The sequence below is a fragment of the Diadema setosum genome, chromosome 12 (genome assembly GCF_964275005.1).
Source record: "Diadema setosum chromosome 12, eeDiaSeto1, whole genome shotgun sequence".
Lineage (NCBI taxonomy): Eukaryota > Metazoa > Echinodermata > Echinoidea > Diadematoida > Diadematidae > Diadema > Diadema setosum.
Window position 1 is genome coordinate 5,708,206 of NC_092696.1, and position 57,025 is coordinate 5,765,230.

Consider the following 57,025-nt stretch of genomic DNA (forward strand, 5'->3'; position numbering starts at 1 on the left):
ACAATGATTTCCCCACATTTAACGTATTGTGCAATAATATGGGGTCACAGTTCGTTATATTTATTGAATCGTGTTTTGATGTTACAAAAGCGTGCAATAGGAATACTCTGTAATGTAAATCCGTTTGCACACACTCCAGTACTGTTTAAGAAATTGAAAATTTTGAAAATTGATCAAATTGTGCAATTACAAGTGGCTACATATATGTTTTCATACTTTAAAGGTGTCTTACCTGTCACGTTCCATAATTCGTTTACCCCAAAAAGTGCAATCCATGCCTACAACACTAGACGTGCCAACAAGATATGTTTACCTTTTTACAGATATAAGTTCTCAAAGACTACAATTAGATACACTGGAACAAAATGCTGGAATGAGTTACCAACTTTTATTAAAGAGAGTCCAACACTGTCATCTTTTAAACGTAAATACAAAACGTTTTTAATCCAAAGTGCAATTGAGTAATTACTGTAATAATTTTGCCACTTTTTCCCACTTCTTATTGTTGTGATGTTTCTTTGTTGTTTTTGTTCGTTAATGTATATTTGATGGAAATTGCGTCCTATTTATTGTTTGTAAGGGAATCGGCCTCGATAGGCTTCATACGGCCTTTACTGATCCCTCACGTGCTATGTCTGTATATACTTTTCTCTTCTGTTTTATTGTGAACGTGATGTTTTCTTTTTAGCATGTGAAATAAATTTGAATTTGAATTTGAAATAATCACACTATCAAAATCATCATCTTATGAAATTGGTGTTAAACTTTTGATCACAATTGAATACGAAAAAAACGCCTCCAAAATTTTCAGCTATCAAATTTTCAATACGGATGAGCTTCTACTCTAATCATCATCTTTATCATTATCCTTATTATTATCATCACCATCATCATTGATAGCCATCAACTCATCATCTTCTATCTATCATAACTACATGTATCCTCTTCATCTTTATCAACCATTGTCAACCAATTATTACATGTATATAAAGGATCTGCTGTACTATCATCATCACTCATTGACAATACAGCAACACATTGATCGTCATCATCAATTTCGGAGTGAATTGCTTACACCTGTTACTTCCACATCGCAGGGGCGAATCCAGGAATTCTGTAAAGGGGAGGGGTCTTTACAAATTAAAAGGAGGTGCATGCCCCCCCCCCCCCATTTTTCTTTTCTTTTTATTTCTTGGATCTGTTTCAACAAAAAATAAAGAGGGGCACATGCGCCCAGGGCGCCCACCTCTGGATCCGCAATTGCATCGAATCATCCTCGACTCTACGCTCACGCCCAAAATGTTACAGATTACAAAAGAAACCTCATGATAATAAGCTGCTTGGGATCAGTGAAATTTTTTCAATATGTTGGTCATCTTGACATCAATGATAAAAACAAACATGGACCTGCAGAGACTCCAACCCAAAGCACCTTCTGATCTGGAGATTCTCCCGCCTGAAACCCCTAGCAAACGGGAGACTCCAACTTGATGTGTGCGAAGCGCAAAGTTCCTAGGGTTCTAGATGCTTTCTTGTGCTATCTAATTAAAGGCTTATTTTTTCAACATACGATAGAAATAAGTAAGAAATCCCTTCCAACGGGAGACAAAGAGCCAGGGCGGGAGAAATTAAATCTCAAACGGGAGAACGGGAGATTTTGCAAAAAATGGGTTTTCGGCGGGAGATCTCCCGTCAAAAACGGGAGAGTTGGAGTCTCTGGACCTGTGAAATTGTCTCATATCATTAATATCAGGTACAGTGGACTCCAATAATAACAAAGTCCTCAGGACTGGCGGTTTTCTTTCAATATATCAAAATTTCATTGTAACCGAACAAATAAACAATAAAAATAAGTAGATACTGTTGTGGCCTGAATTTTTACTTTGTTGTAACTGGAATTTTGTTATAACCATGTTCATTATAATGGGAGTGCACTGTATCTCACTTTTTATGTACCCACCCTAGTTATGACGTTCTACAGTATCACTCACTTCCAGGTGCTTCAAAACCTCATCATCATTAAATGGACGTGGTACGCTATAGTTTTGGTTGAGTTTAACCTTCTTTTTTTTTTGTAAGATAATGAGAGACAACTTGCAAAATATGAAAGAGTATGTGCAATTCTAAGAGGAATACAAAGATTAAATTTGATGAAAATCATTTTTGAAAGGGCCGAGATATCTCAAATGAAAGTGGTTCTAATAAAAGGTGAGGCCTACCTTTTATTAGCACCACTTTCATTTTCATAGAAGAAACTTTGACTTTCTTTTACAACTGTATCTTTTACAACTGTATGGTCTTTCATATCTTGCAGGGACGGATCCAGGAATTCTGTAAAGGGGAGGTGCCTTTACAAAATTGAATGGGGGGGGGGGGGGCGCATGTGCCCCCCATTTTTTTTTTTTTTTATTTCTTTTAACAAAAATAAAGGAGGGGTGCGCGCCCGGTGCGCCCCCCTCTGGATCTGCCGCTGTTTCATAAATAGTTTCTCATTATCTGACAAAAAATAAAAAAAAAGAGATTTGAAGCCCCATCTCAACTAAAACTATACGATCCTTTTGATGTAACGTTCACACTTTCCTGCAGATGACACCAAAGAAGGCACAAACGGGTATGGATATGCAAATTATTTAGGTTTATTGTTTCATTGCATTGTACATGTTAAAAAAAAATATTGATTATAATACATAGTTCACTCTCTTGCTGAAAATGGGTACAAAGTGCATCATAAACCTCTGTCATTTTTAAGGAACGATTGTTTGAAAATGTGTACTCAAATTTGATAAAGCTTTATGTTTTCTCTACACATGATTTGAGGTATCATACAGTTTGGGCAAGTATAAAGGTAAACAGTCAGACCTGTCTTCTTTTGATTTCTTTTCTTTTTCTTTTTCTTTTTTTTTTGTTAAACAAATTGAAAGTAAAACACATTACATATTACACAACCTAGAACTTGCCATGTGAAGATGTCATTAGAACTTTAATGTAAAAAAAAAAAAATAACAAAACTTAATACACTTCCTATACAACAACTGGTGAAAGTTTTTCGATTTTTAGTTTTAAAGAAAGACCACAACAAATAAATCTCAGCTCCTTGAATAACTGTCAAAATATTGACTTAGGGCTTACGGAAATAAAATGAACATTAGAAGACAAAATACAATTGTACATTGTACATCACAAAGCAGGTGATACATTAGAGTCATTCTTGTCATGACTACATGATACTATTTTTGGGCCATAATCACACAGTTAGTATGTGAGACCCCTTTCATACAGGGAGGATAATGCAAATGTACTCTGTTTAGAGTCCCCCTAACTAGGAGGACTTCAGGAGGACCTCCGTAGGACATGCCAGACGAAAACTAGAATCTTTTTTGGTTTTTTTTTTTATATATACTTCTCCAGATTTTGTCTCTGACGAAGATTCTGCTAGGATCTAAAGCTCAGGCCCCTTTTGAATCCACTTAACTCAACTGGCTCGCCACTATTGGATAAGCAGTTTTCAGCAGCCCTTTTTTGCTACACTTATATACTACTCAGCGGAGGCTAGAGAGGCCCTTGTTTAGAGCTCCCTTCTTGTATAGGGCAAGGTCAGCATATGTTTATACAGAAACCAGTGGGCGGGCGTTTCACCTCTCTTGAGGCGGCAGTTTCTCTGGGCACGTATGCGCACTCCCCCACAAACAGCGAAGGTCACCGGAAGTGTGTGCTGTGCTCACGCAGAGACCGTTTAGAGTCCCCTCCTCTGCGGTAAACAAGGCCAGGCTGTCTAGCACGACATTCATGCCAGACTCATGCCTGACCCACTCCAGACAGGTGCTTTGAGCTCTGTGCCCTGACCGTTACGAATCCGTTGTGCAAATTCCTTTGTAAGCTAGTACATCTGAGGTATACAAAGAGGCCGAGGTATACAAGGTGAACAAAGAGACATGTTCAACCAGTCTTTGGGCAGGAGGAGTACAAGCAAAGTGATTCAGTCCTTTGAAAAAAGGTGCCTTAAAACATTTCCTTGATCACTGAGGTATAGATCATGGGATTCCTCAACTTCAAGAGAGGTGCCATGCAACTAATCTTTGCAGTCATCAGGAGTACAAGCAGAGCGATTACGCCTTTTTGAAAGAAGGCGCCTTAAAACATTTCTTTCATCACTGAGGTACATCTTGGAAAGAGGTTAAACCAGCGAGGTGTTACAGAGATGGAGTGGCAACTCTTCGTAATTTATGCAAACACATGTTTGGGTTCAAAGCATTACAATGGGATGTCTAGCATTCCACTACGCTTTAAAGTCATGCTCGGCACTGCTCTAGTTGCAAGATTTCACCTTTCGTTGAATTACAAGCTTTATTTCACCATAAAATTTTTAATGAAATACTCGAATTGATTTAGAATAGTTTAGGAAAGAATTCAATTTTGCATACATGTGTTTCTAGTTTCTTCGTAATGCGCAAATCGAAATGAAATGAAAATTAGGCCCTCTTAAAAACCTCATATTTTTCTATAATGCGCACATTTCCACATGTTAGATTTCTATCTTTTAATCTGGGATATTTTGATCTTTCAAATAAAGTACTCCACTAAAGCGTGTTCCAGCATGCTTTTAAACTATTTGCTGTTAAAATTGTCAGTTTTACACTGCATTTTGATTCGCTGCTCTGATTCAAGGTACACAGATTCATTGTTACCATCACATTAGAGAGAGCGAATTGCAGTAGGGGCAAGTATTTCTAGATATGTTAGAGCGCTAGTCCCGATTAATGATGCTCTCTTTTGTCAAAGCACATGGGCAACACCTGTAGTTGAACGCATAACTTCTCGGCGGTGCCGCGCATGACTTCAAAGGAGAGGAGTAGTTATCTCTCCTTCTCTAGCACCTCCCTGGTTAAACTACGTCTGAGGTACAAAGAGACTGTTCCTTTTTGTTTCTTTGGTTTTTGAATGAATGAAAGAATCAGAATTATGTGACTGTAGACAAGTTCAGTAATTTATAAAACTAAAAGTTATCATATGGCACTGTCTTGAGCACACACAAATTAATTATGATGTAGATGTGGATTACACAGAATAGCATTGAAAAGAACTTTGATATATTTATCTGTTATATATACATAATATCATATGATGGATATAATTAAAGGGATCAATCCTTTGACATATTTCATATGTCAGAAGCAAACATAAAGAATTAGTTTTCTGGTTATTCAAATTATAATCTATCATACTCCACACAAATAAAAACAAAAAGAAAAAAAGAAGCAAAAATGTAAAAGTACAACTCTTGTTCTTTCTTCAACAATTTAAAGCAGCATTTGAATTTTAAATGGTATAATATTTGGTATGCTAACATATGTAATTGCCAAGGACAGATAATGTAAATCATTGAAGCTGGAAACAGCTGAGCCCAAAAGGACAGGCATCAAACGAGGCCAGGACAGCTAATGATGAAAGAAAGCATCCATGATGTTGGTCTAGGTCGTCGCTGGGAAGGACAAGCAAGCTTCCTTCAACCTCTTCAGTCCTGAATACATGAGCAACATTGGTTAAAAATAAAGAAGAAAGAAACAAATTGAATTAACTCCTGTCTTTATTTAAGAGGATGTGACATAAAATAATATTATGTGAGACATCAAAATGTAAAGTTCGATCATTGTACACATTAAGCTTATATACATGAACAAATACTATACTTGGGATTAGTATACTATAAAACGAGGAATGTTCGCGTGCATTTTAATTTCGCGAATTTCGTGAGTGCCAAGATTCGCGAAATTAAAATGCACGTGAAATTTCTTGTTTACACTATATGCATTGAACGCCAGCGGCAATTCGCGAAAATTTCATGCCGCGAAAATTTCGTGCCACGAAAAAGGCGGTCGGCTCCAATTCGCGAAAATTTCGTGCCGCGAATATATCATGTTTTACAGTAACTTACAATGCTTTTTCATCAGCATTCAACAATGCACCCAAACTTGACCTAGTGATAGATTAGCAAGCCCACTCATGTGTAGCAATGTACCTTAGTCCAACAAGAAGGCCATGGTGAAACAATAGGGATTTGGGGGGATTAGGTAATCACTATTTACTGTCAATTTGTTTCCAGATATCTATGCTGATCGCCAAAGACAGCAGTCCAGTGAACATGCCAATCCTTAAACCTTCAATTGAAAACATAAATTGAATTGATTGATTGATTTATTGAAAGGTTCAATATTATATTTTATTAAAAGTCATCCAAGGCAGACCGCAGGCTGACTTGCGGACATTTCTACATGAAACCAGTTTGAATATGTTGAAATGTGTACAGAACAGTAAAATATACATAGACTTTAGAAAAAAAAATATTACAAATGTCCGTCGTGAGTATTGCAAAATAAAAATGGACTTTAACTACAAAACAAAAACAAATACAAGGTTGCAATCCACAAACTTAAAGTACAATAAGGGTCAAATTGATGCATATATCTTGTAAAATATGTTACAGGCACCCAATAACAGTGAGATCAACATTCTTGTCTACCAGCAGAGCAGGCAGCAAACAGTTTTTGTTTTGTTTATTGTTTTTCTCTCAATAAATTTGTGGCATCTTCTCATTATTTCAACTTGTCACAAAAGAGTTTCTAAGTAATCTTTGGTATCTTCTTTTTAGAATCCTTGTCCTATCCACAGGAAGTCCTGAGATGGGCTGGCTATAAACTGGACAATCCTTTCACAAAATACCCAAACAAGTCTAACAAAATGATCTTTCGTAAGTTTCCTATAAAAGTGGATATTTGTTGTTGTTGTTATTTTAAAGATCGAAAGAAGAGAGAGAGAGAGAAATGGGGCCCTATACAAATAATTTGCCCCAGACAGCACTTATAACATAAAACAAACATTATAGATCTTAAAGAGATATAAACAAGAATATTAAATGCATACCAAGTCTCCTCGAGGGAGCTCATATCGTCTCCACGAGGGAGCTCATATTGTCTCCACAAAGGAGCTCATAAAGTCTCCACGAGGGAGCTCATATTGTCTCCATAAAGGAGCTCATTACGTCTCCACGAGGGAGCTCATATGATATTGATGAATACCTCATATTATTCTTCAGACAAACTCAAATAACTACACAATACACGCGCGCGTGTACCGCACACTAACTCATCCACGTGCACACACTCAACCACATACACACACCTCCAACCACGCACAGACACATCCATATCATGGTTCAACCCAAAATAATGTACAGTATTTAAATAGAGCAAACACACAATGATATGTTTTTTACAAAATAGATAAAATTACTATAACTGTATCATTGTTTCGAAAGAAACAAGAAGAAAAAAAATATATATATACAGTGTTTATATCAAGGAGCTCTAAGGCGTTGATACAGAAAAATATTTGCAGCAAACAACGGAGAAATATGATACAGATATAATCCTGGAATCAAAGACGTATGAGTATACCTGCGGGCTTCAAGCCCCACAAAATAAAAAAGTACAATTTAGTGCCAGAAAGTGGGAGTCATGATAATCTTCAAAATAAATTCAAACCACAGATTTAAAGTATTAATTAGGTGCAGGCGACTCATACGAAAGGGGATTAACAAATATTTTTAAGTTGTTCTCACCACAAAAATGATGAAAGGTGTATCATTTATAAATGGATAAGGTGTATCATTTATAAATGGTGTATCATTTATAAATGGATATTTGCACTCGACTAATTTTTCACGCTTGGCCGGGTAAGAAGAATTTCACATGTTTTTAATTCCATGTTTCAAGACATCAACTACTGGAACATATGGCATACAAGAATATTTGCATGCTTTTATTTTTGCGCTAGCTTCTGGTTGCGCGAAATGCGCAAAAATTTCCCCTTTTACAGTAACATCAAAACTTTGACGATGAGGATTGTCATGCTGTGTGATGCTGTATTTCTCCAGCTCAGGGTACAGAAATATGACTCTCATTTCTCATAAAATAAAATCATGGAATATGGGTTGCTAGTTTTTATTCTTAATGGCAGCAAAATTGTCAGTCTTCTTCTTTTTCTATTTCTTCTTTAAAAGAAAATCACAACATTATTTCATTGCAACTGATTGACAAATTGCCCTACATCGACGTAAGTTGCAATGAAAACATCTTGACGGAAGAATTTCATGAATTAGAATAATTACACAGTCCCCGCTGCATACTATAAGGATTTTTCATCATGGCTACTACTAAAACACTGATCAATTCAGTGCTTAATTACGTCGATGTAGGGCAATTTGTCAATCAGTTGCAATGAAAACATCTCGACGGAAGAATATCATGAATTTGAACGACATTATTTTGTTATACCTTCTTTGAGTCGATGCGGGGGCACTGCAAACATGATCCGATACCAGCCGAACTCTCCGCCACAGTAGCCAGCAGAGGGCGACAAACCAACCCCGCACTTCAGGAGATGATCAGTTAGTTTTGCTTCTTCCTCCAGCGTATTAGCTGCAAGAAACTAGCCATAGCAGACCAGAAGACTTTCTTTTTGAAAGGATCGTATAGTTTTGGTTGAGACCTAATTTCAGGTTTCTAACATTTTTTGGTGAGATAATGAGAAACCTCTTACGAAATATGAAAGAGCATGTAATTCCATGAGGAATTCAATGTTTATTTGATGAAAATTGGTTTTGAAATGGCTGAGATGTCCAAAACAGAGCGAGTCTAATAAGTGTGGGACCCACACTTTTTTTACGATCGCTTTGTTTTACCTTGTTTTTGGATGTTTCAGTCATGCCAAACCTGATTTTCATCAAATAAACTTTGAATTCCTCTTAAAGTGGTATGCCCTGTACTATTTGTGACTCTGCACCTCAAAACAAACAAAAAGTCGCCAGATATGAATTTTTAGTTAAGACCATATTCTGAAAGAGCAGACTTTAAGCTTTAAAATGATGTATAACTCAAATCAAATGGACTCTCCTAACCTATCTAAATGTTAGAAAGAAAGCACAAACTCAGGAAACATGTGAACTGAGAAAAGGGGCTCTGAAGTACAGTGTCTATTCAAGCGCTTAATCTTTACCAAACCGTGCTGGCTGTGCGATGAATGGGACAAAAAACAGGAAGTAAACCACCAGAGTAACAACAATAAAGGGATTATCACATTCAACTGAAATTAAGCATGCCTCACTAACACATTCTGTCCATAATTAATGCCAACTTTCAAAGCAGTAGCACTATCCTTTCAAAAGTTATTAGAGTTGAAAGTGGAGAGTGTGGACAAGGTTTTTCAGAAATGAAAAAGGGATTCTAAAGACACACCTAATCACACTATTCTACCAAAAAAGTTCGAGATAAACTGCTAAAAAAACACACTTTCCTGCCCGTTTTATGAAACCAAATTTTAGCATAATGTAAAAGAAGACCCGCTCTTTCAGAAAATATGAAAAAGTCAAGTTCGGCTAGGTTGACCCATTTCACTTATTTTCAGTCCTCACGCAAAATCAGTGTGTGCGACTTTAAGTTCGTTTTGAGGTGCACGGTCACATTTCATGTGTTTTCTTGGTATCTCACAAAAAGTTAAAAGCCCAATTCTCATCTCCACCAATACTGTACCATCCCTTTAATAGATGCTGCACAAGGCACCATTCATTGGATCCAACAACATTCAAAGGGAGGGTGAGGGGGAGAGTGGGGTGGAAGGAGGGGGTTGGGTCAGGTTATCCCAGTAATGCATCTTTCATGATGCATACACAGACTCAAGTTTGTCCAATACTTATAGAATTATGCAGTTGCCAATTAAATGCCAAACTCTGACATTGAATGATAACCTTGGAGCTCAGGTAAACTCACAAACTTTGGTCCCATCTTATCTATAAGATATCTACAAATAACAACAACTGACATATCACAGAAAAATACCCAATATATATGAACTCAAAGAATATGATTGAATTGAAAGAATATCATACATACTGCTGAAAACAAACAGACAAGAAAATGAATGCCTCCAGAGTCCCCTATTGCCACTAAAATATAAAGAGCACAAGCTTTTCATTTGACAAAACTAGAGATAATTCACAAAATCTTGGCAACAAGGGGACATAACTCCCTGTTCATTTACCATTGAAACCTACGGAAACATATTTTGAGTGTGTGCCTACGAGGCTCAGGAGAGTTTGAAATGCATTAGTCGCCAGACATGCAATGATTAAAGAAAATGATAATAAACTGACCTTGCTGAGATCTGCCCAAATGAAGAGCCCAGCTCTGGGCTTGACGTATGAAGCTCCTATCTCATCCAGGGTTTCCATGGCAACATTAAGTGCCGCCCTCAGCCTGGTCAGGTTGGTGGGAAAGAAGGTACCATGCAGCCAGTCTTTTGGGCGTCAAGAGTACAAGCAAAGTGATTTAAAGTCCTTCGAAGAAGGTGCCTTGAAACATTTCTTTAATCACTGAGGTACATCTTGGAGAGAGGTTACTTGTAACTACATCCTTTGGGCACTAAGGAATGGACAAATGTTTTTTCCTCCACTTGCAAGAAGATACCTAATACAATGAATTGTGAAGTATAAAGATAAACATACAAATTAGCATACTTTGGGCACTGGGAAATATTTCATATATATTGTCAATGAATGAATGAATTAATAAATGAATGAACCTTTTTGAAGGGGTATTATCAAAGCTGAAGAACTATCAGATTATAAGTAGTATATTGAGAAAAGTGAACAAGGCATCTGTAGACCTTCAAGCCCATTATAGTCTCAGCCTGTTTCCCTTGAGTAGCTCCTATATTCATGAAGCTACAAGTCTACTATTTGTTTTGTAAAATACTCACTTTTTTAGCCTCAGCATAGAGTATTATACTCCTTCAAGAATTCAAGAATGGACTGCAGTTAAGATGAAGTAGATGCAATCTCCGATGCAAAAGAAGAAGAGGAGGAAGAGGAAGCAGAAGAGGAAGAAAACGAGGAGGAAGGAGAGAAAGATGAGGAGGAAGGAAAGGAGGAGAAGGAAAAATAAAAGAGAAGAGGAAGAGGAGGAGGAGAAGGAGGAGAAGAGGATGAGGAGGAGGCAAAAGAAGAAGAGGAAAAGGAGGAGGAAGAATAGGAGGAAGAGGAGGCAAAGGAAGAGAAGAAGGAGCAGGAAAAAGAGAAGAGGAAGAGGAGGAGGAAAAGGAGGAGGAGGAGGCAAAGGAAGAAGAGGAAAAGGAGGAGGAAGGTGATGAAAGGGAAGAGGAGGAGGAGGAGGAGGAGGAGGAAGAGGAAGAGGATGAAGAGAAGGAGGAAGAGGAGGAGGAGGAAGGGAGGAAGAGGAGGAGGAAGAGGAGAAAGAAGAGAAGAATAGGAGGAAGAAGAATAGGAAGAGGAGAAGGAAGAAGAGATGGAGGAGATGTAGGAGGATGGAGAGGAGGAGGAGGAGCAGGAGGAGAAAGAGGAGGAGGAAGAGGAGGAGGAGGAGGAGGATGAAGATGGAGAAGAAGCTGTCATCATGAATCCAGGAAGGTCATTGTACACAAACCTTTATCTTCCAGAAGTCTAGCAGCAGGAATCTGAACTGAGCTGGCGGCTTGCTGAAAGTCGTTCAGCCGAACACAGACCTTCAGAACGTCTGGATTCCATGTATAGAGAGCACCAAGAGGAGATCCAGGTATACCAAAGTCCTGGCAAAATAAACCAAATAAGTTAATGGCAATGTGAAATTAAAAAAAAAAAAAAGAAATGCAATCACAAGTAATTGGTAAGGATACTTACTGGATCCAAACATAACTAAGAATGAAAAGTATTGGGTGGTAGAAGTCTTAACAGTGCACTATGTATTCTTTCTAGGGTATGTGTGTAGCCCTGAAAAGGGCCTACCCAGTCCCTTTTCAGGGCCACACACATACCCTAGAAAGAATATGTGGTGCACCATTAAGCTTTCTACCACCCAACACTCTACCGCCACGGAAGCCTTCCAAGATTTCAATGAAAAGTATGCATGTGTACAGAAACTGCTGCTCTATAAATGAATATGAAAGAATAATACATAGATCCTCATATGTTGATATAAACTAGAGCATAAGCTATGAAGCTGGTATGTAAGCTCTCTTTAAATGAAATTAAATACCTGTACTGGGATGATAAAAGGAATAGCAATAGCACACACAACTGATCAACCAAACATCATAAAAATACCAAAAGAAAATCAAATATCAATTTAGATATTATATTACATTATGGAACTGTTACAAATTATTTCTTGCTCTAACAAAATTTTTCTGTTTTGTTTTTCCAGCTGTGAGCCCATGCATATATTAAATGTTACCGTGCATCACAAAACGAACAAAAAGTCGCACCCTTTTTTTTTGGGGGGGGGGGGGGGAAGTGAGGACTCAAAAAAAAAAAAGGTGAAATGGGTCAACGGAGTTAATCTTGAGTTTTTAAAACTTTCTGAAAGAACTATCCTTCTTCTACATTATTCTGTAGTTTGGGATCATAACATGAATGGGAAAGTGTGTTTTTAGCAGTTTTTCTACAACCCTTTTTGAAAGGAAAGTAGAATGATCAGGTATATCTTAAAGGCCCCTTTTCATTTCTTGAAATCCTTTGTACATTCTTAACTTTCAAGTTTACTAACTTTTGAAAGAATAATGCTACTGCTTTGAAAGTTGGCATTAATCATGGACAGAATTATGTTAATAGGACATGCTCAATTTCAGCTTAATCTGATAATCCCTTCATTGTTGTTGCTCCAGTGGTTAGCATCCTGTGTTTTGTCCCTTTCATCACACAGCCAGTATGGCTTGGTAAAGATTAAGCATTTGAATAGACCCTGTACTTCAGAGCCTCTTTTCTCAGTTCACACTTTTCGAAAGCGAGTGCTTTCTTTCCAGTATTTAGATAGGTTGGGAGAGTCAATTTGAATTGAGTTATATCATTTTAAAGCTTAGAATCTATTCTTTCTGAATCTACCCTTAACTAAAAATCCATGTCTGGCCATTTTTTGTTGGTTTTGTGATGCAGGGTCACATTTATATTTGTATTTTATGTTACTGTACGAGCTGAAATTTTCGCGTACAGATATTTTCGCGAATTGCTACTAGGAGGACATTTTCACATGTTGTTAATTTCACGGTTGCGAGGTCTAACTGTACTTATCTATTAGTTGTTATTTTCGCGTGTTGTTATTTTTGAGGTTCAAAGGCGATTCGCGAAATTCGCGAAAATAAAACCACCGCGAAAATTTCAGCTCGTACAGTACCAAATAACTCTTCGTCTGCTGTGTTCGCATGCCCAATCAGTCGACGGTTTGCCAACTTAGCAAATTTGGCTCAAATGCACAAGAGCGCACCACATATCAATTATAGTTGCATATTGTACATCAAGAGTCCTAGCCACAGATTTGCCATATATTCATATCACAGCAAAGATTGTAATTTTCTATACCACTTAATAGCTGTAGGCCTACTGCATTTCTTGCATAAACATTTCTTTCAAATGTTACATCGCCTTGAAAATTTCATATTGATAAATAATGTAAAACAAAATACATAAAGAGCTCGTTCTTTGTAAAACTAATGTGCCATACAATGTACAGGGGGGTTACACTGCGGCACAAAGAGAGAAAACAGGAGTAAGAAAAACAAAACCAAGAAACACCCCTCCCCCCACACACAAGAAAAACAAAACAAAAACAAACACACACACACAATTGGCACAGTACAACTCCTTGATGCGCAAGTCCAACACACCTTGCTAAAACCATACAACACATGGGTTCTCATCGGGTCAGGCATGTCATCCAGGGGAATTCCCAGAACGCTGGAGTTTGGCACGGACTCGTCGTGGTTGCTGAACTGGTAAATCTCATCCATGAGGACATGAAGCTTGTGCCTGAAATTTCATGCATTTTTAGATATTCATATACAACTAATTTCCATACAGAGTAACTACAAAAAAGAAGAAGAAGAAAACATCTTAAGGCTGTGTCTAAATTCTCCCCCTCTCACTCAAAAAGAAAAATGACCAAATAGACTTCTACATAAATACAAGATGATATGTAATAATATTCGTTAACATAAAATAGAACAGTCACAAGACTGCTATTGAATACCAGCTTGTTTTGACTAACTCATTGTTTATATTGGGAAGTTTGGAAAATAAAAGTATTTGAAATGTAAACTTGTACAGAAATTGTAACAAATAAAACACAAGATTGGAACAAATTTCATCTTCAATGGTCTGTTATATGTGACCTGCTACAACAAAAGGATCCGAAAGTCTGGGGAGGCTGACATGACATTATAACCTTACTCTTCCACTTTAATTTCATATATAGCATGACTCATAAAAATACTCGGTTGCATAGATATCAATGATCTTATGAGAGCATGTCGAGTGTTGAAAGAAAATCAGCATTACAAGAAAACCGCCATCAAAATTTTCCTTCCAACGCAATCGTTATCAAGGGGAGGTCTTGAAGGTATGCTCCTAGCAACCTCCGCAATGTTCGTTCAAGCTTAGCGCCAGCAATCTACGCACAACTAATCAGCAACCAGGATGCCATGCACTGACCAATAAGATCACTTCCTCGTTGCTAGGGGCGGAGTCTATCTGCAACAGCTAAATCAAAATCTTCAGATACATTTCTTTTCCATTGAAAGTCAGAAAACCATGGCCTACAAAAATGCTAATTTCGGCCTTTCCTTTGATCATTTAGCTTCGAAATTTCGGCAGTTGATAGATGATACATAAAACAACGATAAGATGACAAAAACAGAAATTGGATAGTTTTGACAGATTTTGGTGATCTGACTTCAAACTCGACTTTCTCGGCTCAGCTCTCAGTGACTTTCAGATCCTTTTGTTGTGGTGGGTCACACACTATATAAAGATACCGTACTCGCTTGATTTACTAATTCATAAACAGAGTAAAAAATTTCATCCCATCTTACTGTTTGCAGAAGTCCAAGTAAGTGAGAACCTCTTCTCTGGTGTACACACATCCAATGGGGTTGTTTGGATTGACCAGAAAGACACCTTTAACTTTATGGCCCTGGGCACAGATGACAAGGAAAACAGGGCTGTCAACATTAACTCATCAAAACTACACGTACAGTGCACTCCCATTATAATGAACACGGTTTTATAATGAGATTCCGGTTACAACAAAGTAAAATATTGGGCCGCAACATTATCAACTCTATGTACTTTTATTGTTTATTCATTAGATTATAACGAAATTTTGACATAACAAAAGAAAATTGCTGGTCCCAAGGACTTCATTATAACAGGAGTCCACTGTATACCCCTTTCACGTTTTTAAATTTTTTTACAAGGAGATCTTGTATCATCAAATATCTTGCAGGTAAAATTCTGGGTAAAATTCTACTTGATTATTTTTGAAACTTTCTGCACATACTGTCCCTGAAAAACTCCTGGGGGCTCCTGGGAGCTGATGACATACATTTCAAATATCGTCGCTGGGGTGACAAGACCTTGTATCTGTAATTTTGGTGAAAATGACTTTTTTGGATAAATAGTCAAATAATGGGTTAAGTGATGTCCTGTCCAAATCCCAACTTTCTTATTCCGAAAATGAAGCCACCACAGCATGTCAAAGGAAAGGCTATCCCATTCCCTATAGTGCTTTGGCCGCTATGTTTTTTGGCTCTCCTGAACATTTGACATTTTGTAGATGCGAGGTCTTGTCGCCCCAGCGACGATATGTCCGTAACAATTAAGTCAAGGGAATGTGTTTCTTTCAGAAAACATTCCTTTCCACTTTCTTTAATTTATAAAGGAGTAAGTTCAGTGGATGTAACAACATGATTGTTGTAGCATCTAAATATTCAGTGACGCCACATGGACCTCACCTAAACAGCACAAAAATCATGATTTCTGGTTTTTTTTTTTAACAGATTGTCTGGTTTTGAACAATCATCACTGATGTGTTCGACTGATACTTCTGTATTCATTGAATCCAAATATGTTCTAGGTATTTTCCCGCCTGCAATTGAATAATCATACAACCTGTATCTTTAAATGAAAATAAAAGATGATGATTTCAAAGAAGAAGGAAGAAAGGATCCTATTACCTCTTGAGTGGCTTTTTCCAGTGCTGCCTTCAGGTGATCCACAGTCAATTCAAAGGGTTTCTCACCATTGGGACCAGGCTGAAAAAAAAAAAAAAAACAAAAACAAAAACAAAAACAAAAACATGAATGAATGAACGACAAAACAAATAAAGTAATGTGAGAGTCTGGTCGTAAGGCTATTTGGGAGAAGTACAATCCCTACCCCTGTTCACAATCCCGTCCAGAAATTTGGGCAAAAGTGTAAATCAGAGCTGTAACAAGTGAAAGTGTTGAAACCTGTACCATACTGGAAAGCCGGTTTTATCACTTTTCCATTCAATTCCCACAAATGAATTGATATGGAATAATCTTCAAGTATAATACTTTATGGATAGATTTGTGCCTGGGCTTGCCCAGTCAAGTAATTTTTATTTTTATTTCACCATATTTTGCCCAATTTCTACTCACGCATCCCCATGTCTTTTACCATTTTATATGGCAAAAAGTAATTACCATCACAAAGACATATATATCTTTCATAGAAAGTGGCTGGTGATTGTGCAATGAGACACAAGGCAATTGTCTTCCTTTCTGCGCGCGGCAGGTCCAGTTTGATACATGCTTCAAATATTTTTGACCGGTGGCATTAAACATCTAGCGAAGGAAATATTAAGATGGTTGTGACTCCATTCTCTTAAACCTCCTTGCTCTGCTCAAGGACCACAATAAATTCCACGAATCTATTCATGGAGCTAATGATTACATGATCATGGGTGTATGCAAGGGGGGGGGGGGTCGGGAGGGTCGTACGAAAAAAAAAAAAAAAATTTTCAAATGGTCCACATTTTGTAAAAGACATTTTTGTTTTTTGAGGGCTTTTTACTCTATATAGGCCTACAACAGGGAAAAAAAAGTGACCGGTGTTCCAGCAAATTGTCAAAAACCTCGTAAATTTCGTAACTTAGTTTTAATATGCCATAATTTACCTTATTTCTAAGCCGTACTGCCATGCCGAAAAAAGTCACTTTTGTATGCACCAAATGGCCCCATTTTAAGATATAAAATTAAAAAACTCCCTACGGTGGGAGGGGGGACACCCCCCTCCCACACCCTCCCCCCGCTCGGTCGCTCCGCTCCCTCGCAAAGGTAAAGGTCCAAAAATTTTGATTACGACCCCCCCAGAAAAAGTCCCGGATACACCCCTGATGATGTGGAATTATGAAAACGTCTGGAATGCTACACTATTGTCATGGCAAGGAATGTTTACACATTTATGATCGACATGCACACAAGGTTATCGGATCATTTGACTATTGGTGATCTATTGATACTGGTCACTGAGCTGTGACAGCAGGCGTATCGTGTGTTCTACATGTACCTTCCTAAACAGAAGTCTAGCAAATATAGGGCAAATATTTGGCATGCCTACGTGTAATACTTGCTAACAATACCTCACATTGTCATCCGCTACAGCACATACTCATGCCAGGGTTCGAAATTGGCGTTGGTCCGCTGGCCATTGGCCACCCAAAATCATGTCGGACTAGCCAAAAATCATAAAATTCTGAAGCTACTAGTCCATCTGGCTAGCCAAAATATTGCTTCAGTATCAAAATTGATTCTAGGTAGTCCGCCTGGCTAGTTAAAAGAAAAGTTAAGTGCGACCCCTGCATGCACACACAAAAATATATCGAACATATCTCGTGATCAGTATCTCAGTGAAAATGCTCAAATGGAAAAGAGAATTTATCATCATTATTCTCAGATAGGTGGCATGAATAATGTTGTGACTTACATTTGCTATTACACTTGTACCATCATTTTATTTCTTCTTTCTTTTTCATGTGGCTTCTTATTCCCCTTTTCAACTTCCAGAATAATCAACTTTTAACACGCTTGTCTTTGATTGGCATTTGCACAACAAACTGTTCACTCAAGCTGCAACAGAAATGGGAAAAAATTCACATGTACTAATTTCTGTTCTTACCTTGCTGCTGAGCTTGATAGGGTAAATCTTGACCCCTGCTACGTCCATGATGTCACGAGGAATGGAGTAGTACAAAGGAGCTGGACATAGCAGAGTGTCTAAGGAGTGGACATCGGACAAGAAAATGAAATAATAAAAAAGAAAACACACATTATTGCCTGGCATAAACAAATTCACCCTTTTACCTGTAAGTAAAGTCACATACACAGTGCAATTTACTCGCAACTCCAGACTTGACTCACGCACAATCATGACCGAAAGTGAACGGGTCTTGAGTTGATGTAGAGTTTTTAACATCCAGGTACTCTGGTCTACCGTCGATTGTTACAAATTGGCTGTATGCCAATCATCAATTCAGTGCTGTCATAGCCTGTAGTGTACAACACAATATTTTCGCGGCATGAAATTTTCGCAAATTGGAGCCGACAGCCTTTTTCGGGGCATGAAATTTTCGCAAGTTGCCTCTAACATTCAATGCATGTAGTGTAGACAAGAACTTTTGCGTGCATTTTAATTTCGCGAATCTTGGCTCTCGCGAAATGAAAATGCACGCGAACATTCCTCGTTTTGCAGTAATCATTGCATCTTAATATGATAATTGCAAACATTTAAAATGAAATGGGCCGTAGTAACAATCTCATAACCAGAAACTTATCATTTTTTTCCCCTTTTTTGCTAGCTGCAGGATCAAAATTCCTTGAGTATCTGATTCACTCATCTGAAAATATTTTCGAACCAAACTCGGTGAAGGAAAGTCTCACCTCCGTCATTGAACAGCACAAAACAGAGAAGATTCATAATTCCTGTAACTCCGTTCATGATGCAGAACTGTAGAAAGTATTGGGACAAAGAAAGAAAAAAGAGCAACAATTATGAAAACTTTATCCTGTACTTGAATGAACAGCAATATCATGAAGCCTTGCCTGAATATACACAAATATCTGACTACCTTGGGACTTCTATACACTACAACACACTTTTCCATTGTTTGCTTTCCATACAGTCTTATACATATAGAAGAAAAAATAAATAAAAAAGAACTTCTGAAATGGGATGGTGGAAAATATTGGGACCTCACACCTGAGATCATGTTGCATATAATTTGAAATAATTTGTGAAGTAACAAAATCAAGTTATGTGATAAACAAGGATACAATTAACAAAAATGGTTTTGTCAAACCCCCTGTGCATGAATATAAAGCCATATATTTCAGGCTGATGATACAACCATGTTGTGATAGAATTCAGTAATACCCAAACCGTGTGATACTGTATACGCCATACATGTAGTGAGTATAATTTTTCGTGAAGCAGAACTTCCAGACAATTTTGTGAGCGGTTACTTGTAGACTAGCAATCGCGGAGAACAGTAAATAGAGGCATGCGCGTTGCATTCATGCTGGGACCAGAGTTTAGATTTGCATGTTGTTGAATTTGCCAATAGCACCAGACTCTATAGAAACCCTGAAAAATATATGGCATACCCAGTAATCCATATTATTTGAGGGTGATAGTTTGTTGCATGTTATTCCTGTCAAAAAAGCAAAGGTGTAGTAAAGATCGTGGTAGTTTAACTTCATACGAGTTCTCAAGCCTAATGATGGCCCTTCTCTGGACTGAAGATGTGGAAGCAGACAGACACGGACACCTGACCTTGTCCGGGTCGAGAGGTTTGGGGGCGCCCGTCTGCTCCGTGAGGAAGTCCGCCAAGGCTACCCTGAGACGCCTGGCACCGTTCCTCTCGGTGTACACCAACATCCCTTCCTCCCATCGCATCACATCCGGCTGGTTGAGCTGCGCAGGAATCACAACAGAAGTTTAAAGGCATTATTTACCATTTGCAGATAAAACAAAAACCCAGCTTTAGTATTTCAAAATGGTTCTAAAAGGTGAGTTAGGAATGGAAACAACAAATGTAAAAATTTGAATCAGTATAGTCAATGTTAAGTAATTGTTAAATATAAAATGTGAACAATAGCTTTAATAAAAATGTTTCCAGACTAAACCGTCTACTGTTATGGTTTATTGAGAAAGATAGTGATATCTCCTTATATTTCAGGCTTTATTGCCAAGTGCGAACATTTTATATGGTAGGATGTTTTGTGAATACAACTGACCTACACATATGCATCAAATATGATATCTTGAACATTTTTTTTTTTTAATCACTGGCACTCCCAAAGGTAAACAGGACCTTTAAATAAAAAACGATGGAGCAGAATGAACTCAACAACAAATAAAATTGGGCCTTACACTTTAACTTTGTTCATAATTTTTAGTTAAATTTGTTTGTTTGCATTTTTTTAGTTATTCATCAATATTTTCCAGCCTGTTTAATAAGTACATAGCACACAATGATTTAAACTGAGCATTGATATCATCAAATACACTTCAAATCACTCTCAATGAGATGGCTTTTCTTTCCATATTCTTTGCAAAATTAAAATTCTTGGAGATTTTCTCTTTTTTTATCCTGCAATTACTTTTCACAAAAAAGTATCGTTTCTTGTTTTTCTGCACCCTGGAAACACTAAGGTAGTCGGCATCTAGGTGTTAAGTATGATTAAGGCATTGATCTTTCATAGCACTAAAAACTGAAACTCTGCCATACTTATGGCATTCAAAATAAGGAATGCTTGTTGATGTACATTTTGTTTTTGTTTCTTATGAATACAAAGGCTGAAACAAATCAGAACAAAACATTTTCTCAGGCTGGATAAAAAGATGCACTAGAAGTATTTAAAATCATTCTGGTTGGCAGCTCTACTCAGGAAAGAATAAAATAAGACTGAGAATGAATGATCAACTGCAAACCTTTTCTAGGAGCACATCTGAAATCAGAGTGTTTTGTGACATACACAAATCGACAATGCCCTGTAGAAAAGAAAAGAGAGAGAGGGAGAGATAAAGAGGGGAGGGGGAGATAGAAAAAGAAGAAACTAGAAATGTCGCTTTGGCGACTGGTATGCCTCCGCCATAATGCATGATTTTCCCAATAGGTCTAGATAGTAAATGTGGACAATGTGTGATTACATTTTCACAAAATTGGCAAAATATTGAAATGACAAGTTTGTCACAAATGTGTTGAATGTTCACCTTCCTTGACCTAGGTTTAATTGGATGAATAGGAGAGCATGTATTTAGGGATTTAAGGACTTTAACTCGACTTTGACCCATTCATACATTTAGGCATTGAGTAATTTTCAAGGTACAGGTGTGGAGAAAAAGTGCAATTTCTGAATTGAATAGTAAATTGTTACCATTTTCATCTGGCCCTTGACCCTAAAATTCATAAGATAATCACTTTCAGGTAGAATATGCATAATATGTACTAAGTTTCAAGATAACTTGAGCCACTTCCGAGATATGGAGGAAAAAGTTAGTTCAGCACTTTCACTTGATCTTTGACCTTTTGACCTTTGAGGCAAAAAAAGAAGAAAAAAAAAACTTTCCAGAGAATTTCTATTAGGTTACACATGTATGCATACACCAAGTGTAAAAAAAAAAAAAATAACCCTGCTGGCATTGCATGATAGGAGGGAAATAGTAAAATTTTGAAGTGTTGCACTTGACCTTTGACCCCTGACCTTTGACCCCATGAACCCTACATTCTCTAGATAATCACTTCCAGTCAGTATATGTATATACTATGTTCCAAGAAGATACCTTGAACAATTTTCCAAGGTATGGAGAAAAAAAAAGAAGTTTTAATATTTGTACTTGACCTTTTGACCTTTGACCTTTGACCTAATGACCCAAACTTTCACCAGAGAATCTTAATTGGGTAATACATGTATACACTAAGTTTTAAGAAAATATCTTCAGGCATTCAATAGATATGGTGGAAATAGTGAAATTTTATGTATTTGACCCTGACCTTTTGACCTTTGACCTTTGACCTCATGACCCAAACTTTCACCGGAGAATCTTAATTGGGTAATACATGTATACACTAAGTTTCAAGAAAATATCTTCCGGCATTCAATAGATATGGTGGAAATAGTGAAATTTTATGTATTTGACCTTGACCTTTTGACCTTTGACCTTGCGCATGTGCACCCAAAAGTTGATAGGCACAACTTCACCCCCTAATACACATACATGCCAAGTTTCATTAGGATACCTCAACAGGTTTTGATAGTTACCTTGTCCACAAAATTCATTACGGACGGACGGAAGGACGGACGGACGGACGGACGGACGGACGGACAACCCGAAAACATAATGCCTCCGGCACCACTTCGTTGCGGAGGCATAAAAAAGGGAAAAAGAAAATAGCTTTCAAAATTGTGGTTCACGTAATGCAACATTCTTACCAGATCAGAGCTAGTGCAGTAGGCCTAGCTGTGTAATCGTGCGTTGTCACTGACAAAAGAAATATTTCCCTCATTGCGGTCTTATTTTGCTGAGGTACCTTTTCAGACTCAACTGCCTCTGAGTAAACACCGATGAAAGGGAGCAGCAAACCCGAAATATGACAGTTTTCTTGTCACAAAATTTAAGATTACTGAAGTGGACACTTGTGAACAAGCATGTAACATGGTTTAATGATGAGATAGTATACATGTCATCTATGGTTACTGTCCATGTTTTACTCTGGAACAATATGCGAAAAAAGTGTAAAGTATGTGCATTTCGCAATAAATGAAATTACTTGAGCGATTTACCAATGTACACTGCAACTGTATATGCATTTTTCTTGATTTAAGAGAATTACTAGAATTAGAATCCACTTTTCTGTGCATGTACTTTTTAGATTTTTCAAAGCGTCCCGTATCCAGGCTGGCTGTCGGCGGTGATGATGATTAAGATCATTGCAGGAAAGCATACATGCTTAATGCTTTGGTTTTAGTATTGGTTGCATGAGGTGAGAATTCAGCTTTTAACTTTTTGCGAGATACTTAGAAACCACTTTAAATGCTAAAAAGCATACAATTCTAAATGAAATTCAATGTTTATTTGATAAAATTGGCTTTGAAATGGCCGAGGTATCCAAAAACAAAGTAAAACAAAGCGATCCTAATAAAACAGAGACTCCAACTCTCCCGTTTTCGACGGGAGATCTCCCGCCGAAAGCCCATTTTTGCAAAATCTCCCGTTCTCCTGTTTGAGATTTGATTTCTCCCGCCCTGGCTCTGTGTCTCCCGGTGGAAAGGATTTCTTACTTATTTCTATTGTATGTTGAAAAAATAAGCCTTAGATAGCACCAGAGAACACCTAGAACCAGCGGCGTATCTAGGGAAAACGGCGCCCGGGGCAAGCACGAAAATTGCGCCCCTAATTTCTGAAAAAGTGTTCAACCCCACCACCATCCCGGTAGGGACTTTAAACAAAGTCCACATGATGCTTTTTCAGGCACTTAAAAGGGATCTTTTGAGGGTGATTTAAATGTAATGAATTTTGATATATTTTGGCGAGCGAGCGCAGCGAGCGAGCCGAAAACTTTTGTATTTCAGCTTACAAAACATGGAATTCTTGTCATTTTTTGCTTACCAAATCTTACAATTCTAATCAAGATATAGTGACGGCCTTATAGATAACGATTTATACCAAAAAAAATGAGGACTTTAAAAAATACTCTAAATTAGTGCGCGCGAGTGAGCTGAAATTTTTATATGTCCTCGTCATCATCACGTATTGTTCTTATCTTTTTTTATATGAATTCTGGCGAGCGAGCGCAACGAGCGAGCCGAAAATTTTTGTGTTTCAGCTTACAAAACATGGAATTCTTGTCATTTTTTGCTTATTAAATCTCACAATTATAGTGACGACCTTATAGATAACGATTTATACCAACAAACTGAGGACTTGAAAAAATACTCTAAATTAGTACGAGCGAGTGAGCCGAAATTTGTATATTTCTGCGACATCATTACGTTTTTTTCTTATCTTTTTTATTTTTTTTTTGCGCCCCCCTCCCCCGTATGTTCGAAACCGTTGGCGTCCTCTTTTGATCCAATCGGCGATCGCTTCAGAACGAATGAAATTGCAGTCGCTGCTCCGTGTAACATTTTTCCTGCTAAATATAAAATGACATGAGTGAACACAATAGCCATTATCATTTTGTCCGCGTCATCGTCACATTTTATTCTTATCTTCCTCTCTTTTTTATACAAATTTTGGCGAGCGAGCGCAGCGAGCGAGCCGAAAATTTTTGTATTTCAGCTCACAAATCATCAAACTCTTGTCATTTTTTGCTTATTAAATCTTACAATTCTAATCAAGATATAGTGACGGCCTTATAGATAACAATTTACACCAACAAAATGAGTACTTGAAAAAAATACTCTAAATTAGTACGAGCGAGTGAGCCAAAATTTGTATATTTCCGCGTCATCATTACGTTTTGTCGTTATCTTGTTTGATTCGGGGTTTTTTGCGCCCCCCCCCCTGTATGTTCGAAACCGTTGGCGCCTTCTTTTGATCCAATTGGCGATCGCTTCAGAACGAAATTGCAGCCGCTGCTCCGTGAAACATTTTGCCTGCTAAATACAAAATGACATGTGTGAACACAATAGACACTGTCATTTTGTCATCATCACATTTTGTTCTTACCTTCTTTTTTATATAAATTTTGGCGAGCGAGCGCAGCGCGTACCGAGCCGAAAATTTTTGTATTTCAGCTCACAGAACATGGAATTTTTGTGTGAACACAATTAACATTGTCATTTTGTCCGCGTCATCATCATGTTTTGTTTTTATCTTGTTTGATTTGGTTTTCTGCCCCCCCCCCCCCCCCCCCCCCCCCCACCATTCTCCCTCCCCCCTTCCGGGCGAGTTTTTTTTTTTTTTTCCTTCTTCTCCTTTTCTTTTTTTTTTCTTCTTCTTCTTCGTTTTTTTTTTTTCGTTTTTTTGCGCCCCCAAGGAGTGGCGCCCGGGGCACGTGCCCCCCTTGCCCCCCCCTAGATACGCCACTGCCTAGAACCCAAGGAACTTCGCGCCTCGCACACATCAACTTAGAGTCTCCCGTTTGATAGGGGTTTCGGGCGGGAGAATCTCCAGATCCGAAGGTGCTTGGGGTTGGAGTCTCTGATAAAAGGTGGGGCCGGCCCACCTTTATTAACGTTAGGATCTCTTTGTTGTTGTTTTTTTATATCTCAGCCATTTCAAAACCATGCAATTCATCAAATAAACTTTGTATTCCTCTAAATAGAATGATATGCTTTTTCATACTTAATTAGACTTTACCGTAGTTCATAGGTTTTTCTCATTATGTCAAAAAATCATCATCACAGAACATTGGAAACCTCAAGCCCCATCTCAGCCGAAACTGTACCATCCCTTTAAAATGCTTTTGTGACACTTTTGACAGATTAAACAGGTGCATGAACGAGTGATGAATGTCCACCGATCTGCATCTGTATGTACGATGTCCATGATTTGACATTGTCATAACTGTCATGGACAGTTGTAATTAGCACGCTTGACCAACTGAAAAGAATTTGACCTAGAGCAAGCTCTACTCAAGCAAGCTACTCCAATGAATTGAATGATGATAATACTAATAAAATAGGCTGAATTACCTGGGGATTTTCGGTTTCATGGTAAAGATTTGCCTCGACTTTACCACTTGACTCACGCACTGGGTCCACGTACGCTAACACACGGGCTGTTCTTTCGGCCAATTCCACTTCCATACCGAGCCCGAGTTGCTCTGTGCTGTTGAGTAGGCGCCTACGACGTTGACTAGCGAGTTGTTTATGCTTTGTAAACGTGTAGAATCTAGTAGGCCTAAGTAACGGTAGATCGAATTAGAAGGTCGGGACAGGAAGAAATCACCCGTGACATATATGACGATGGACCATCTGAAAACGGATCAAGCTGGCTAGAGGAGCGTTACCGGTTTCATGGTGGATGCTTCAAAGTTCAAGGACAAGCCCAGGGTCCAGATTTCCTCGTGAGTACACACCATACACAATGCATGCAGTGTATTGAGCTACTCCTGGCCCTCCGGGCGCGCCGGCGGGTTCGGCTTGCAGAACTAGCCTGCCATGCCTGCAGTGGGTAGGCCTAGCCTAGGAGGCGCGGCGCCAGCTACCAGCAGGTGCCGGTGGATCCCCCTTCCGCATCCCATGGTGGCGCAGTTGTTAGATATACGGGACTGAGTCGACAGTCACGCGCGCAGTAGCTGGTAGCCGATATATTTTCCGATCCATTCCATACGATCCATACACAGTAATCAGCTGAGCTGCAACTAGCTATAGGCGACGCACTTTTCAAAGCTGATGAGGGAGCAGAGAAAACATGACATTTTTCGATCTGTCCAGCAGAATCAACCGAATGTTATCTTTCGAAACGCCACCGGCGCTTGGTCCCAGTCCCTTCAACATCGAGAATAACTACCACAAGGATGATAATCCACGGGTGAGGAATGCAATGAACTCAATTAACAAAGGCCAAAGCATGTTCTACTTAAAGAGACTCTCTCTGCTTCTGCTGTACTGTATAAACTTTCTAGTTCTACTTGTTCATTAATTTAATTCCTTGTCTATTACACGATTTCTTAACTTCAGACATTCCTCGGATGAAGATTGATATAGACTAAGCTAAATTTGTCTAGATCAAATGCAAATTAAAAACTCTAAAATTAAAGGGACTGTACAATACTATTACTGGTTGAGGTGGGGATTCATGCTTTGAACATTTCTAAGTGAGATAATGAAAAGCCTCTTATGAAATATGAAAGAGCATGTAATTTTAAGAAGGATTCAACATTATTTGATGAAAATTGGTTTTCAAATGGCTGAGATATCCAAAAAAGTGCTACCAAAAATAATAAAAGGCGACACGACATGCCACAACTTTATTAGGAACTCTTTGTTTTACCTTGTTTTTTGATATCTCAGCCATTTCAAAACCGATTTTCATCGAATAAACTTTTGATACCGCTAATTAGAACTGCATGCTCTTTGACATCTTTATAGAGTGGTTTCTGAATATCTTGCAAAATGTTAAAAGCTAACAATGTTAAATCCTCACCTCGACCAGAACTGTACACACCCAGGAATCGGCTGACACTGGATCACCCACCATCTGATCAGCAACCTTTCCTGAGCAAGCTGCTATTAGGCCCGAGGGAGTTTTCGCTACACGACGGGAAGACCGAGACTACGCGGAAGCAATCAAATGTGACAGTCCCCGTACTCGGACTCCCGTCCCCACATCTAAGCAGTTTTGCTTTCCTGTAGTTATAGGACCGAGGCGTGGGGACAAGATCGCTGATTGGCTGGCTGGCTGGCTTGCTCACTCCTGCCCAGCTGCATTGGGACCGAACGCTATTTTGGCCGAATACTGTACTTATTTTCCCCTGGACGGGACGTTTCTTGGATTTAATATGAACAGAAGCAAAGTTAACACAGCACGCTTGCAAAAACTCCCTAATGAAGTGGGGGGGGGGGGGGGGGCTATATCTCGGTTCTTTCGAGAACAGCTGTTTTGTTTCATATGACCCTTAAACACGACCTACTATATAAAACAGTACCTCGTCACATGCATTTTGGAATTCCCTACCATCCAAGTATATTTCTTTATGCTTTCATTTCTAATTCCCACCACACCCCCCCCCCTTCATTCCTCACCAGTTTGCATTTTTTTTTCCCAGTATTAAGGCAACAGGCTGTCAATGTCTGTCACATTTTTCCTTTTTTCCTCTCTCTCTCTCTCTCTCTCATTTTCAGGGTATCATTCAACTAGCCATGGCAGAAAACAGACTGTTGGGTGACCTCATGTTGGAGAAGGTATGACCACTGCTTGCAGTGTGGGCCAAAATGGTCAGGTAATACTGGAAGATCCAAAACATTGTTCTAGTAAAAGTAAAGGTGAGATTTCATAGAACTTACATGGCAAATTTATACAGCAGATCAATAGAAGCAGTCGAAAAAAAAAAGATATATATATATATATATATATGTATATATATATAGGGAGGAGACAGGGAAATTAGTGAACGGCAGGAAAAGAAAGGTCTCGAGATTTAAAAGCTCAACAAATCATCAGCTTTTTTTAATCCTATTTTCTTAAAGCTGAACATGGAAAGTGATCATTGATCCATTGAGGATAACGATTTTGCTACAACACACATTTCCCATAGACACCTGCCCGAGTATACTCGGGACTAGTCCTCATCGGGTTTTAAAGAAATTTAACGAAGAGTACAGCTCAGAAACACCATTCCTCATGCCAGACAAAACTAGATAACTTAGTGTCTGTTTTATGTAATCACTAGTCGTATTCACTGCATTTAACCCGTTCCATACAGGAACCTGGGGGCCTGTGTATTAAGTCTAATGGGGATTTCAGAATTCAGTATTGAACGGGTCAAGTTATGCTTGCGTCTTCTGCACAGGTGAGGACAGTGGACTTGTCAAAGGTGAGCAGGTCGACGTTGGTGTACCAGGATGGCAGGGGGATGGCAGACTTCCGAAAGGTCCTGGCAGAGTTTCTAGCGGATGTGGCCAAGGCTCCTCAGAAACTTGACCCAGACAAGGTGACTTTATAAGATATGATAGCCGAGACCTTTTCATCTTGCAGCCGAACAAGAGGGCATTGATTCAAGATTTTGATGAAGCCTGTCAATACAAAGTTGAGGTTATCCTCTTTTTCTCAAAAAGTGATATCGGAATGGAATAGTCTACTCGTGTGTAGTAGAGAGCACTTCAATCAACACATTCAAAACAAATTCTAAAAAAATTTGGGGCAAGATCCGGTAAGATCGATGACTATAAACCCTGATGAAGTTTTCATCTGTCCATGTACTCCAGCTGCACAGAGCCCATCACTGGCAATCTGCTGGCAGTAGTGCAGAGGGGCAAGTATAAGTTTGTATATCTTTGAGCCCACTTCCAAGGTACTGTATAAGACCTGCTCAGTATCAAACTGCTGATGACTTCTTCGATCAGCCAATATCACGGAACTGGGGCCTTCAGTTTCTGTTTGTTTCCACAAACGTTTGACACCAAGTCAAATACTACAAGTACAATTGTAGAAACATGTGAATGTATCAGTTTACAAAACTGCAGTAAATTTGTGCATTGCAACTGACAATTTGCCTTTAATTGATGTAGATTTAATGAATATCAATTATTCAGTGTTCTAGTATTGGCCATGATAACAAGAAATCATAAGGCATAATCAATGCTTAGGTTACATTGAATGAAGGGCAATTTGTCAATCAGTTGTGATAAAAACAACTCGACACAAGAATTCATCAATTTGAATGAACTTGTGCATGGAATGTTGTGAGGGAACTAAATTAAGCACAACTTGTTGAACAAGGTCCCAAAGTATACAGAATATGTTGGTGAGTGAAAGTGATAAGCTTGTGTGTCTTGGATATCAAAGAAGATAGAGCTGGGACGAGAAAGAAAATGGTGAGAGAACAGAACATTGTAAGTTCTTCCCGAGTGTCTATACAGCAAAATCACTCTCTTGCCTTGAATGAAATGATAAAGAAGGAATGTACTCGTATTATTTTATACCCAGCACATTTGGAGTGACAAAGAAATCTTTCTCATAACTGCCTTCAAGTTGCCAATCCATCAATTTTGCACCCCTGTGGTGTTGCCAAATCTTCTGCTATTGATGTCCCAACCTTTGTGTGCCTTGAACGAAGAATACCACATGCTTGATACCAAAGATAGTGTCTACTAATTGACTGTTTAGAAAGAGATTGTCCTTGTTCCTCACTATGAACAATTATACTACTGGTGTTCACAATTTCAAGTCTTTATCATTTGGCCGGTAATGTCCTTTAGATGGTACCTTCTCTTTTCTTTTTTTTATCACTGTTCCCATTAAAAAAAAAATATATATATATAAAATATAAAGAATATAAAGAATGATAATTCATGCATTGATAAAGACAGATATCAAACTAGCTTGTGCCATGTGATGATGAATCAGAGAAAAGGGCTGTTATCATCTAAAACTTTTCATTTTGATTGTTTGCTCCACAGATTCGTGTCTGTAATGGGGTTCTGCCTCTGATTGCGAATCTACTGTGCATAATATGTGATGAAGGAGGTAAGTAAAAAAAAATAATAATAATAATAAACCAAAAAACTATTAAAATAAAGATTAAAAAATGCATCATTTCCCAGCACGTTTCTTTTCTCATTTCCAAAATGACTTGTAATTTTTCTCCAGCTTTGAGATGCATCCTCTAAAGAAGAATCCATCCTGACAAGCTAAGGAGTGTCTTAAAGGGGCATAGTCCCGGTAGTGTAGAGGGCGCTGTTGATGATACTGCCGATCACCGTTAGCATTGATACAAAGATTACCGAAGTTGAGCTGTCATCAAGAGTAAAATGCGTAGCTGTTGCTAAGTAACGTTGCCTTCGTTGTCTTTTCTGCGCATTGCGCAGTCTGTAGTAATGCCAGGATGCGTGCATATGTGCTTGTTATTATGACATCACAAAAGAAGTTTGCTAAAGCTGTCATCCCCCTCAGCCGAATCATGAGCCGAACTGTGATCCGACCACTGACTACAGTGAATCGGACTTCTTCGGACTCGGGAAAGTGGGCCAAAGCGTAAGCGCTAAAGAGGAGCGTAGGTCTCTATAGGAAACTTGCGCCGTGCGCCCGTGTACGCATTTGACTAAAACACCGGGACCATGCACCTTTAAGATAATCACTTTAACCTTTTGTATGCTTTGAGTGCTGATAGGCATAAAAAAAAAAAACCCACAGTGCTGTACACTCTGTCCAAAGTCCCTGGTACAGGAAGGGAAAAACAGCTATTAGTACTACCGGTACATGATATATTGGAGTATGTTACGCAATAAATCACCTGCATTATTAGTATGTGTATGAATACAATATGTATTTCGCTCAAATGTGCTATACTTTTTGAGCACCTGTGTATTGTGTATCAAATTCATGAGCAACTTGTCTAGTGTTATTAATATTTCAGTACTGGTACTGGTAGTTGTGAAATTAATAAGCGTCATTGAGATAACAGCTTCACAGGATCTACAAGGCGGTAGTACCAGCAAAATAGATTGTTCATATATCACCACATGTTCATATGTCACCACTTGTTTATGTATCGTTTACAATGTATCTCTCTCACTCTGTCTGTTATTACACCTCACTTGCCTTTACTGTATGCCATTGATGTCACTATTCCCCCTTTCAGATGGTAGAAAAATCTGTCCTGTAATCACAATTATAATCAAGAGCACCGGGTTTGAGTCCCAAGTCTCACTGAGCAGAAAACAGGTGAATGATGCCGATCCCTTGTTGTTCGCCCCAGGTGACTAGCTATAGTCAGCAAATGGTATCAACCAGGCACACTGTGCCCTACACTTGAATGAATGAATGAATTGGAGAATCATGATTGAAATTGAGATATTTGCATTTAAGGGGTTAAGCAAATTATTGTAATCACACTTCTAGAACATTGATTACCAAATCAAGGCCCAAAGTATTTTCAGATCTTGATTTGCTCGATTCGTGGTGCGCACTTTCCATCTGAAAGGCTTAACCTCCAAAACATGATAGAGGAGACGAAGCTTATAGCTTGACCCTACATTTTGTATTTCCGCCCACAGACCGTGTGAAATGTTATGCAATCTGTCTGCACTGCATTAGCTAGCACGCACTTTGCAAGTTTGATTGACAAGTCAAGAAGATTGTACCTCAGAACTCAAATCAATAACTCAAAACATGATTACAGTCGCGATTCATAAAGATGATTACAAGAAAGTTTTTTTGTCCCCGCCGAACGAGTTCGAGCAGGGGACTATGAAACGGGCTCCGTACGTGTGTGTGTCCGTGTGTCCGTCCGTCCGTCTGTCCGTCCGTGTGTCCGTCCGTGTGTGCGTCCGTGTGTGATCAAAATCTTCAATTTGCTACTTCTCTGTCATTTATGAGCCAATTTTGATTCTGTTTGCTTTATATGATAGCACTACATGGGAGCTTTGAAACTTCTACACAGAATTTCAGTCGTGACCTTTGACCTTGACCTTTGACCTATATTGTACATTTTGCTACAAAATGCTACTCCTTCGCCATTTCTAACCCGATTTCGATTCCGTTTGCTTTATGTGATGGCACTAGGTGAGGGCTTCAAAACTTCTACACAGAATTTTGACCTTTGACTTCTTTGACCTTTGACCTTGATTTTTGACCTGTTTTGTACATTTTGCTACAAAATGCTACTCCTTCGCCATTTCTTACCCGATTTCGATTCTGTTTGCTTTATGTGATGGCAGTAGGTGAGGGCTTCAAAACTTCTACACAGAATTTTGACCTTTGACTTCTTTGACCTTTGACCTTAATTTTTGACCTACATTTTTTGTACATTTTGCTACAAAATGCTACTCCTTCGCCATTTCTTACCCGATTTTGATTCCGTTTGCTTTATGTGATGGCACTAGGTGAGTGCTTCAAAACTTCTACACAGAATTTTGACCTTTGTCTTCTTTGACCTTTGACCTTGATTTTTGACCTACATTGTACATTTTGCTACAAAATGCTACTTCCGGCGGGGACATATATTACGCACCGCGTAATTTCTACTTTTCCTTGTTTTTTTTATGTCTGAAAGGGCTGTATTCTCAACCTCCCCATTTCTAGTTTTGTGTGAGCCGCTGTCATAGGAATTATCTGTCCAAGGTTCAATGTTCAAGTAGGTCGACTTCTCTTCCTTTTCCCACGAGAACTCACAATTTTATGAAGTTCCAGAAGGCATTAACCTCAACGGAACTTAACTATAAAACCAACTGGCATGTCTGCTAGAGGGCTTGCTTCTCCAACTGGCACAAATATCTGGGAAACTAATTATCAACTAGAAAAGCACTCATAGAGCACAGACCTCCACCAAGCAAGCAACTCATTTCCACCCTTACATGCATGCAATTTCCCAAAATAGAAGCATTTTGTTTACGTCATTGCACGGTGACGGACAAAATGAGGCAGATAAAATGGTGTCCGTTTTTTGCCTTCCCATGTGATTCTGGTGACACGACTTCTCTTTTGACCCATTTCAGACACGATTCTAATTCCCACCCCCTGCTTTGGAGGAATCATGGAAATCATGGGTCACCATCCCAATGTGAAATACCACCCAGTTCCCTTGTCCAACAAAGTAAGTCAGTTTCAGATTTATAAGTTATACCCTATTTTAAACCATAGCAAGACATATTTTGGCATTTAATCATGACTGACGATTGTGTTGAAAACTTATCGTTTTATCGATGCCATGAGAAGGTATTAATCACATGAAGGAATCAACCAGGTAAAAAAGACAATCATATATCCAAGCTTCACCATTCAGCCATGACTTGGACAATCAGGAACACTATTTTAATTGGATGATATCTTGCCAGTATTTCCAAGACACATAAATTTAACGATTTAAGACGTTTTTGGGTGTGGGGGATATGGTGGTTGCCCTCCAATTAACCCCAAAAATCTTGTTTGGGGTTTGAAAAGTTTTGATATATGGATCCCATTCATCACCAGGAAATGAGAGCATAAAGACACAAATTTTGAATTATGTTGACTCAAGTGAGTCACAAAACTGTACACAAGTGAGAATTACATGTAAAATTCTCAGATTACAACATTTGAGCTTGTAATATGTGTATTCATTTGGATTTTATCAATGATATTCCCTGTAATATGCTGCTGGCACAAGAGGGGAATTTACCCCAAGTGTATATTTGGATGCTGTGAATGCAGTAATATTTTGTTGAATGCATCATTGAAGTTTTAGGAAAATCTGATAGTTTGTTTTTCACAATATGATAAATTGTCAAAGTTTTGGTGAAATCCACGTACCGTCATAACTGGATAAGTAAACTACAACAATTTGTGATGCCATGTCACAGTAGAGCAAGGATGTAAAGAGAGTACAAAGGGAATGTAACATATTTTCAGTTTTTTATAGCATATTCAAAGAACACTTCAATGGCCTCCTGCAGAAAGAAGTGGGAATGATAATACCTGTAACATCCATCATTGACAAGTCAAGGAAATCTGTACTTTTCATCAAAATGAAATTATACACTTCGTAGCATTCCATTTTAATTGGTGGGGTAAATTTTCTTTTGATCTGAAGTCATCTCCATGGTTACGCTTTTGTTTTCCAGCCAGGTTGTGATAAAGGAGAAGAAGTGGGACTCACTGTGGAACAACTTGAGAGCAGCTACCAGGAGGCACGGCAGAAGGTAAGTTTGGTCACATCGGGGTCATCAGGGCAGACAAGAGTCGGTGCTAAACTTTGAACGTGATTTCAAATTATGTGTCAAGCATCTCTCTTCTGGAGTGCCATTCCTGCAAAGGTCACCGAATTGTCACAATTTTTCCTGATGTTGCAGAGTTGTCACTGTCAGTTTGAATGGCCTTCATAATGAAGTTTGGAGATGCATTTGTTATTCCCCTCTCCTTGCTAGGTTCAAGAGCACTCCTGAAATGCTCTAAACTCTGTATTATGGTCATGGCTGTTTAGAGGGATTCAGAAGTGGTATGCGGCGCTTTGCTGTGCACACAAAGGTCACCCTGCGTTGTGTTGCAAAGTAGCTTTAGATTTTGCAAAGACGCAACCTATAAAAATTAATATGGTGCCCCCATATGATCAGTGCATCAAGTAGCTCTCTGAGCTTAATGGATTTGAGCGGACGCAAAAATAGCCCAGAACCGACCGTGGAAACTCAGACAACGCAAGCTCAATTTTGCTAAACAGTTTGCACATGCGCAGAACAAGTTCTTTTTTCCTCTACACCTCCGCATTGTGTAAATCTAAAGTTCCCTATTAGACTATAATGAACAAATCCAGAGGTCATAAGTCTTAGCCCTTCAGGAGAACTTCTGTGCCCAACTTTGTGTATAGATTGGGTATAGGAAATAGTATTCATAGCAGTGGTTCTACCAGCAAGCAAACTAAATGCTATTTATTCTCCTTGTTACTTTGTTAACCCTTCCACTTCCCACAGGGCTGTAAAGTTAGAGCTCTATTCCTGATAAACCCACTCAACCCACAGGGAACTTTGTTCACTCGAGAGCAGGTCGTGGCTTACCTGAATTTTTGCAAGAGGTATGGTATGTTCCAAATTGTGTTGTTTCAGTTTCAAATGAATCCTAATCATGAAGACCACAGGCTTCTTGTGCCAAATCTCTCAATTTATGGCAATAATGCTAGAAAGACAAATATGGCAGGGCCCTTTGCAAAATGAAGACTAGTCCTGAGTATACTCGGGCAGGCGTCTATGGGAAATGAGTGTTGTGGCAAAATCAGCCCATCCTCAATGGGTTAAGAGGCTGCTCTGGTTGTATGGGAATAATGTTAACGATAATAACACAACAATAATTGCATCTGAATCGTGACAAATATTGTAGGCACTTATTGCAGTCGTTCTAAACATTATTATTGCTTATTGATGTTGCTATCATTCTCATGATCATAATGATAATAATCATTAGGCCTACTTTTATAATTATCATCATTATCATTAATTCGTTAGTAGCAGTAGTAGTAGTAGTAGTGGTAGCAGCAGCAGCAGTAATATGTAAGAGTACGGCAGTCATCATCATCGTCATCATCATCATCATCTTTATCATTAGTATTACCATCATTCATAAATCCTTTTGTTGAGGATGGCTCATTTGCTATTGTGTGTGCTTGTTGTTTTTGTGTGTAGACATGCATTACATGCCATTCTAGATGAAATATACCTGGCTGGTATCTACGACCATGGCGACCGTCCGTCGTCAAGCATCCTTAGCATCCCAGAGAAGGACATCCCTGACCTAGAGAGGGCGCACTTCCTGTGGGGCATCAGCAAGGTCAGTCTGAGTTGCAGATCAAAGTCTGTGTTGGATTTTTATTATTATTATTATTATTATTATTATTATTATTATTATTATTATTATTATTATTATTATTATTATTATTATTATTATTATTATTATTATTATTATTATTATTATTATTATTATTATTATTATTATTATTATTTATATATATATATATATATATGTATATATATATATATATATATATATACATTTTTTTTTTTTTTTTGCTATCTATCTTCACTATTAGAGTGTTCTTTACAAATTTGAGGGTGTACCAAAAAAAAAACCAACTTTCATAACAACAACAGGTAGAATAACTTTCAACTTACTGTTTAAAGGGACTGTGCAGTACTGGTTGAGGTGAGGATTCGGCTTGTAACATTTTGCGAGATATTTAGAAACCACTCTATGAAATTTTAAAGAGCATACAATTCTATTAAGGGGAATCAAAAGTTTATTTGATGAAAATCAGTTTTGAAATGATTGAGATACCTAAAAACAAGGTCCTATAAAGTCGTGGCCTGTCAATTTGATTAGGATTGCTCGTTTGGATATCTCGGCCATTTCAAGGCAAATTTTCATCAAATAAACATTAAATTCTTCTTGAAATTACATACTCTTTCGTGTTTCCTAAAAGGTTTCTCATCATCTCACCAAAAAATGTTATAAACCTGAATCCTCACCTCAACCATTACTGTACAGTCCCTTTAACCTGTTATATGCTCTGTTCACCAATTGACACAGGCACATTGAAGGACTTTCGTTTCCTATTGGTACAGATGTCTGGAAACTAATCACCAATAAACCCGTTGAGGATGAGTCCCTCGTATACTGGGGCAGGTGTCTATGGGAAAATGCGTGTTGTAGCAAAATCAGTCCATCCTCAACGGGTTAATGGAGCGTACCGAACGTCTGTGATCTCTATTGTATTACCATGGCCTTCTCTTGGAGTGAGAGACGTTGCTACACCAGAGTGGGCTTTCTAACTTTGATCTACACAACATTGTAGGTCAAGTTTGGATGGACTACCGTACTTAATGTTGATAAAACAGCTACCCAAAATACTATGTATCTGGGCATTTATACTATTAATTCTAAAAATGATGCACAACTTTTCAGCTTAATGTGTAATTACAATCTGCTGTGTAACTTTCAATACACTGAAAAACAACAACTTAAAACAAAAACAAAACAAAACAAAAACAAGAAGAAACGTTTGAAAACCTGCTCTAACTTGAAAGGTTAGAAGCTATGATGATTTCTGGCATTATCAGAGTCCCTGTCTATCTTTGCTGACTGTCTCTACCCTGCCGTCTTATCTCGGCAGGATTTTGCCTACGCCAGCTCCCACTGCAGCGTCCTGTACTCGCACAACGAGGGCGTCCTTCAAGGTGTCTCGATGCTATCGGACTACCACACCGTGTCCAGCCTGACCCAAGTGGCCTTGACCCAGATCCTAGGGGACAAAGGTGAGGCAGGAAGTGGACAATCCATCCAATTAACTCATACAGCACTCCCTGGATTCGCCTTTGTATCTTTTGGTGTTGTGTCTCTTTATCATAATTTTTACCATTCGTTGCTTGTGATTTGTGTGGTAGAGTAAAAAAAAATTATCTTGCATTTGAGCTCTTTGACGTTCTTATTGAATTGTTCATTTCAGTTGTCTTTATTTCTTAATTTATACCAGTAACTGGTTTTTCAATTGGCAATGCAATTTTATTAGGTCAAAGTTCTCCCTGTTTTTCTCTCAGTTTTTTATTTTTATAGCAGAGTAAGTGAATGTGAAGAATTCCGTTTGATCTTTTCCCAATATGAGATATGGGATAGAATTCAGAGGTGCTAATTTAATGATAACAAGATAATAAATTCAGCAAAATTACACCAGAATGTGATGAAAATTGGTTTATGCAAGGTTGATAGCTTCTGGAATCTCCTAAGTGGTTTAAATGTGAAAGTGAACGCAAATCTGAAATTCAGGTCAAGAGATCATGCTGTGACATATTACACAGCTTGCACGCTTGTGTAATGTAAGAGATTTTCCCTCAATTCCCACTAAAGATAAGTTTTGTTCATTTTGCGTTTGTCATCAGAGTGGGTGCACAGAGTGTACCTTCCCGCCTTCTGCCGTCGCCTCCAAGAGGCGCGTGATGCGGTCACAACTGCGCTTGACAAGCTAGGTGTGGAGTATGTGCGTCCGAGGGCGGGCCTCTACGTTTGGATGAACCTCGTAAAGGTGATTTTTTTTTTTTCCGCGATCCCCATCCCCAGACCACTGCCCAGTTGTTTCAGGGGACCTCAGATGCAGCAAATGTCAGTTTTATCATTAATTCCGTGGAGCAAAGTTATACAGAGATAAGCAGATGGACCCATGAGTCCTGTGGGCAAAATCTGTATGAAATGAGTGTCAGAGGATTTCATCAAATTCACACTAAGCAGAGCTCCATCAAAACTAAAAACAAAACAGAAAAAAAATACGACGACAACAGTGATCAAAACTTTTCAGGAGCCCCCAATATTCCAGCCTTGTCTGACTTACCCGTATTATACAACACCTATTTAGAATGTAGCTATCCGATTAGTCGATTGCCCATCACGTGACATTTAGTGAAAAGTTCCATAGCACGCTCTGGATGTCAGCCGTGCAATTTTGTTTGAGCAAAAATGGATAGTGCATGGCTGACCTCACCCATTTCTATTGACTCCCATGCTAAACTCAAGATGGACTCGGAAGTTTTTGTTCCATCGCACGGCTCTGATGTCACAATAGACAAACATTTGCCACGCGCACTCAACAATTACAAGTGCGCTATTTAATACAAGCGCGTACTTTTGTCACTCATTTTTGTAAACAACTTTGTTTCGGGTACGTACGTACACGGTGACTGCGACTGTGCAGCTACTCATTTGTCTTTCACGGAAAATGGTTACCATTTCTGTGCTAAATTCAAGAATCTGTGTGGACCAAATCTATTGACGTTCGAGGTGTTGTAGAAAACAAATAGTGTATGGTCTTCACTCGTGCAATGGAACAAGATTTCGCACTTGGTGAAAGATGAGGCACACTTTTCAACTCTGCTTCGCCTCGTTGAATAGAATGCCTCTATCTTTCACCTCATGCAAAATCTTGTACCATCGAACTCGTGACCATGCACTATTTGTATAATGTCTCTTTCAAAGCAATGTCTCTCCCCCTCCCCACCCCCACTATTTTGTTTCCCCCTAGAAATATCATGCCTCCTCGTTGCTAAAATCACTCACCAACTCCTCTTCCTGCCATGCACCTACAGTACATGGGATGCTCAACCGCTGAGGAGGAATGCAGCCTCTGCCTGCACCTTGTCTCCTGTGGGCTCCACATCCATCCCTCATCCCGTTTCTATGGCGACGAGCCCGGATGGTTTCGCATGATCATCAGCGCCCCGATGCCAGAGCTGCGAGAAGGTGAGGGGCTCAAACCTCAGGTGGAGCTAGGTTTTAGTTGGGAGACAAACTTGCACCTTGCAAGTGATTGACAAATTGTCCTTCATCTATGTAAATACACACCAATTACCTTGGGTATTCAGTGTTTGAGTCATAGCCATGATATTCAAAATCATTGGCATAGTAGATTACATACTCGGGTGGGATTCAAAGCGACAACACTGAGTCCGAGACAGGTGTCATATACATTGCACTCCTGAGTTTTTGCCCAATAGCTAGTGATGGTTGTGATCCCTTACAGCGGTCAGTTCTGCCCATTTATTTGATTCATGATTATTGTATTGAGTTTAAATTGTTTCAACTGATTGACAATGCCCTTCATCAGCATAAATACACACCAATTATACAATGTGCTTTAGTAACAGCCGTGACAAATATCAAGGATGTACATATTCAGGTGGGATTTAAACTCACTACCTCCTGATTTCTAGACAGGCGTCATATCCATGGCTATTACTAAATAGAAGTGAATAATCGGTGACAGGTATGTATTTATGTCAATTTGTCAGGCAGCTACAATAAGATAAGCTTGACTCAAAAATCATTAAAGGAAAACTTTCACCTTAAGTTATTTTTGCTTCCTTGCCTATATTGAACCAGCCTGTGCTAATGGCTGTTTCACTCTTTACACACATGTAAACAACAGGTACATGTAGAGTGAAATATGCAAGTCTGTATATGAGAAATAGAAGACACTTCACATACGGCATTAAAGTACAATTTCCACCTCATATTCAAGGTGCATCTAATAGATGAGTAATAGAGGGTGTATATTATCAGATCTTTTCAATGTATACCAGTATGACTCAGTTTGTTTGTTTAGGAAGTCCCTTGTTGGAACTGTTACATCATTAATATGCTTTTTGATACTATCAGATGAATTTTCCTTATGAGAGTATTGAAATAAAAAAAAGTTATTTTGTATAAATAATATCTCGCAGAATCCAATTAGAGGGTCTGTATTGTGAACCCTTATGAGAGTGTGTATAACTACAGGGAACATGTTTTTGATTGTGTCTGTATGTTTTATGTGTGTGTGAGTGTGTGTTTGTGTGTCTGTGTGTCTGTGTCTATATGTCTATGTCTTTGTGAATATGTGTCAGCCATTCAGGGGTGTAATGGTTTGCTGACACACTTTTTCTTTTTTGCTCCCCCTCGATTCCTTGAACAGAGGATATTGGGAAAACAAACTGCATGCTGTGTCATTGAGGTCAGCGAGCATCCAAACGAGATATATAAAAATCCCTGGCCGGGAAAATGCCTCGCTCTGCCAAAATTCACATAGAGAGAGAGAAAAAGGGGGTATGACTAATTCCCTGGGGAACTTGGAAGCAAGAGATGAGTGGCTAGCTGTGAGTGAGAAAGATACAGGCTATTGTCTGTTGTCATCTGCTTGTAGGGATCCTGTGTGTAAGGTCAATTGCGTAGAATCATGGAAGGGGGTAGGGAGGGGGAGGGGGAGGGGTTACTTTAATACTCATGGCCCGTGGTGTGTTTCCGATGTTTGTTGGTAGTGCTGTTTTTGTTTTCACTGCCAGCAGTTTATCATGTGACCGTGCGTCAACGGGCTGTTGGCACGCGACAAAAGCGTGAGCGACTAGTCACAGGCCGATTCTCGTCACCTGTCATTGAGAAGTTGATGGGACGGGTGGGGCAGACAGTGATAAGTGTTCAACCTTGATAATTATGTGGTGGATGGCACTCACTCGTCAAAAATACCAAATCATCTCTCAACCAGAAGAGCTGACTCATGCAATACACATTTGTAGGTACCTGCAGCTTTTTAGTTTGAATGCTCGTTTTGTACACAAAAACAAAGTAGCCGTGCCATTCATTCTTGGGCAATGTTCAGTGATCGCCACTGCTGCATTCATCACTCATTCAGTAATAATAATGTTAAGCTTTCTTCACGACTATACACATGCTATACTGCGCAACAATGTCATCGACACCGGCATTGTTCAATTTAGGAAACACACGTGTGCATACGTACTTACAGAGGTGTACAACAATGATACATGTACATGTATGCAATGCACACAAAGTTGGATGACCTGTCTATAGCGGCCACCTGTCTATAACGGCCACTCTTTTCGTTTCCCTTGGGTGGCCGCTATAGACAGGTTTGACTGTACTGGAACTTCCACCAAATGAAGATTGAAGGGGTTATATAACATAGGGCTCAGTGTGTGGTCGGTTGGGCAGTTGATCTGTCACAGATGTTGATGGAAGTGTTTCTTCGGTTTTTGAGTGGTTCAAATGAATGAAAAATTGTGTGCAGGACACATTTTTCAAGAGTACTGGAAAGTGTGTTACCAAGGGAACAGCACATTATAACCCTCAAATCAGGAAAAAGACTTACATATTTTCAGTGTTTACATATCTTTAGTGTTTAAGCGATTGAGAAAAAATGGCATACATGGCAACTGTGATATAAAGTTGCACAGGACAAATTTTTCTAGAGTAGCAGAAAATTTGTTGCTATGGTAACCACATTAGATACTGCTTATAATTCTTGTCAGCATACCAGTACACAAGTTTTAGTCCGGGGTAACACTCACATTCAGTGATATTTCTAGTTTTTGTTTTATTCTGATTTACTTTCTGATTCTAGCTCTGAAGAGACTTTCCACAGGCCTTCTCAGCTACGTCCCAAATGCCACGTCAGACAAGCCATGACAGCGTCACATGGACAGATGCAAATTCTTCTCCACCGAGGAATCACTCACCCTGATCATTTTCGGCGGAGATTTTTGCCCTCTTGCAGACCGGCAGGAATCAATACTTTTGCTCAGATTAAATCATCAGTACTGTAGTTATACTGACTGCCAGATATGGCTTTGGTCCAAGCGGCAGTTTTATAGAATATCATCAAAATGATCGCCAAAGCACTCAGACATGAAGTGGACAATCAAGAGTGTGGACTAGTTTCCTATCAATCATAGACGGAGAATTTAAATCAGTATGAAAAAAAAACAAAAGATTAAATTCTATTGAAGGTCACTGCAGACAGTTAAAGGGATGGTACAGCGGTGCATTATTGGTGGAGATGAGAATTGGGCTTTCAACTTTTTGCGAGATGCCAAGAAGACACTTATGATATAGTACAGAGCATACCATCTTAAGAGGAATCCAAAGTTTATTTGATGAAAATCGGGTTTGGAATGACTGAAACATCAAAAAACAAAGTAAAACAAAGCAATCGTAATAAAGTGTGGGTCCCACACTTCATTAGAATCGCTCTTTTTTGGATATCTCAGCCATTTCAAAACCAATTTTCATCAAATAAATGTTGAATTCCTCATAGAATTACATACTCTTTCATATTTCATAAGAGGTTTCTCATTATCTCACCAAAAAATGTTAGAAACCTGAAATTAGGTCTCAACCAAAACTGTACCATCCCTCTAACCTCTCATGTTGGATGCCACCAAATTTCCACCAAATCTCAACTGATGAAGGTCTTCCAATATCTGAATGACTCTTTGTTATACACTGACAAAAGGCGTACTCAACTCATTTGGCAAATTTTTACTGCATTCTTTATTTGAAGCCTTCAGTTCTAGTCACTTTTATCCGATGTCAAGATGACTTTATTATGTAGAACACAGATGTGATGAGCAGTAAAATCATTCACAGAAATTTATGTGCCAATATTGCCATCTTGTCTTTCAGGAAGTTTTATTCCAAGTTGATCACTATTTTGCACATTTTAACTTTGGTGGAGTATTGAGGCTTAAATTTTGTAACAATGTCAAATACATGAATTTCAATTAATCTGTCTTCTTGCCAAATTCTATGCAATGTTTTTATTTTCTCCTTCAATGAAGAATTCCTGTAACGCGATATATTTTGCAGGGTTTTTATATTCACGAATTTTACGAGTCAGATGTCATATGCAAATTTTGTAAACTACACAAGGACATGTTAATTCTGGGCCCAGCGTAAATGTGATGTGTATGCATACATTTCTCTGTACATTGCTACACTCCACAGTTGCAAATTTAACCACTCACTAAATTGTCCGGAAGTCCCGATTTGCAAAAAAAATTAGACTTTCTAAATGTATGGCGTATATAATTATGGTACCTGTTTGCCATGGGTGTAGTGTGTCACACTGTGAAGGTATACTGTTTGCTGTCGTTAATGTCAAGTCTATTTTTTTTTTCAGCTGATTTCCTCATCTCAATGTTACTCCATCATGTCCAAGAAAGAATGCTTTTTTATGTGTGATTTGTTGCTCTACAGTGGACTGACTCCCATTATAACTAAGTCCTCGGGACTGGCTGTTTTCTTTCGTTATATCGAAAATTTGTTGTAACCAAACAAAAAAACAATAAAAATACATAGAGTGGATAATGTCGCGGCCTGAATTTTAACTTCGTTGTAACCGGAATTTCGTTATAACAGTGTTTGTTATAACTGGAGTGCACTGTAATGTAATATTTTCTGATCATTAGTGTTTTAGAAAATGGAGTAAGATATTTTGAGTAAGGAATTTTTTTCCTATCGTGAAATAGCGTGGTACTCATTATATTATAGGAGAACCTCGTTATAGGAAGAACCTATAAAGCCGGACAATTTCATTGTAATATTAGGTCTCTCATTGTATAAGTTTACAAGAATAACCTAATATAAAGAGTCGGGGCCTGCAAGATCACCTCATTATAAGAGGGTTTTGTTACACGTACAGCTGTATATCCGACCTCTTTTTAATGAGGTTCCATTGTACTTTATGAATTATGCATCATCACAAAAGCCATATAATATCAAGAAAATATATTTTGGTTTTTGACAGCAATGAATTTGTCAGATGCTAAGCTTTAAATTCATACTTAACTTGTGGTACTTCATCACATGGAATATTTTTTTTTTAATGAATTAAAACTTAGAAAACAATAAAATGTGAATTGCCAAAGCTGGCATATATGCTCATTTTTCTTCCTTTTGATCTCCATTTCTATGTGTGTAATGTGATGACACACTGCATATGCATTAGTATAAATGTGGGGCGGAGATGAGAAAGACTGAGAGAGTACTGAACGTGATTAATGAAACTGACGATGACGGTGATGATGATGACGACTGTAATGATGATCGAAGTATAGATGATGATATTAAAATCAGCTGATATGGGCCCCATTTCATAAAGATATTTGCTGTGATAGCCAACTCTTGCTGGAATGGCAATTGTCATGGTAACGACAAGAATCAAGCTTCCTGATTGGCTGTTGCCACGGGAAGTTGCTATTCGAGCAAGAGTTACTATCCTAGCAATTTTTTTTTATGAAACAGGGCCATGATGTTTAGTGATATTGAAAATGATTTTTATTTTCATGATATTGATAACAGCTTGGATGATAATGTCTAGTGATATTGATGATGATGGTGATGATGACTGAAATTATGATCGATATTGATGATGATGACGATGATGATGATAATGCAGACGAATGATAATGCTCAGTACAGTAAGGAGGAGGATAAGTTTAAACAATGTGATGGAGGAGGAGGAGATGGGGGAGTCCGATGAGAGGGAATAAAATTGCTGAGAATCATTCCACATTTCACGACTTTCAGTGGCACAGGGTAAAAGTTTAGTCACGGATTAGTTGTTGAGCACAATATCCACTTCTGTCCGAAAATTCTCACTGGTCGGGTACAACAACGATGTCAGTGATGGTGAAAATGTGTGACAAGAGATGGCGCTCTTTCAGATAACTGGGCAGTGCCGTGTACTTGGCTGTGGCTGTGTGGCAGTTTTTCCACTACTTACGCAATCGATGGAGAGTTACATGTACTTCATAACATTAATTTATATTGAAGATAACTTTCTTCTTTTTTTTTTCACTACCTGCTCATTACAAGCTCTTAAGTTTTTGTGGTAGGCTTTGCAATCGATGGAGATTACTTCATAACCACATTATATTGAAGCTAACTTTTTTCCGCTCATACAGTACGTGGGGAAAGGATTTGAATCTTTTTAAAATAACATTTCACTAGAAACGGGCATTTCACACTGAGAAGAGAATACACATAAAGTTAGCAGTCTCAATCAATTGTGATTAGTACAACTTTTGTTTGTTTATGTATGTTTCATTTTGCTTTGTTTTGTTTTTGTTTTTTGTTTCTTTTTTTTTTGGGGGGGGGAGGGAGCGACTCGACACTTGAAACGGCGAATCCAAATGTTGGGTTTTTTTTTTTTTCTGCAGCCTGGAGTTGCCCGAAAGTTAGTTTTAATCTAAACTCGTGTATAGGGACTATCCTTTTTATTTATTTATTCATTCATCTTTAGTCGTGACTGTGGTTATCATAAAGCCGATCGTCGGGGGAGGGAAATCAGTGGTGGTTTAAAACTAGTATAAATTGTCAACAATGATGGCAACAAAGCACTTTTCTAGCAATAAAAGTAGTTGTACTAATCGAGGTACGTGATCGAGGAGTACCGCTCCACGAGCGTCTTTCGTCCCGCTGGTTTATTAGAAATGTCCGGATAGGAACGATTTGCACATCCGACGTCTTGATATAACACAGGGGTAGGACCCAATAGATGTTATCAAACTGCATTGTGTACAGATAACTAGTAGCTCATTCTAGTTGAAATTCTTTCTAATGTTGGGTTGGGGTAATAAAATGGAGAAACAGAACAGCCTGGTTCAAACTTTTTATAGGAAAGCAGAAAACGAATCACTGATAGCGGAGCCCATAAGCCTGCGGAGAATAATACTTTATTCGATGTCCTGAAAACTAGGAAGAGATCAAAAGGAAACCGGTGATCGAATGCACATAGTCCTCTTGAAAAGTCCACGTAGGGATAAGCTTTTGAAATTCGTAAGAAAAACAAAACAAAAACAAACCCAAATTTTGATCATTAAATACGTCGGCGATTTATCCTGGCATGGGGTCCACAGACAGCCATGCCAAAGTGGTGTGGCGAACGAAGAGGTGCATGCAATGACCAACTATAATGTCTTTCTATCATATTGTATACGTTAGGGAATTAAATTTGACAAGTCTACCACAGTATAATACGCTGATAGAGATTCGAGATTCTGAGATTTGTGCATTTTGCGGTCAGAGGCCCTTTGTTTATCATCATCTATTTTAACTTTGGCGAAAGACGCGTACATGTAGCCCGCTAGAGGGCGGCACATTACTCATAAAATGCGGAAACTCCGTGCGTGGGTCGAGGACGTGGGTTTCTTTCTATCAGGGGTTCAGGAAAACAATGCATTGTGTGAATTTGTTCCAGACATCAACTAAATTTCTATTTTCAGTGTGAAATGCCCGTTTCGAATTAATGGTTTGTCAGTTTTGAAAGGTTATTCTTTCTCCATGTAGGTCCTATGCGCGGAAAAATTAGCTTCAATATTTTAGATTTGGTTGTGAAGTAACTCTCGATCATTGCAAAACGTATACTGCCAAAACTTCGAGCTTTTAATGAGTAGGTAGAAAAAAAAAAAAGATGCTCGCTCGATGTGAATCGCATTTGTATTTTGCCACGCAATTCCAAGTCATCTCTAATACAGTTTGCCAAAGGCATCGTGGTTTAGCTGTACTAATTATTACGAGACGTAGGGACGACGGTATCATAAGCTGTTTTTCGCGAGGGTTTAATTTTCGCGAATTTTGCGAATCACAGTTGGATCGCGAATTTAACAACCCGCGAAAATAATTATCTCGATGCGTTTGGTGATAGTCCATATATGCTAGCTGCGTCGGCGTCAATTCGCGAAAACAACATCTTGCAAAAATGTCTATGACCTCATTCGCGAAAATAACTGTACGCGAAAATAACAGCGTATATGATATACAGAGTACCCTCCTCTCTCATTATAACAACTGCATCCTTTTCCCTCAAAGTCAAATGAGAACATTTCGTAATTTACGTCATCACGTGATTCCTTCCATTCTGCCTCTTTGTCTTTCCCCATTTATCTCTTGTCACGTTTATGTCCACTATATTGAGCGTTAGATGTTTTAAATGGAAACAAAATGATCACGATCAGCGATTGAAAAGACTGATAAACGACTTCAGTTTTTCCTCGTCGGGACAAACTCGTGACTATTATGATTCATCATCGACTTAGCAAAATGTTCATCCTACGCCGTTTCCTTCTTCGTCCGTGTGATCCATGGTTTCCTTGGTTGCCCCAAATCTTGGTCAACAGATCAGTCGAAATTGAAATATTATTGCAGCAACTTTTCAGGGTATCTATGTTAGGTTCGAGATCGTCACTCATCGTCTCATTGACACTTCATCATTGTTTATGCAAACACAAGAGCTCATCGATGGTTGCACCAAAGAATATTCTCCTAGTTTACAGCTGAAATAAATTTAGCAATAGCAAAGATGACGACGACAACAATAGTAAACCCAAGCTTTATTCAATATAATGATCTTCCACTGCCCCAATCAATGACATAACTTCAGTCATGAAGCGCGAAGTCTTTTATAAAATATGATATCCTCGATCGTTTATTCATTGTACAAACATGTTCATGTTTTAAGATACATCATAATTAAAGGGATTGTCCATTTTTGGGTAAGATGCAATTTCATGTTTCTAACATTTTTGGTGAGCTAACAAGAAACCTCTAATGAAATATGAAACAGCATGTAATTCCAAGAGAAACTCATCATTCATTCGATGAAAATTGGTTTTGAAATGGCTGAGATATCCAAAACAGAGCAATCCAAATAAAAGATGGGACCCACCTTTTATTATGATCGATTTGTTTTACCTTTTTTTTTTTAGATGTCTCATCCATTCCAGAATCGATTTTCATCAAATAAACTTTGAGTTCCTCTTAGAATGGTATGCTCTGTCCTAGTACTATTATAAGTGGGTTTTCAGTATCTCACAAAAAGTTAAAAGCCCAATCCTCATCTCTACCAATACTATACCATCCCGTTAATATCGTTTATCCTGTATTCTATTCCATTCAGTTACTTATCAGTCTATCTGCCTGAGTGTCTGTTCATCAATGTTTAACTCAATAGTATTATTGTATCATAGCGCATCTCTCTTCATTGTTATCTATCAATTTGACATTATAACACGTTGATTTTGAGCTAATGGGACATATTTTTAACTAATACGGACAAGAGATTTCGTCCAGAGGTTCTATCGCCAGCAGGCTGCTTTCTCTCTATGACATTCAGCATGCGTGTTATCCACCATGTATTTTGTGTGTGTGCGTGTGTGCGTGTGTCAGGCTGTGTGTGTTTGAGTGTGTGCTTGGTGTGTTATAGGTGGGATTAACATAAAAAACAGCAACAAGACTTTTGTTTCAGATAGCTTGGAGTCGAGGCCAGGAAGTAGGGCCTATAACTTTGTAAGGACGATACAAAAAGAGGAAAACAAGGAACAAAAACCATAAACCGGAAGAGGGTTGAGTTGGGGGGTACAATACGCAACCTTTGAACTCTGCCCTCGTTATCGGCAACTGTGTGTACAATACGAGTACTTGCATTGTTCATTCTTATATAGTACGTGTATTATTGGGCCTACAAGAGCATCGCACCTGCGAAGTGATAATAATATACAAATTATAGGCTCCTGTTGTGTTAAAAACTGAAAAACTGAAAATCGTTTACTCACAGTTGAGCTCGATATCTAAGCATTTTTTTTTTGAATGGGTTATATTCATGTCCTTCATTTCAAACGATGGAGAACAGCAAATCTTTAAGATTCTTGAATCCCGACATCTGCAACTTGCAGCTAAACCTTATTTATCGTTAGTTTCTGAATTATAGAGACGTATTGGAATATCTTGTGCTGTTGTATACTAATATAATGTTATTCTGAAAAATATAAGCATAAACGTAAAAGATTTACTCAAAGAATGTGGCATGCGAGCCTCCGGTAACCGTCCGAAATGAACTTAGACGCCAGTATTCTTCTCTCGTCCAATTTCCAATATTCTATTATAGATTTTATTATTTTTATTTAATATTTCTAATATACATTGATTGAATCATCATGTTTAGGAAAAAGAACACCCATCAGTTTTGAAATAATGATCGGATCGAGTTCAGGAAACTCATGGTGCCAAATGGTCTCCGACAGTCCGATGGCTATCATATCAATACATGAACAGCAAAACGTGTTATCGGTTTATATGCTAAACACAGTCAGGAAGCCGAAAGATCGACTATAAAGTGGTATATAGCAAACCTCACGAGCACTTTAGATGTCTTAGATAGGCCTATCACTTTTTATGATTCCTACTAGATGCCCCCAAATAAATTACGTTTCAGACCTATCAAAGTGTTATTTGGACTCTTTTTTGCTGTTCATGTAAATAACTTGCATCAACATTTTAAAAGGGGTAATGAAGGACAGGAATTTGCCCTATTTTCTTCTCTCTTTCTTTCTCCTCTAGCTTTCTTTTGTACAGTGGGGAGGGGGAGGGTACCGAGAGTGAGGGGTGACTTTTTTAGGAAACGTTCACGTTTTCCTTTTTCTTTTCTTTTGCACCCCTAAGTGTTCACTTGCTTTATAAGCGGCTTCCCCCCGATTCACTTTCTCGCAGGAACTAACAGATTGTCCAATCCCGATGGCGCGATAGCTGCCATTGGATGAAAGGAAATGTAAAATTAGACGCCAGCACGCCGCGTCATAATCATGTGAAATTCGTGCATCCTCGCGTGAAGGGTCGCACAGGGAGCGAGGCCGGGGTGAAGGGGGGGGGGGGGGGGGGATCATAGTGATGGGGGGGGGGTAATATATTCTGGGCTGAGGAGGAGTTTGGTGTCATAGACTACAATATTTGGGATGAGGGGTGGGGCCTGTTTGGAGCAAAGGGCGCATTATAGAGTTTTAGGTTGAAGGACGAAAAGTGGAAGTACACGTATGACGAATTAAGAAGAAAGCAATACTTCGTCACTCAAATAATTGGGTATCACTTTTAGACTCACAATGTCGAGCCATGTTTTTGGATAATACCTTTGTCAGTGATTTACATTGTTTTCATCGATTTTAGGTGCCCAGTTTGAGAAAAATATTATTCATTAACAGAAGGCGTCAAACAAGACAGGCGCTAACAGGTTTTTTTTTTAGTCATTTAACGTAATCTGCATTATTATTGTGACTTAGACCATCGTCACTATTTCGTGAAGACGTTTGGAATTTCATGATTATATATTTTGTGATTTTAGTCTGACTGTAACGAAACTTCAATTTTCTGTATGAAGTTTGATTTCGTTTTTTTTTCGCTGATTTCAATCTGGACATGGAATCCACCGTGGACATCCCAGTTGACTTTGCTAACAAAGAGTGGTATATCGGTCACATCCAACACGCACCTATAAGAAGAAGCATTAAGTGTAAACTGACAACTTTCCCATTGTTTTGTGCAAAAAGAAAAAGGATACGGTGTTCAAGATTTTTTTTTTTTCAGTCTAGAAACTGCAACCATTCCCCATAAAAATTGTTGCTCAGCCGTATAATATCATATATAATTATATAGGTCATTTTACAAGACTTAGGTTAATGACGATTATAACTTATGCAATCTGATTTCAAGTCGAAAAAGCAAAATAATCAGAGGAGACGAAAGGCAAGTCAACAGGAAACTTAGTGACTCTAATTTGCGCTTTATGGCGTTGCTCCAAGTATCACTGTTTTATGAAGAGAACGAAATATTGAAATTCCCGTAACAAATGAAGGGTTTGTTTGCAAAAACCGATAAGTCCATTTTTGAAGATTTTGAAGTACGATCTTTGTCATAAAGTACAAAATAATATCTTTTAAATGATATATTGGTCACTACATATAAAGGTATATTTTTGAAGTTATGGTCAAAAGAAGCAAAAATTTTCTTATTATTCTCTTTATTTTTCTTGACCTTTAATCGCAAATATCTCCATTTGGCAAATATGGACTTATCGGTTTTTGCAAACAAACTCTTCAAATGATAATCCTTATGTAAATATAGGTCCCCTTTTTCAAACTAAAATCTTTACCATTTTTTTTTTTCGTCTGATATACGACATAATCATAACATGATAATACCAAAGCTGAGCATTATGGCTTAGGATTTACTTTCATGAAATTACATACATTAAATGTATTCTATTTCTAATTATTGCCTAGATCCAGCCAGAACTATGAATGAATGCACCCCTTCCGTATAACCATACACGGGTATAATGCGCCATTACGAAGCAGCCGACAACCTCAATAGAATAAGTAATAATGTAGCATCTATCAGTCTCCAGACAATTCAATGGGTATGTCACTATAATTTATATCCAATATTCATGGATAAATTTATAGAGCTAATCCCACGCACTTTCGAGCGAGTTTTCGTTTGTTCAGTCATTATTATGTTGCCGCGAAATACATTATGATAGCGTCCATCTTTTAAAAACGCAGATAATGTTAAAATGGGAGATTTCAATGGTTTGAGCGCCGTTATGCATGTCTTTTCCTGGCACGAGAAAAAGAAAACATTCCATGGCCCCTGGTACACATTATAGACTCGAACCCCGAACCTGATGCTGGCAGTGTGTTGTCGGACCCACTGAGCCACTATACGACAGCTCCCTTTCTGTCCAAACCATTTTGATATATGTTTCAACAGTTTCAACCATTAGGCCTGCCACTTTGTGTGTGTGTGAAAACATAATTTATATATGACTCTCAAAAATTTCATGAATTTTTAGATTCTTATAGCCATCCCAACCCATTAATTGAAACTAACTGTAGAATGGTGTTTGTTTCATGTATCAAGTCTTGTCAGAGATTTGCCCTTGCAGCAACAAGTCAATTTGGTTTCAATTTTTTAAATGGCATGTCAGTATATTTACGTACCCATGTGGAAACAAGTGATTTGGATAGTTCGTTAAATACGTCCTCGGGAAGAACGAATGACGTATACTAGTACATTAAGTTATTATAATGTATTCAAATTATTCAACCACTTCAATGAAAAAAAAAAAAAAAACGTATGCGTTGCGATCCTCAGGTTGCCTGAAATTTTCTCGAGGCTTGCCATTGACAATTTGAATTAATGATGCTTACGTATGCATGCACGCAAAGTGAATGTAAACTAACAGGCATCATTCTAGACCGGTTTACCTAATAAGCCAGTTCGGGGTTAGCTCATGGGCACATCGGTACAAATGACCTTTCTTCTTTCTCAGTTGATTAGGCACTCCACGAGTTTTCAAGCGAGAGAAGGTATTTCAGCTTACCCGACGTAACAATTTATGGAATTCATCAGTCATGTTCAAAGAAAGAATGAACTTGCGTAGACCAGGTGACCAGAATGATCCATCAATTAGCACTTTGGAAAGCATCCATTTCATTATTTCGCATTGAATGTATTAACAATCTTTTTCTATTGATATTGTCAAATACCGCATTTGCTGTCAGGTGGATGTGCTAGCAAGCACCACTCATAATGATCACATAATCATTACATCACAGATGCTTATCTCAGTGAATCTAAAAACCAACATGCTCTGCCGGTACTGATGACCTTTTTCTGCTCATGCTCAAAGTGGAACCCCGAACTGGCTTATTAACATATCACTCAAATTGTTTGCATAACTTCACAACAAAGGATGTTTTTGACAACGAGAATGCTTTTCCGGTGACTTAAAAATACATGCAGGAGCTACAATAATTTATAATACAAAGTGCATGGATTCCAAGTACATATTAAAATGCATCAAGTTGGTGCATGCAGATAGATGAAAAAGTTTGTCCGCTTGGATGATGATTATAATAATCCAGTCAGCATCCATGTCATGCAGCTCCTCTCATGGAGTATCACTGACCCGTCTTTTATTAGGAACGCCTTGTTTTACTTTATTTTGTGGATATCTCAGCCATTTCTAAACTGATTTTCATCAAACAAACTTTGAAGTCCCCTTCAAAGAATGGTAAGCTCTTATGCATGCAACATTTCATAAGTGGTTAAATCTCGCAAAAAGTTAAAGCTCAATTATTCTCATCTCCACAAATACTATACCGTTTAAGAAGTAAATGAGCATAAATTCATTTCGTTAATTGGAAAGAACCAATTTGTGGAAGAATGTTTTTCACCAACAGGGCGATCCCGATAAAAGAATGGTCCCACATTTTATTGGGATCACTTTGTTTTGGACATCCTCAAATAAACGTTGAATTCTTATTAGAATTGTATATATGCTTTTCCATATTTCATAAAAGAGAGAAAAATCATCATAAAAGAAAAAACAATCGGAAACCTGGAGCCCCATCTCAACAGAAACTGTGATTTAAGCATAATTATCAATTTATGCCCGAAACATCACCCCAAAATACTTCCTCCTTGCATAAAAATGTTTGTTTCATTTGCCATTGCTTGGTTTGCTTTTCGCGTGTGTGTGTTTTTTTTTTCTTATCTTTTATATTCACAATGTCTTTAGTGGATCTCAGCTAGAATTAACGGAGAAAGGGAATTAGTATATAGCTATATGGCCCGCACCATTACACGCCCTACGCAATAAAATTGATTGTCGCGATGCAGGAAATTTAATCATTTCTGTTTTAGGTTAACAGCAACCACAGTCAATGCTTATGAAGATTCCTTTCCTTTCATAGTTCATATCTCATTAGGCCTAACTCTTATCTTCTATATATTCCACAATTTGCATATCAAAATCGTGATGTCCGTATATAGGCTTTCTTGTGAAATGTCAAGTGCAGGGCCTATAGTGGAACAACGACACAAAACATCAACTTTCCGCACCTATATATACTTGAATTTGAGGTGATTTAAATAAAAAAAAAAAGAACACTTATATTTATAATGACTTCTTTGCTTCAATGAATGCGTCGATGTAGAGCACTTTGTTAAACAGTTGCACTGAATAAAAATATATCACTATGATTTTGATGAAGAATTCACCAGTCTTCACATTTTATGAAAAGTACACATTCCCTTAACCTATAGGCCAACTGCTAATAATCAGGCAATCAAGTTGATTTTCAATGGAAATTGGAGGAGCGTGATGGGCAGATGAGTGAAGTGCTCTTTTCGTAACATATATATAGCCTTGAGATATTGTCTTTAAATAGAGTTCCTATTCATTTAAACAAAAATTAAAAAAAATATTTGATTCATTTTCCTGATCGTTCTAGTATACCGCTGTGGGGTGTCCAGAAAAGAAACGTGAAATTAACTAGGCCCTAATAATAATAGGGCCTAGATGGTGATGATGATGATAATAATAATAATGAAAATGAAAATAATAGTAATAACAGTAATAACAATAATGATAATTATAATAATAATGATAATGATGATAATGATAATTACAATAATAATAAATCGATAACAATAACTAGAATAATCTTATTACTGAACATTTTTATATTTGATACTATTGAACATTGCCTTTATCATGGGAAAGATCATTAAGAATGATGATAATAATGATAATGATATTCATGATATCAATAGGACCCTAATGCGATGGTAATAGGCCTATAATGATAATGGTGATGACAACAGTCAAATTATAGGGCCCAATGTAGGCCTAATGCAGGGCTGCACACTAGCGCCGGTCCGACGGTCAAAGACCGGTAAAAGTCACTGTCGGACCGGTAACTTTTCAGGAAATCCACAAGTTACCGGTCCGACATGACCAGTAAAAAAAAAAAAAAAAAAAAAAAAAAAAAAAAAGCATTGGTGGGGTCAGTAGAAAGAAAAAGAGCAGCCCCGATCAGGGAGAAGCAGAATGCAAGATATCGCACTGTTCAGCAAGTTTTACGCAAGTTTTCGTTTATGTCTACCGGTGCACTTTGTACAGTAAACATACATTAGTTTTGAGCACTAGCAGTCGACCAGTTATTCGCCCTCGCTTGCGCATTTGGCGCTGAGCACGCACTGCCATGCAATGCAATACATGCAGAGCATGTACAGTGTAACTGCTTTTCGTTTGCTTGCGATCGGCGGTCATGCCAGACAAGAAGCATTGATAGAAGCGCACGCATTTCTGCCGGGTCATTTTACTCATGATTTTTTTTAACGCAAGATCGATCCGATCGCGGCTTCGCAGCAGCGTGGCAGTTATGTTAGAACTAATTTACTTGTGTCGATTTTTAGAAAAAGTAAAAACACATTCGATATTCAGCGATACAGTAAATGGATCTGATTGCGTTCATTTTCATTTTACACAGTCATTTCACAAATGAATATTTTCATTCGCTCCGAATGGTCTCATAATGAAGATAGGCGCAAAAAGGATCACGAAATCGGCTCTTCCGTGTACTTTTTAAGAACGCATGCACAAAATGTGAATAGCTAATACTAGGGAGGGAAAAAAATCATGAAATCATGGCAGTCCCGCTTACATATTTGCGGTAGAAATCGTCCCAAAAAGGATCATCTATTCGACCGGCCGCGTCGTATCTTTCAAAAGCTTATGTACGAAATGCGAAGAGATTATAGAGGAGAAAAAAAATAATAAATAAAGGACACATTTTGGTGAGTGCATCATAAAAGATTACAGCCGAATAACAATTCATGAAATCAACGCAATCCCGTTGAAATTTGAGGAAATAATAGGCGCAAAAAGGATCTTGAATTCAGTCCTGCATGCCGTGTTGGTTATCAAAAACGCATGCACAAATGCGACGAGATTATCGGGAGAAAAATACAAAACACATTTTACCCTTCTGGTGCGTGCATCATAAAAAATTACATCTGAAGTAGTTCATGAAATCGCCACAATCCCGCTGATATTTGAGGTAGAAATAGGCGCAAAAAGGATCGTGAATTCGGCCGTGTCGTATACCTTTTAAGAACGCATGTACGAAATGGGAAAAGATTAGAGGGAGAAAAATAAAGGACACATTTTCACCCCTTTTGACGCTTGCATCATATAGATTACAGCCGAATAGTAATTCATGAAAATTTCGCAATCCCGTTGGAATTTGAGTAAACAATAATAGGCGCAAAAAGAATATCGAATTCGACCCTGCATGCAATGTATAATTTTGAAAACGCATGCACAAATGCGAAGAAATTATCGGGTGACAAATAAAGAACGCATTTTCAACCCTTCTGGTGAATGTATCACAAAAGATTTCAGCCGAAATAATTAATGACATATCGCAATCCCGCTGATATTTGATGTAGAAATAGGCGCTAAAAGGATCGTGAATTCGGCCGTGACGTATAGGCATGTACGCAATGCGAAGTGATTATTGGGTGAAAAATACAGGACACATTTTCAAACCCTTTTGGCCCGTGCATCATAAAGATTAGAGCCGAATAATAATTCATAAAATCATCGCAATCCCGTTGAAGTTTGAGGAAACGATAGGCGCAAAAGAATCATGATTTTTGGCCGTGTCGTGTATCTTTTAGGAACGCATTTACGAAATGCGAAGAGTTTATCGGGGAAAAATAAAGGACACATTTTCAACCCCTTTTGGCGCGTGTATCATAAAAGATTGCATCCGAAGTCATACATGAAATCATCGCAATCCCGCTGATATTTCAGGTAGAAATAGACGCAAAAAGGATCGTGAATTCGGCCGTGTCGTATACCTTCAAGAACGCATGTACGGATTGCGAAGAAATTATGGGGAGAAAAATAAAGAACGCATTTTCAACCATTCTAGCTGGTGCGTGCATCACAAAAGATTACATCTGAAGTAATTCATGAAATTGCCACAATTCGGCTGATATTTAATGTAGAAATAGGCGATAAAAGGATCGTGAATTCAGCCGTGTCGTATACGC

General features: G+C 38.3%; 3 protein-coding genes across 3 annotated transcripts; 2 read left to right on the plus strand and 1 right to left on the minus strand.

The window, feature by feature from the left end:
- Window positions 1-5,346: 5,346 nt before the first annotated feature.
- Window positions 5,347-33,065, minus strand: LOC140236073 (1-aminocyclopropane-1-carboxylate synthase-like protein 1). The gene is made up of 13 exons (XM_072316042.1): window positions 33,026-33,065; window positions 25,540-25,646; window positions 20,831-20,890; window positions 19,670-19,810; window positions 18,778-18,844; window positions 18,017-18,114; window positions 16,051-16,128; window positions 14,908-15,008; window positions 13,705-13,846; window positions 11,493-11,634; window positions 10,205-10,347; window positions 8,331-8,484; window positions 5,347-5,518 (listed from the first exon to the last, which is right to left on the minus strand). Exons 1-13 carry the CDS (start codon window positions 33,063-33,065, stop codon window positions 5,469-5,471), a joined length of 1,323 nt encoding a protein of 440 aa, XP_072172143.1. The 3' UTR covers window positions 5,347-5,468.
- Window positions 26,243-31,276, plus strand: LOC140236242 (probable inactive 1-aminocyclopropane-1-carboxylate synthase-like protein 2). Its single transcript, XM_072316206.1, has 5 exons — window positions 26,243-26,380; window positions 27,694-27,753; window positions 28,362-28,502; window positions 29,971-30,037; window positions 31,152-31,276. The coding sequence occupies exons 1-5, from the start codon at window positions 26,261-26,263 to the stop codon at window positions 31,274-31,276; spliced, it is 513 nt and encodes a 170-aa protein (XP_072172307.1). The 5' UTR covers window positions 26,243-26,260.
- Window positions 33,066-34,578: 1,513 nt separating the features above from the next.
- On the plus strand, window positions 34,579-42,547 carry LOC140236314 (probable inactive 1-aminocyclopropane-1-carboxylate synthase-like protein 2). The gene is made up of 6 exons (XM_072316266.1): window positions 34,579-34,607; window positions 35,659-35,803; window positions 37,143-37,284; window positions 37,906-38,048; window positions 39,103-39,256; window positions 41,910-42,547. The coding sequence occupies exons 1-6, from the start codon at window positions 34,579-34,581 to the stop codon at window positions 41,972-41,974; spliced, it is 678 nt and encodes a 225-aa protein (XP_072172367.1). The 3' UTR covers window positions 41,975-42,547.
- The last annotated feature ends 14,478 nt before the right edge of the window (window positions 42,548-57,025 follow it).

Coding starts and splice junctions, on each gene's coding strand:
- LOC140236242 (XM_072316206.1), top strand. CDS start 26,261: ATGACATTTTTCGATCTGTCCAGCAGAATCAACCGAATGTTATCTTTC. Junction 27,754..28,361: donor GTGACCTCATGTTGGAGAAG/GTATGACCACTG, acceptor TCTTCTGCACAG/GTGAGGACAGTGGACTTGTC. Junction 28,503..29,970: donor AGAAACTTGACCCAGACAAG/GTGACTTTATAA, acceptor TTTGCTCCACAG/ATTCGTGTCTGTAATGGGGT.
- LOC140236073 (XM_072316042.1), bottom strand. CDS start 33,065: ATGGTGACCCATGATTTCCATGATTCCTCCAAAGCAGGGG. Junction 20,891..25,539: donor ATGAAACCGAAAATCCCCAG/GTAATTCAGCCT, acceptor TCTTTTCTACAG/GGCATTGTCGATTTGTGTAT. Junction 19,811..20,830: donor CAGATGTGCTCCTAGAAAAG/GTTTGCAGTTGA, acceptor ATTCCTGCGCAG/CTCAACCAGCCGGATGTGAT.
- LOC140236314 (XM_072316266.1), top strand. CDS start 34,579: ATGGTGCCCCCATATGATCAGTGCATCAA. Junction 38,049..39,102: donor TTTGGATGAACCTCGTAAAG/GTGATTTTTTTT, acceptor ATGCACCTACAG/TACATGGGATGCTCAACCGC. Junction 39,257..41,909: donor GATGCCAGAGCTGCGAGAAG/GTGAGGGGCTCA, acceptor TTCTGATTCTAG/CTCTGAAGAGACTTTCCACA.